The sequence below is a fragment of the Dromaius novaehollandiae genome, chromosome Z (assembly GCF_036370855.1).
Source record: "Dromaius novaehollandiae isolate bDroNov1 chromosome Z, bDroNov1.hap1, whole genome shotgun sequence".
Classification (NCBI taxonomy): domain Eukaryota; kingdom Metazoa; phylum Chordata; class Aves; order Casuariiformes; family Dromaiidae; genus Dromaius; species Dromaius novaehollandiae.
Genome location: NC_088132.1, coordinates 263,346 through 335,434, shown reverse-complemented (window position 1 = coordinate 335,434; position 72,089 = coordinate 263,346). Strand labels below are relative to the sequence as shown.

General features: G+C 40.8%; 1 protein-coding gene and 1 long non-coding RNA gene across 2 annotated transcripts in view; both read left to right on the top strand.

The window, feature by feature from the left end:
* The window catches only part of LOC135324862 (uncharacterized), an 18,849-nt gene extending 4,952 nt beyond the window's left edge, over positions 1-13,897 (top strand). Inside the window, exons 2-3 of the long non-coding RNA XR_010386098.1 lie at positions 9,124-9,271; positions 10,150-13,897. This is a non-coding gene — a long non-coding RNA (uncharacterized LOC135324862). The remainder of the gene's footprint in view (positions 1-9,123; positions 9,272-10,149) is intronic.
* Positions 13,898-33,670: 19,773 nt separating this feature from the next.
* On the top strand, positions 33,671-68,018 carry LOC112982753 (cysteine-rich protein 1-like). The gene is made up of 4 exons (XM_026099374.2): positions 33,671-33,769; positions 52,231-52,325; positions 61,281-61,335; positions 65,579-68,018. Exons 1-4 carry the CDS (start codon positions 33,727-33,729, stop codon positions 65,659-65,661), a joined length of 276 nt encoding a protein of 91 aa, XP_025955159.1. The 5' UTR covers positions 33,671-33,726; the 3' UTR covers positions 65,662-68,018.
* The last annotated feature ends 4,071 nt before the right edge of the window (positions 68,019-72,089 follow it).

Here is a 72,089-nt window from a genome sequence, read left to right as displayed (position 1 = left end):
AGCTGAAAAACTGGTGGCATGCAGGGCACGAGGGTAAAGAAATGGAGAGAAAACAGAAGGGATCTTTTTGCTTCTTAGTTCAAAACTCTGGCTGGAGACCTGATCTCTTCCCAGATCTGACTTTCCCACCTTGCAGGGTTTATATTTTAGTGGAGGGAAAGCTTAGGGGCCAAGGGCCTTGTCATAAGGTGTTCTGTTGTCTGACATGAAAAAAGATTAACCTGAGACAGGTCATAATGGCAGTTTTCTATGAACAAAACCTGCATTACAAATGCCCTCACTGAGCCTTGCAATATGCTCTGTGAAAATCCAGCTGAGGTATAGCACACAGGGTTCCCCATACAGATCAAACAGCACACCACTTTCTCAGGTTATACTGAAACTTATGTGTTAGAATGAGTTATAATGATTTATGTGTTACAATGACCGGGGAATTCATTATGGAGCTAAGTGCCAGAACTCAGGATTAGTCTTCAAATGAAGATTGTGCCAAAGTGAGAACACAGTACAGAATAAGCTGGATGTGTTAGTGCCTTTGGCTACTTTTCATTATTATTCATTTACTGTAATCCTTAAAATGCAATTTTCCCTGCATTGTTTGTATATGTGATGCCCAATAATATGGTCAAAAGATCAACAGACATTTACAACACAATGTTAATTGACATTCTGTCAGCTTCAGCCATCAAAATAACTCTGTAAAGCTGGGAAGGATTCAACCCTTTCCATGCCATCAGTCACTAGGTTCATCCTATTCTTTTTCCTTCAATATTTGAGAAACATAATGTGCCAGATCCTCAGCTGGATTAAATCCATATAACAGGTCGATCAAAGTCAAATTCCTTGTCTGGTTAGGCAGAAAGGAGGGCTGTACATCATGACACAATAAATAAGAAACAAAGCCCTGGAATACACATGTGGATAACTGCATCCGTACAGTTCCGCTTAGTCCAATACATAACAGCAAAGCTGGGGTGTTCATCTGCACTGCTAACAAATGTTGTTTGAACGCCTGTGCTTCCTGTCTGGGACCCAGGGAAAACAGGACCTGTACATGGAAGAATCACAGAGGAGTTTGGATTTCCCATAAATTCTCCATGGTATCTGGTGAGAAGGGAGTGAAGGTCTTTCACCCATTTAGTTTGCTGCCAGGCTTATTTTCTCGCCTTGCATCATGTGCTCTGCAGAGCTGAGAGGCAGAGTAACCCCTGACACCATCAAGAGATGGCAGGAAACAAGGGAGGAGACCACACTCTGCCTGCACTCAGCATGAGTTCTCCTCTGGAGATTTGCGGGGGAAGGCGTCCTTATCAAATTCCTCCTTAGGCCCACGGCATTACAAATCCCCTCCACACAGGTCTGTAAGGGAGATGTCCAGACAATCTGGAGTGCCATGGAGAAGGTGAATAGAGATCAGATGATGAACTTGCAATACAAATACTAAGAGGTACTCCATGAAACTAGCAGATTGCAAGTTCAAAACACACAAAAGGTAGTTTAACAAGTGGATCCTGTGAGTTCACCTGAATTCAACAAATGACGAGACAAATCCATGGAGCAAAGATTCTTTGAGGACCACTAGATACTTCCACACCACCTCTGGCATACAGGGTCCCTGCAGTGATGCAGGCTGGAAAGGCAGAACAGTAAAAGCACTGCTACAGGATTTCCCTTTTGTAACACTTCCTCTGGCTGTCTGCTTTTGTCTGGAACAGAGATTTCAGCAACTAACTGTTAAAAAAAAAATAAAACACACACAAAGCACTGAAAGTTTCAGGGTTGCAGACAAACATTCCTTGATCAGGAAGGGAGGAGACAGGCACCAAAAATCCTGGATTTTTGCACCAGCTCCCTAATGACCAAACATCATTGCTTTCCAAACATAGTTTGGAAACAACCATGTTCTGGTTATTGCAGAACCTTTACAAGGAGCTACAGGACCGGGGAGGGTGTCTATGACCGCGACGTCACAGTGCTTTCCTCGATGACAACTGTGACTGATTCTGCAGCCCGCATCTCTGAATGCATTTTGAAAATGGCTGCTCAGACTGCAGCGCGGACATATGCCAGACTAAATGCCTCCAAAGGAGATCATTTGAAACTGATCAGAATTTAAAAAAAAAAAAAAAAAAAAAAAAAGAGAGAGAGAGAGAAACAACCTGGAAATATATTCCAGAAAGAATACTTCTTGCATTTGGATCAGAGTGTGAATAGATTTTTATTACATTAAAAAAAAATACTATTACTGACCTAATAAATGATAAGAGGGCAGCTGCATGCCCTCCCTTTTTCATTCATCAGAGAAAGACATTGTTTTAGAATAAAAGCAGTGCCTTTAACTAGACTACAGCACTGTAGTAAACTTGCCATGAGGATGAGTTTCTCTCTCTGCAGAGTGAGGCAGTGTGTCTGGTTTACACCAGTGTTGTACTTGGCTTACTGAAATATGTTCATCACAGACCAGTCCCTTGAATGCAGCAGACAAAGGTCTTGGTCTAACGTTGTTAGTTAATTGGAGCCTGAAGCATATGGTGAATGAGGAACTAGGAGCACAACTCCCTTTAACTGTAACAGGAATACAAGGCAAAATGCTCTAGTAGCAGGCTGAAGGTCAAATCCTATGAATATCATAAGTAAAGCTACATAGATATTTAGAAAACACTATTTTTTGAAAGATCTCTTTGGAATTAATTTTCCATACATAATACAGTCAACAGTCTGACTTTTAGAAGAAAAACAGGAAATAAAAACATTTAAAGAAAACAAATAATCCAGAAATGTAACAACTGCTACTAGAAATCCAAAGATCTACAGATAAAGGCATACACACCGTCATTCTTGGATTAAACATGTCCATTCCTAGCTTAGAAATATGCCATATGACCTAAAATACCCAGTCAAAACTGTCCAGAGGACTTTAATTTCAAATGGATCCCTTTTAGTCAACCTAGAGATGGAGCTCTAATCATTACTCTCCAGGCGACAGTGAGTATCATGAAAGCCGCTGCACACATTTTCTTGACAACAAAGCACAAAATAAGGCAATGAGTCAAATACATTACTCCCTGCAGACCTCACATCCATGGCCCAGTTTTGCAAAGCGCATAGTCATTGTTCAGGTCCAACCCTAGTCAAAGCCCACACACCAGCCCTCAGCTTTAATCTATACAAAAGCTGTGGCAGGACACACAGACCTAAAGCTAACCTGAAGTTGTGCTGAGGTAGAAGTAGCTTCTGAATCTGTGGTGGTGTATCTCTTTCACCCTTTTTCCCAGCTACCTTTGTTTTTGCCCTAACAATATTACACAACCTGTGAAGCTCAGAGGATTCAGCTGATATCATAGCTGATGAAAAAGAAAAACCTCTGTGATGAAGATACTCAGCTGCGATTGCTAGAGGTCCTGAGAAAATGCTATTAACTGAAATACTCAATTCTGTGCTTCTTGAAGCCTTTTTGTCTCTTAGCTGGGCTCCCTGGGAGCAGAGAGGCATGTAAATTAAGATACCTGATGGAAGTATCAAGTCAACTGTAATAAGAGGACTACTTTGACCTGTAGGTTCATTTCTTCCTTAGCTTTCAGATCCAGTGGGCTTGGGAACATTTTATTCTTAATGTCATGATGTTAAAAATCTCACCCAGATGAGCACATATCTTCTATTTCCTTGGTAAACACACAGGTGAAGAAATGTCATTGTGCATTTGTGTCTGCATGTAGTTGTGCCTATACCTGCCTGTTTTATGGCCACTTAAATCTGCTGCATCATATGACACATGAAAAGCAAATGAAAATGAGACCATCTGAAATAGAAATCTTATGCTGAAATCCAGCATGAACAAGACTTGCTTTTCATCACACGGACATAATGGACCAAATTCAGGTATGATCTAAAGATGAAAAGGTGCCTATGTGCCTGTCCTGCTCTGCCTGAGATTGCATTCTTATGTCATTAAATAAAAGCACAGCTGTCAGCCACATTTTAATGCAAATTGCAATGACTGATGACCATTCCCAGTTGAGAAAGGTGCTGGTGACCCACTGAGAAGGGTTTCTAACAACAGAAGAGTGTCTGTGGAGAAAGAAAGTGATGTTACAAGCCTAAGACTACAGATGATGGCTGAACATGATTGCGAACGTAGCAAAGAGCTGGATCATTTCTACATCAAAGTACTGTACTTTCTTAAGATGCTGACTCTGTTTCTGATTGTAGAGATATCTGGATACCATAGAAGGTGAATAAGCTTTATTGTTCCCTGCAAAACTGCTAGAGCAAGGTGCAATTTTGGTATTATTTTTTTAGTAGTCATTTAAAGATTCATTGTTTCTGATGGCAAATCATTCCTACACTCTATGCTATTTGCTCCTGTTAAGTTTTAAAAAAAGCTGTGATGAAATGGATAGCTAGGATGCTTTCTCATTTATATTTATTAAAAGCTCCAAGGTCCTTTTCTGTCCTGTCTTTACAGAGAATGTGATCTCAGTGGAAATGCTGGTGAAACCACAGAGTGATTATTGATGAGCTGGAGCTGATGACTGGGACTCATGGAGCTGAGTCTTAGCTTGCATTTCTATAGCTGACTTAAGGCAATGGGAAGATTTTAATTTTTTCAGAAGTCTTTGGATGAGGTCTCTATTTCATGCTTTTTGCAACAGGATTGCCACTAACATCCAAAACTCATGTTTCAGAAAGACAAGGACAGTGTTCAGACATATTGATGTGGAGAAAATGATTATGCGCAATTGAATGAAAAAGATCTTGAATCACATTGAATTGAATTGAATTGAAGGACAAATATCTTCAAAGTGATATGTGACCTAATTATAGATCCAGTTTTCACTGCTGTGCCAGGTATTTAGCTGGTGTGATCTGAAACACTCCACTGACATCACTGGGTGCAAGAAGATTTATACCAAACTGGGTACAGCTTAATCTGACTGGAAAAAGTTAAAGCTTATGAGAACCATTATAGCGAATCTGGTTCCTATCAGTACTAGTGTAGTGGCTTTGGTGGAACTAGACAGCCCTCTTTTGCACATCAGGTCATTTAGGTAGCTTTCTGCCCCCACAACTGGCACACTAGCACTGCTTAATGTTTGCCCCTGTCACAGCTTTCATCTGCGTGGCCTGGGTCAAGGGCACTGGCAATCACTGGCTTAGTTAGTGAAGGATGTGAGGGTGGGATCACCAGTGGCCCTTGCACAGATGTGCTAAAACTGCCCTGACTCACTTGTTTTGGTTTAAGGGAACACAGGAATGAGGCTGCAGTCAGAGGTTTGCCCAGCAGTGACAGCTGGACTCATCTGTGTCCCCAGTCTGTCTGTCTGTTTCTGTGCCTCTGATGATCATCCCCTTGGTGGGTTGGCTGGAGGAAGGGGATTATGGGGTGATTATTAGGGGACTGGAGTATCTCTCATATGAGGAAGGGCTGAGAGAGCTGGGCATGTTTAGCCTGGAGAAGAGAAGAGTGAGAGGGGATCTTATCAAGGTATACAAATATCTAAAGAAAGGGAGTCAAGAGGATGGGGCCAGACTATTTTCAGTGGTGCCCAGTGATAGGACAAGAGACAACAGGCACAAACTGAAACAGAAGAAGTTCCATCTGAACATGAGGAAAAACTTCTTTACCGTGAGGGTGACAGAGCATTGGAATAGGTTGCCCAGAGAGGTTTTGGAGTCTCCTTCTCTGCAGATATTCAAAAGCCGTCTGGACGTGAACCTGTGCAACATGCTCTAGGTGGCCCTGCTTGAGCAGGGGAGGTTGGACTAGATGATCTCCAGAGGTCCCTTCCAACCTTAACCATTCTGTGATTCTGTGAAGGGGCTGTGGCTGCTGCAGGCTATAAGACACCCCCACCCCCACCCCACCCCCACCCCCCGGAGGGAAAGGTTGTCAACATCACCCAAAGCTGATGAGGGAGCTCTTGTACAATCCCCTCCAACCAGCCAGGCATAGCAACATCTTCAGGTGGTCCAGCTCAGTCCAGAAGAGAGTGTCTGTGCTGAGCAGGCTGGACAAAAACCACAGCTTACCTAACAGGGGTTGTGAATGTGCAACGAGAGCTTTGCTGGCACAAAAACATCCTCCTGAAGTGGACCCAGCACTGTGCTGTGAGGATGGATGCACTTTACAAAGGCTACCCTATTGATGGTGGCATGAATGCACTTTCTTATTGAGGGTGGCTTTCACTACAGAAATAATCAAAAGCAGTGAGCACTGCTCCCTGCCCCAAGACTATGCTTCCCTTTTGAAAGGGACAATTAGAGAAAGGCAGTTGATTTCTGGATAGAACAGCTAGGAGATATTCATGTTAAAAACCCAGATGAAGTGGGGCTCCTCCTGCCAAAGCACACAGAGTAAGTAAGCAGATTCGTGCATCCTTTTTCCTTGGTGAGTTTACGAATGTTTTCCACACATCAGTGACTGCAAGGATGGCTGAACTCAAGAGCTGAGGGGGACATTTGGCTTCCTCAGATGCTCTGTCAATATCTGCCCACCTGTGCAGGTACAGCAGTGCCATGTGTTTTGCTGACATGACACTGAGGTGAATTTGACAAGCTGTGTCCATATGTGTGAGGGAAGGAGCTGATTTTATGAGCTCTCCGGAATTGCATACCCATGAAATTTGGCAGACCCAAGCTCCCAGGAAAAAGGTATTTGGAGCTCTTTGATATGCTGCAATATTGACACTGATTGGATTTATACCACACTCACGCTCCAAGTGATCTACACCATCATCCTATTTTCTTGCTTTACTGTTAACTGTATGACAGGTGACATTGTACAGCACTGCTTTCATTAACAGAGAGGTTGCCTTGTTTTTCCTCTGGCTGGTTATTTTATATCTGTTGGTTCTGATTCAAGGCTCTTTTGTGGTTGAACGTGTGTACTCATAAGCAGGTGATCACCAGAAGTTGCTTGGGAGCACCATTCTCAAGATGGATGTGACTGGATGGACTCCTTCAAACCAAAGTATTGGCCATGCTGCCATAAGGAAAATATCAGTACAGCATGAAAAGATTGCCATTTGACAATGCTGAGTGACTTCCACTTTAATGTCATTTTTACTGTCATTTTCAAACTCTTTTGTGCCTTCTCCTGTAACATCCTACTTTTGACATTTCTCTCCAAGTACCTAATATTGAAAAGCTCCCAGAAAATGCAATGGTTCACAGTCTCTATTGAATCTCTGTCTTATGCCATTACAGTAACTGCTTGAGGCTCCAAAACATTATTAGGCCAAGACCTACTTTTGTGGAGCCATGTGTTTTTTTTCTTAATTAAATGCTTCTTTTTGACATCTTCCTTATTTGCATCTTTAATACTCTTTCTGACCCACTAACTGGATTGTGCTTTTCCAGGTGGGTTCTTGAGGTTAATTTTTAAAACTAATGTTATGTTAGATCCTTCTATGTTTACAGAGATATCTCTCAAACTAAGAGAGCCTGTAACAATGCTTCCTTAAGTGGCTCCTCTTTTTCTTCCCACTTCTTTTAGCACAGCTGGATGTTTATTTTCTATTCATAGCACCTTTGCAATGTTAAAAACTAATGAGCTTATGACTAGGGCTGAGCAAAATGACTTACATCAAATGAGGAACAATCCTAAACTGAACACTTCTCTGTGAACTGCAAAAAATTTGGTTCATTTTTTTGCTGTTCTTTTTTCCATGCTGTCTGCAAGATTTTAAACCTGAATATACATTCTAGCAGAAAATGAACTGTAAGGAACAACTCTTTGGTGGAAAAGCACAGAGTCATTTGCTTAATGGATATTTTCCATTTTTAAGCAACATAATTGAGCTCTTTCTTTCAGAAAACAAGGAAGACAAAAGAAGAACAGATATGCCAAGCTATCTTGTTTGTGGGATTTCAGACATGTTCAGCTCTGCAAGTTCTGGACATGTTCTGGAAACACTTGATCTCATGAGATTTCCAGGCACAGTGTCCAAAAACAACTGGACAAACTTCAGATAAATATTACAACACTAATCCAAAGGTGATATTTTCAGTATTTCCAACCCAAGCTTCTAGGAATCAGTGGGTCATCTACCACCCACAGACTGTGAGACAGACTCACACGAGATGCAGCAATAACAATAACTACGATGAGAGGATATATTTGTAGGCCAGATAGCCAGCTGTTACAGCTGCTGCTCTCATGACATTCTGAAACCTATGTCTTTTAAAAGACAGCTGAATTTTTTCCTCTTTATCTCAAGGCTCCAAAACCAGACACTTTGAGAAAAGTCCTAAGTTCGAGTCAGTAAAATCACAAGATTTGGCAAAACTGCAGATACCTATAACTTTCTGCTTTTCTCGTGTTAAAACATTTTTACACTTTCTATTTCCTGTTTTATAATTGGGCTCCTAACTCTAGAGTTAAGTTCTCACCTTCTAAAGATGCCTGCAGAAGCCTTGTTAGTATTTATTGGCTACAGCTTTCATGTGTCTGAACAACAATTCCCTGTATCATTTGTAATTACAGATGCAAATTCTCACAGTATTTTGACATTAGTCCAAATATCCTAATCTGTGAACAACAGAGCCCTACTCAAAGCCTGCTAGGGTGAACAGAAAGACACATACTGGCTGCAGTAGGTTAGGGTGAGGCTCACAGTCCCATTTTAGTTCTATGGAGGCAAGTGCTCCTCTTTATTTGTGCTTCTAACTTGGCAACATTTTCAGCTTTCTGACTGAAAGAGCTGATGTGATTATTTGACTAGCATGAGCTGAGTGTTGAGGATATATGTAAGTATTTGCTACTTGTGTTGGCATCACAGAGTCTTTACCTTTCACAGAAGAAATGTTTTGAGTGAAAACACGGCCTGTTTCCAAAGATGTGAACCTACATGTGAGTATGAGTTTCCCCAGGTTCATATGAAAAGCAGTCTGCAAGAGAGAGGGGAGGCTAGCTTAAAATCCTTCTCTGTTTTTTGTCTGTTCATTAGTATTTTCGCTTTACTTCTGGGTTGTTCTTTGCTAGTAAAGTTGCAAGCTAATTGTCACATTTCCTCTCTACCAAAGCTTTGATGCTGTAAAGAAATAACCTGTCAATAGACACTATTTGCATTACAAAAGGTGGCATTGCTGAACCTGAGTCTCAACTCTCATGTTTGTTCCCAGGATGATGAAAGTTCAGGACTGAAGTCCTTTTATTCTGTGAGGACAAGGAGGCCTTTTCCAATGCCTGTCTTCCTGCCTTTGACCCATGCTGCCAGGATACATCCTGCCTTTATGACAACTACCCGCACAATGTTGGTGGTTTGACTGGGTATGTGATTTTCACATGATTAGCCTATTCAAAACACTGTTTATGTTCTTAACTGGGATTATTTGTATAGTTAGGCCTTTTCTGCAGGGGAAAACTCTACTTTTGTATGTGAGGAGGTGAATTTATGCTGATACCATAAAGTGGATTGACAGTCTGTGTGTGGCCCTTCCTACATCACTGGAAAGTGGATTATTTTGTTGTGGTTTAAATCAACTGGGAGTACCTATAAACTTAAGTGTGATAAAGGTATTCACCCAATCACACAAAATCAGATTTGTGTATCAGGTGACAGAGGTTAACTAATTAAAGCAAAATAGGCAAGGCCTAAGTGAATGGGTATGGTTTTACACTGGTTTTCATTAATTTCACAGGTGTGCAATGCAAGTTAGTTCACTGCATTGCTGAATGGCTTGATGATGAAAAAGGTCAATGTCTCAAATACTATAAAACAATAAAGGTCTCTGAAAGGTAGTGCACCTCTGACTTTTTACAACAACCTTTATGCTCAGAAGCACATTTTTTGGTAACAAATCTGCACTGCTCTGCACCTCCTCCTCTTAGTCATTTATCTGAGTCCTTACAGTAGGTTATTATGAAGCAGACTTCTAAACATTTAAAGGCCTGTACATTATCTACATAAGCTGTTCCTAATTTGCTTTGGTCACTTTCCCCTGCAGGGCTACAACTGTTTGTCACTATTTTTTGTTTGCTATTATCTCTTTCACCTCAATCTGAACCCTGATAACTGCAGGGAAACAGTTACCTTCCTCTTGGAAAGGAGCCTCTCCCTGTGCCTGTTCCTCTGTATCCCTTTCCTTGTTTTGTCAGAGCTAGAATTTTAGCAAAGCTCTTCATGTTGCTGTCCATCAATTTTGCAGGCCCGTTCACATGTCTGATTCAACAAAAACTTGTGGAGCTCAACAACAGATGAGAGGCAGCATCAGAGAATTTCTTGCGTAAATTAAGAATTGCTGAGGACTGAACTGAGACTGATCATGGTGTTTCTTCAACAGCAGCCAGGAGGACTTCTGATGTTCTGTAATTCAGTTGGCAGTCAGCTTCTGGTCCAGATGAAGGTTATGCCCCAGGAGATGTGTGAAGGCCAAGCAGAATGACTTGTCCATGTTCCTGGTTCTTAAACCTTGTTAAGTGCAACTGTCTGCCCTTGACACTGACATGGCTCTTCCAGGCTCCTTGTGCTCTGTCACTTGTGTTTGTTGTGGTGGATGTCATCCTTGCATCTGTCACCTTCCATATCCTGGACAGTAAGGCCTGATTGGGCTTCAGCAACATGTTTTTCACCCAAGGGCTGTGCAGCCCTCTACACTCTCCCGGCTTAAATCAGTGCATGCTGTGGGTGTCAAAGGTGCCTGTGTTAGCAGCACCTCTGCCCACCCTCCCGCCCCAAGCACACCCCCAGGATGTGCTGTAGATGGGTGCTCTGAGGGCTGACCACAGAAAGGCAACCTGAGGAAAGGACCCCTTCAATGACTTTGGTACTCCTGCCACTTGGTTCACAAGTGGTGCCTGAGGGCTCAGATCTGTTTATAGGTGAGCATGGCTCTGCCACTCTGAGCTCTGAAAGGAAAGCTTGAACCAAGCTCATCCCTAGTCTTTCACCAGTGCTTGCTGTGACAAATCTACTCTTACCTTTCTGTCCCACAGAGCAATTGGCTCTGCCTTTTCAAGAAAATGACAGCTTCAGCACCAGGCATGGTTTGCATGGACATTTGTGGTGTTTAATTTTGCACACAGGCTATTTTATTTCCTTCAGCTTTACTGAAAAAAGAGGAGGAATAAAATAAAATTGTATTGACCTTTCCACAAGACTGAAAAGAGCTTATAAGACCTGACAGTTGCCCTTTTATCACTTGACTTTCATGAGAAAGAACTTCCATTTCTCTCTGGGGCTTGGACCAGTTTATAGAGCATCAATATTAGCAGATACTGGGGACAGTGTACAGCTGCTTGAAAATCAGGACTGCAACAGGCTGTGGGGATTAGAGGTCCAGGAAATGAGAGCTGACTGAGTTTTGTGGTGTGAGCAGTGACCACATCAATCCACTTGATGGATTCCCACTGGCACCTTGGGAACCTTGGCAATTTCTCCAGGTCCTGTAGCCACACTTTTCTCTCGGGCTGAGGATCTTGATAACATGAGAGGACAACTGAAGTCACATTTCCCTCAGTCTCCAGCATGGAGAAAAAGCTAGGGAGGGGTGACAGCAGGCAGATTTAACCATGTCCCTACCCTGCCAAGTCCAGCCATCAGCTGCTCCCCAGAGACTGGCTGGCTATGAGCGTTTGGAAGAGAAAGCTGATCTACAGCAAGAAGAGGAACCACCTTCTCAGAGACCAGTCCAAACGGAACACAAACTCCTTGACTCCTGGTTCTCTCGGCTGATGCTGGGGGAAACACCTTACACATGCTCATTGTCCTGGGCATGCTCTGATGGGTTTGCTGTTCAGACAGGGATGCCAAAAGACATCTGTGACTTTTCAGGGTCCCACTTCATGAGAAGCACATCAAAACGCTGCTGTGACATTCACCATTAGTGCCTTGTCAAAGAGGTCTCAGCAGAATTCTTTCACTAAGCAAAGCTAATTCCTCCCTTAACTTACCATTTAAGCAATGCAAAATCATAATTCATTCGCAGTTCCCAATAAGCCCTTTTTAATATAAACTAAATCCTTGAACAGCTGCCCACTGAAGGTATTCAAAGAGTCTCAGTATCACCTTTTAACTCACCAGTGATTTTCCTCTCAGTAATGATGGCTCCAGCAGGTGAAGGCATTAATTTTGTTATTAGCAGAAAATCCAGTGGTGCATTTTTTTTTCCCCCAGAAAATCTTTTTCAGATTTTTTTCATCATGGCAGATTGCTGATTCATTAAAATTTTCGGTGAGTGATGCTGACTTTTGCTCTCAAACACTCGGATACTGAGAGACTTCCAGTAACTGGATATTGAACATTTGAGGCCATTTGCAGTCAAAACCCTTCTTAATTCAAAATCTTTTGAGTATCTGGAAAATATTTGAAATTTCAAGGAGAAATTGGATTTGAATATGAGCTTGTGCATAACATGAGGGTTTCCTCAACTTGTAGGAATTCTTCATTTCTAGAGGTACTCTTGTAAAACTACTTACTTGTTATTTTTTGGGATCTAAACTTTCATCATCTTCTGTGTTTCACAGTTCAATATAATACTTTTCAGTGTACAAGGAAGAAAAGGAAAGGCTGAAGAATTTCTGACTTTACTAAAACAGCTTCTGGTAAAGTCGCTTTTGCTCAGGGAATGCCTGTTCCCTTGTCACACTGTTTTTACCAGAGTTCTGCAAATTACTAATACAATTCTTGCTGACTGAAAGGAGCTACGTGTGTATTCCTTGCCCTCACTCTTCTTACTACTACAGGGATTTGGCAGTTTACCTGCAGTATTTCAAAGGGTCAGAAGCGAAGTATCAGTACAAATAAATTACTTCAATATGAGTATAACTGCCCTTTAACGTAGACAGATCCTGTGGTGTTTCTCTGTATCCACATAACCTCTGTGCTCCAGTGCACTTTGTAAAGAAAGATTGAGATGTACAAGTGAATATTTTGAAGCAAAAATCTCCTTGACTGAAGAATGAATCGTCTTCAAAAAGTTTCTCTGTTTTTTTTTCAGTCCAAATCCCAACAACCCCAAACTATATCAAAGTAAAGACAGACAGTATTTGTCTCTCAGGGAGATATTTGCATTGGTTGCACATAGGTTATTCCTGAGAAGAGCAGAACAGATATTTTGGAAAATTGCAGCATATGTTGTAGCATGCTAAGAGCAATGCTCATTTTCCTTTTGTCTTCAGTGGAGCAAGAGTGAGCTATATGCATGCAGGTAATCGAAACTCTGAGGTGGCCTTTTGAAGTGAAAGTGTTGAAAAGCATGGGTCCCCAGGGAGCTGTGTGCATTGTGGGGCACTTGCTTTGGAGGGTTAATTTTGAAACCTAAGACTTGTACATACTATGTGCTTCTCGCAATGTTGTCAAAGGGAAAGCAGAAGCCTCAGGCTCTGTAATGCACAGGACTTGCTTAACCACAGTCTTCTAAGAGCTGTGATAGAGATATTTTCTCAGGCTGAAATAGGTAAAAACTCCTTTGGGAGGAGATTCTGTTGTGCACAGACCTGTAGCAGTGTCATTAATGAAATGAAATCTTCCCCAGGAAACCCACTTATTGCGACTTTTGGTGCATTGGGTATGGCCAAGGACACAAAGCCTGGAGCACTACCTTTTGCCCTCCTGGCTTGATCTGATATGTATAACGTCTAGCAAAATCCTTGTGTTGCTGTGGCTCTGATTTCCCTTCTTGCATTTCTTTGGTGAGTGTGATGCTCTAAAGAAGTCAGATGTATGTTCATGGTCAACGTGGAACATTGAAAAGCAAGAGCTTTATCTTCACATGTGTTACCATGAAAACCAACAGGAACTTGGAAATGTTTCTGTAATGGGTCACTGGCTATGGATTTACTTTGTGAGGTGAATTTTGTTGATTATCTTAAATGATTTTAGTCTCATTTTTGCTCCCCGAATATAGAGAAGATGTTTCAGCTGTATAATAAATAAGCACACGTTACAAACATCAACACTAAATTTATCAGTAGAATGAAAGCCTTTCTTGTCATGACCTGGTATTAAAATGGGCTTTGGACCCAGGAGCGTGCCTCCTGGCTACGAAAAGGTTTCGATTAGTCAGAAATCTGGACAGAAAAAATAGCTTATCAGCCCACAGTCTGGTTTACACTGTAGGAGCATAAACTGCTGTGGACGGGGCTCCTCAGCACAGCTAAACACTGACACTGATGCCCAGCACCGATGTGTCTGGCTACCTTGCTCAGGATGAATAGTGTAATAGCTGTGAGAACCACTGTGATCCTGGGAATTAGAGCTAAAGGGCCCAGTTACAGCAGATTCCTCTCCCTCCTCCTCTCTCAAGAGAGAGTCCTGAGTCAACCAGTCCTCTGAACTGGACTTGCCTGCATTTCTCCCTGAAAGCAAGACCCTAATATAATCTCACAGGTGGGATTTTATCTACACAAAAATGTATACTGTGAACTTTCTGAAAGAGAGACAACTCAGAGCTGGTGGTTAAGACAAAACAAAAGTAAAGGGTGCTCTAACAAACCTTCTCTAGCCCCTTGTGCAACTTGTAAAAAAGCCCTTGCTTTTACGCTGTTCTCAGCCCAGCACTACTTCAGTGGCTTCTGCAGTTGCTCCTCCCAGGCTCAGGGCCCTCCTTCTCTTATCAGTTATCATGGGTTGAGCTCTGCCTCTCTTTGATCTCCTTCCCATGCTCCAGAAAAGTCTCTTCTGGAGTGGCACCACCTCCTCTTCCACTGTAGATGACCTGGCCCACAGAATGGCAGCAAGACAAGGTGGTGCATTCTTACTGCTTCCCTGCTGCCCATCCACAAAAGCAGCCCATACACCCCTATGCTGCGAGTGTGGAGGACCACTTACATGACTGCTAACAGGAACATGAGGGTATCCTCAGGCAGCAGGGAGGAAGCACTGATGGGTTTTCATCTGGGTGTGTTGACTCTCCTGGCAACAGTGGTGCCAGACCAATATGGTTGGAGAAGCAAGGTAACTTGAGAAATTACTTCAGCCTGTATTTTTTCTGGAGCAGCCCTGCTTCTAGGTTTGGTTACCAAACCTTTATTTGTGACCCAGGACAGACCTGGTGTGGCCAGCAGGTGAAGCGCACCATTAATATGAGGAAGGTCCCCTTATTTGTAAGCGGTGCAGGGCTAAGCCCTGCCCTGCAGCACCAGGTGCAACACGGTAGGGGGGTCTCCTGCACTGTCATATTGCTGTCACCTATGCCTCCCTTTTGACTGAGACCCAATAAGGAGCAGGAGATCCCAGACCTAAATATTACTATTGGTCCAAACTACCGTGTGAAGGGTGCAGAACTTAGATTGGAAAGTATAATTGCCCAGGGATTTCTTTGTTCGGGGTCCCTCCTCGGAGGCACCCAACTCGAGCTGTAGTTACTGCATGCATATCATTCTACAACTGCAACAAAGACAGATTCTTCTAAATCGATAAGTCCCTCTTTGGGAGCACCCAGCTTGAGCTGTAATTACTGCACGTGCATCACTAAAATTTATTTATTTGCTTTGATTTGGCACCGAAAAGACCCCGGCCTCAACAAGGCTTGCGACGACTGGAGATCTCAAACGGAGTCAGCAGAACATCATCAGACTCGGAGTGGTGGTAGCTAGTTTTTTCTCTCCTTTTCCAGCTTTCTCTACCTTTTCCCCTTACCCTTGTTTCCCTCTCCCCTTCGCCTCCCCTTTGCCTTTCCCCAACTTTTCTCCCCAGTTTGTGGAAAATAAAGTTAAAAGGTTGTATGATATTTGACTGGTTTTAGCTTCTTAATCTCATCCTTGGGATCATAACGAAACCCTCCCAATATTGGCTCGGGACAACCTCTTAATTAATATCAGACACACTCCTTCGTTGTGCCTTAGAGTCAACAGAGGTAATCTTATTGAAGACACATGCTCAATAACAGTTTTATTCATTCTCTCAAAACATTCTCTCAGAACATTATAGATAATGCAAAGTAATTTGAAGATCCCTTAGTCACTGAAATCTGTATATTAATGCAGCACACATAACTAATTCAATCCATGTTCTTCCCCTTCATAAAACACACTGAATTTCAACATGGTGGGGTTCCTATAGTTAACATACTGTACTAGTTAACTGCCTCTCAGAATAAACACTTTCCTTGCTTTATGAAGTGCAGCATTCACCTTATTTCTAATATTGCACCATTTTATTCTAATAAGCACCACTTCCTTATAGTATTGGATCACAGGTGCTACATTGATCCTGAGTGATATACATTATTCACTGATCTAGTCATTAAGTGCCATAGATGGTCCTAACACCCACCCCTCCATCTCACAGCCACACCATCTGATAAAGAACAGTATGCTCTTCCTTATCTTCCCTTGGAAGGACTGTTATGAAGAAACATTATCCAAGTACCATTTGTTCAGACAAACTTCAGAGAGTTTCACCACTGGCAAAAAGGATGTAAGGGACATAGCTTTCCTCCCTTGATTTTGAAATCAAGATCATTCTTCCATCCTGAACTGTAAAACCAAAAGCCAGAGGAGAAAAATACAGTATCGTCACACTGAAAAAAATTATTTTGGTCATTTTGAAACATGCTGTTTCTGTTTAGACATCTTTTATTATTATTACTGTAAATTTGAACCGCACAACACAGAATTTTTTGAAGAGAAAACTTGTTCAGTTTCTAGTTTGCATAGCCCTGGTGCTTAGTCAAAAATGTGGCTTATGACTAGTGCAAGCTGATCTCAAAAAAAAATACTATCTGAAGCTTCATGTGTTTTAGTTGCTTATGTCCCCACTAAGCTGAAATTCAGACAAATAGGATCCCACTTTGAGCGTTGTGATTTCTATCAGAAAACTCTTCACATGGGAAATATTTTTTGAACTGTTCATTTCCTACACAGAAATATTATTTTCAACAGATCTGCAATTTCTGATTAAAAAAAAAACACTGAACAATTAATGATAATTAAAATTTATCTTCTGGCATGCAATGAACTGGGACATGGTTGTATCTATTTGCATTTTCCCCAACTTTTATCTCTCCCATGCCTCCACAGCCATTTCACAGCTCATTGTAATAGTTTCAAGCATTTGAATACTACCTTATGGTAGAAACAAAATTTGACTTATAAATTCCAAAGTCTGAAGAAAGTATTTTGGTCACCTACTCTTACTCGCTTAACTCAAGTCAAGGACTCTTACCTTTTTATTCCTGCATGCTTTCTGTAACTTCTTGTGATCTAGAAGTTATACAGTTTAGGATGTCACACTGTTTTGTGTATTGAATAGGAGTCTTGTGTGCCAACAACTGCAATTCCTTGCCTTTTGCCCCATAACAAAAAATCAGAATGTGAACTAATCCTGGTTCTTTCCTTAATATTCTCTTATGCCTTTTCTCTTGAATGTATTGCGCAGAAATGCAAAAACATGTAGTACTGGCAGCAAAGCCCAGCAGAATGCCAGCCAGTGCTAAATGAATGGATGTTTTTTACTTTGACTGGTGGGCATGCAAATGTTATCACTGCATAGAACAAGGCAGAGGGATTTTGTTACACAACTCATGTTCTTAAAGCTAGTGAAAGATTTACAGAAGTAAATACCTGGACAAATGAACATGCTGTATTAACTTCTGAGCTGGATATATCAACTTCTAAAACAGCAATATTAACAGACATGTGATATATCAACCAATGTCTTGTAAACTGGGGGAGCTTGCAGTCAGTAAGTGGTCGAGGGCAAAGCAGGTCGCATGTGCAATAGCTGTTTGTTAGGTCTTCCAACAAGTTGTTGCAGACAAGGACAGGCAATGAACTTAGGCACAATCCAATTAGAATAAAGAAGGCTCTTCCGGTCGTAAATTACATCCCCGTTCTGTCCACTAGGGCACTCTTTCTGAACACCACTACACTGCATAGCACAATGCAACTGACCTGACCAAGGAAACTTAAGCTTGAGTGGGAACAATGCACTATGCAGCAGCACTGCTCCCTTCTCTGCTGTTCTCCCTGTGATCACCTCATCCCAGCTGGAAAATATGCAGAACTTGTGTTCACTAATGTTTTAGGAATTGTCATTTCAGTGCATGATGCAGAACCACACGAGAGGTCCCTGGAGGCTGCTCAGGCCCCTGCTTTGACTTTTCACTCTATTAATTATTACACCCCAGTAATAACATAGCCTTCTGTTTTCTCCCTGCAAAGCCCCCTTTGCAACCACTGTCTATATCTGTTATTACAGCAGTGAGGATTTGTTTAAGCTTTATGTTCCCTGTGTTGAGATACTTAACAAGGACTTATCACAGGTCAGAAAGGTTTTCTCCATAGGAAATACATATTTCCAAAACATCTCTATATAAAAAAGATTATAATATACTATATACAGAAGTACAGATGCAGGCACAGATATGTATTTTTGCATGAAGAACTTACCTTTCAAAATATTGAAATGTAAACCCAGATACGTTCTATTGAATAGCCAGGATTATTTTTATGACATGTTAGAATGAGAAGTGTGTGTGTGTGTGTGTGTGTGTGTGTGTGTGTGTGTTTGTGCTGTGGCAATTCAGGAAATAAAGCAATTAGACACATTAAGAAGTCTAGATAATAAATATTTCAGTAAATAGTTGTTTAAAAATTATTGGATTTGAGTCAGACACAAAATGCTATTGGTTTCATTTATGAGAAGTCTGAGAATCATTGGCTTCAATGAGGTTTGGAGCAGGCTCCTTAAATTTTTATTATGGTAATATTTACTTGGGCTAAGAGCTTGCTTTCCACAGCACTGATAGATATATCTCTTTGGAACTGTGTTATTTGCTAGTAAGCATGTAAGCACACGGTAATTACTGTGTATTCAAAGGGTAATTCATTATATGGTTATTGCTTTCTTCTAAAGTAGAGCTTTATGAAATCTGAGAAATGCAAGATTCATGCTAAATAATCTTTGATTTCCATGGCAATGTAAATTATAATTGTAAAGTAAATTTGCAGGGACAAGCAATTACTGTGTATGATATTTGCAAATTAATTAAGTAATAGTAGTATGGTTGCATGTGCACTTTTAAATCAAGACACACTGTGGTTCATTCAACTCCCAGAAAATACCCCAAAACATTTTTGGCACCATGCAAAACTCAGGATCGTCATGAATGAGTTAAGCAACTCCTCCCCGCCACACACCATTCTCTACATTCTTTGTAGTTTTAACAGAAATAAACGCTATCAGTTGGCAGTTATTCAGAGCTTGATCCGAAGTGTCCTGCAGTCACTGTCGCAGCCTGAACGGAGTAATTTAGGACGACTTCCCTCACCAAGTTCGTGATGCTCTTGGACTGAATTAAGGTGAAATGACACCAGTCAACCAGTTTTATGATTTATTAACACAACAGACAAGGCATGTGGTTACATACGATAATCCAATGGTGGTTATTTCAACTAGATAAACAAGTCCTGTGCCGCACGTTTTGAACAGATCTTATCAACATTCATCAAAAGAGAGGAGAGAGAGAGAAAGAGAGAGAGAGAGAGAGAGAGAGAGAGAGAGAGAGAGAGATCACCACCCGTGGATCCAGTGGCGTCCCGTTAGTCCTCTTCACGCTGGGTGTCTTGGTGGTGGTGGTGGGGTACCGTTTGGTGGTAGGTGGGCCCCGCTTGGTGGTAGCTGGGTCCCCTTTTTATACAGTCCAAGCCACAAAGTCTCCTCCTGATTTCAAGAAACTTCATGAATATGCATGGTGAGCGGGATGAGGTGTGGTCTGGTTCAGCGCAGGCTCGGTGTATCCCAGATGGTCACAGGCAGACCATTTTGGGGGTCGCAGGAGACGAGACCTTCCCCTTGGTAGCACCCAAGAACCATTTAAGGCAAAAGTTTACTCATCTGTTCACTGAAATTCATGCTCAGTGTTGTGGAATATCCTCAGTGAGCAGCTGTCCAGCTGAGAGTGTCCAGGACCAGGGTGCACACAACTGCTCTGGGTCACACGGAAGGAACTGAGTGTGAATTGTGAAGTTGTGTGGGTCCTTACCCATATCCACCCGAGAGACTTCTTTCCCCGCAGGCTCTCAGTAGACGGGGAGCAGGGGGAGAAAGCCTGGCCGAGGAAAAGCTGCTTCCTGGCAGTCAGTGAGTCCTGTTGGCATCTTGTCTGGAAACATGGCCAGGCTAACTGTGCTGCAAAGGTCTTCTCTGAGCAGGGAGAGGGCAGATGAATGTTGTAAAAGGAAGGGAAATGATCCATAGGGTCTGATATTGTGGAAGAAATCTGAGTGCCAAAGCATAGAGCCATTGCAGATACAAAAAGATTTGGCAGGCAAGACCAAGACCTATGCAAGTCCTGCATGCTTCTGAGGCAGTTACAAAAATACCCAAAGGCAAAAAGAAAGTCCTTAGGCACTCACATTCATGCATCTGAACTTCTTGCAGAAGGAGACAGAAGAAACAGAAAAAACTTCCCTAATGTAAGTGCTATAGAAGTGGAAGAAAAGCATGTGAAACCAAGGGAGAAAAAAAAGCAGGCTGTGACAATCAGAGAAGACATGAGATCTGAGAGACAGTTAGGAGATATGGAAAATTAGGCCCCCTACAGATGTAGCACTGCTGTACATGAAGGGGTGACAATACAGTACCAGATCAGCCCCATCTCTGGTTCATGGTTAATCCCTCTTCTCCTGGCAACAATAATATGCATGCCCCATGGCAAAGGGGCTGCAGGACATGCTGAGGACTTCTGGTGTCCTCACACCACACAACAGATGTATTAGTGCTATCAATATAATAGTCAAACTTACTGGTAATACTTGTTGTATGTGGTAAAGACAGCAAGGGTAATCAGTGTGGTATCCAAGAATGGGATGACACAAGAAAATCCCTTTAAAATTTCATCCTGCTCCAACCTGACACATGAGAACATACTACTCTGACTGAAAAAAAAAAAAAGTGCATCTGAAAGGAGCTAACGCACGACAAACAATAAAACAACTCCTTGAAGGCATGTTTTCTCTCACCCTTTTTTCTTTTTTAGCCTCCCCTGAATATTAAGCATTTTGCTTAATGAGAGCAGGCTGGCCAGGAGACAGTGACCCTGAGAGAGAGGACTGGCAGAGACAGCCCTGCGGAAGATACAGTAATATATTGCTGGGGGCTGAAGCCCACGGTGGAGCAGAAGCAAAGAGCAAATGAGAGAAACATGCTGTTCGCCAGGAAGCAATGACTTGAAGGCTTCCATGACATGTCCTTCAGGAGACCACAAGGGCCCAGAAGTGCAGCAACCCGGGGAAGTGTGACAAGTCACTCTGACTGGAGTTCCATTACCACAGGATACAGGGGTGAACACAAAGGTAAATGAGGTGGTTATCTTAATATCACAGAAATAACCCAGCATTGTCTCTTTCCAGCTCTACCAAAAATGGTGCCTCAGACTTCAGGACAGCTCTCTCCCCCCACCCTCAGGAATGGAAAGAACACTTGAAAATTCTTCCTGTAGAGCTTGGGTTCATCAGGATTTATGTTCCACCCAAAATGACCTGATTTTTATTTTCTCTAAATGATAGCAAGATATTTATTTCAATGGATGCTTCAGCTGACCTTAAATAATTGCACTGTTTGAGGTTAAGAAGTTTGTAAAGTAGGTAAGACAGATTATTGCTCTATCATACACCCCAATTATTCTAAAAGAAGAAAAGGGTTGTTATTGTTTGCAGTCACTTTGGATGCATTAACAAAACAGGCACAGTTTTTGCAGTTGGCTCAGAGCTCCAAGACAGTGATTCAGGACAGTTGAAGAATTGATCACTTTTCTTCCCTAGAACTGATCAACCAAATTCATGAGCTTGCAGATGCGTTTTTCTCATCAAGAGGAACACAACACATGCTTATTTTTTGGAAAGTCTATTATTAAAACAGCTAGGAGAACAGCAAATTTCTATTACTATGAGTAAAGTGTATTGGTTAATGTAGGTCACAAAAGCCTTTAATTCTTTTCTTAATTACTTTGCTATTCCCAGTCCTAGTGACACCAGGCTTCAGTCCTGGGAACCTTGAAGAACAGCAAAATAGACTCCCCTGCCCCTTGTCTGCTGGGCTGAGCCACAGGATGCATGTTGATGAAGGGAAGCCTTTTCCAGAGGCTCTCTGCTCCCTTTCCAGTGGTGGTGCAGTGCTCCTCAGAGGTGAGAAAGCTAAGACTTCTAAGAAGCTTTCACGGCCAAAGAGCAATTTCTGCCTCCCCTCATCTCAAAGGATCAAAGACCACTCATTTTAGGAAACCTGAGGACTATAATACTACATACCTCTGCACAAATTGTAGTTGGATTCCACCTAGAATTGTTCCTTACCAAGCACAGTTCATACCCAGATCCAGAGCACCATGACTTGCCATCCACCTACACCAGGTTAGGTACCACAATACAATACCTCTGGTCCATAACCATTTTGACTACAGTGATTTTGCCCTTGTAAGGTTGGAAAACTTTGTCAGAGAAGAGTTTGCAGAACTGGGTTGAAGCAAACGAAGCTCGAGGTAGTAGGAGAGCCAGGATGCATTTGAATTATGACTGTGACATGCTGCCTGCACAAGCTGGATGCACCAGCAGAACTGTCTGTCCTGTTAAAGGGGAGCACAGGTGATTTCTATCTTATCATTTCATGTTGGTTCATTGGCCTCGCAGAATAGTGACAAAGTGTTTTGTGCAATGTAGAATTTAGTGCACAGTGTAAACTCTGTGGAAAAGTGCTCCCTCAAAGAAAGCAAACAATGATGGAGGTTAGGTAGACCTCTCCTCAAAGATAAAGCTTGCTGACATCGGGACCCTAGCAGAGGACTTTCTATAATCAAACATCTAGCAGATAACAGAAAATCTGACTTCCTTGGCCAAGGGTGTTCTGATGAAATAGAGAAAGTCAGTTGTTTAATCAACTTGATGGAAAGGTTTGTGATCACTAGCCCACAGGTCATGAGATTCATATCATGAATTGCTTCTGGTAAATGTACATGTCTTCATGAAAGTCAATCCGATGCGGGCATGGGCCACGAGTAACTCCCATTCCTGATCATGAAACTGGTTGGGACATCATGAGATTTACACAGGACACACACTGACCGCACAGAGAGGGGGAGAAAGAGAGGAAGAGAAACTGATGTGATGGGATGTGCTCAAACCTGTCACATTGATCAAATCCAAATTTTATTTTGCTTGTGAATTTCCTTTAAACTCATGAAAGTCACCTCCTGTCTTTCCAGTGGGCATAGACATGAGGTCCCCATGCACAGATAGTACTTTCGATTTTTCCCTACTTTCTACTTAAACAGGATAATATTCTTCTAGGATCTTCTTAAACTCCCTTTGTGCAGTACTTTTGGATCTTCTGACCATGTCTAAAACAAATGTAAACTGAAGTGACTCTGCCTACCAGAAGCTCAACATCATATGAAAGGGTAAAATTGGCAATTTCTTTCTAGCAGTACTGAATTGTATCTGCTGAGAGCTTGGCCCTTGTTTTGAAGAAATTCTTGATAAAGCATGATGGTTAATAAAGCCTCTTCAGAGTGCTCTTGATATTTTTTCACTTTCTTGCTTCTGAAACAGAAATTCCTTTCTTTAAATTACCCCGCTTGTTAGACTGAGTGCTAGTGCTGCTAATCCTATGGTACAGAAAATGGTAGAAGACTTAGGTAAGCAGGACAGATGTATTTAATCTTCTGCCACCACGAACACTCACTGGTATCATACTATGTAAAAAACTTTTCTTACCACTCAAAAAAATTACCTACTGAAAATTACTGTTATTTATAGCTGTGTTAGAAGAAAAGAACTTCATTAAACAGCAATAAATATTATTTTTTTAATTACAAACATTCTATATTTTAAAAGTCTTCTTATTTTACAAACCATCATTTCATCAGCTGAGTGCAATTAGTACTTTCATCATTTAATGATATATGTGTGTTGCAGTTGTGAAGTGATGGAGAATACTCACAGTGTCAGAATGAGGTGATTCTACTGAACTTATTTTACAGTGTTAAACACTTTACGGTTTCTGTTTCTGATGAAAAATCATGGATTCATGGATTCAGCTCAGAAGGAGCAGTAATTTCCTCTATCATGACTGTTAAAGAATACAGCCGTGAGCCTATTTTTCATAACAATGACCTTCTTTGTAGCAGGTCACAGAATTTCATCTAGTTATACCCACACTGAGTCCAAAAAATGGTGTTTGACTTAAACATATGTTGGACTGGGAAGGAATCTTGTCTTTGGGACCCTGCTTATATCTTCCTACTCAAGAATAGGGAATATGATAGAGCCCAGAGCAAATGAAAATGTTGACAAGGAGGGTTTACACTGTTGATAGAATGCTATATTAAACAGTAAAGAGGCAAAAGCTGAATGAAAAATATTTAAACAGGGCCTGGTTTCAGCATGGCCTTGTCAGGGCACACATGTGGGTGTGTTTGTGTGTGTGTGTATGTGCATTAGCACCCCTTTATAAAACTCTTCCTGTTGTTATTTGAGTATGTGACTGCAAACAAAGAAATCCATGGAAGTTTACTCCACTTGGAAAGAAAGACTGTCAAAGAGCAACATCTGGGATGGGGTTGTAGCAAGGCTAAGAGGAGGGGGCACATGGCAGCAAACGTGCCAATGGTCTGTCAGCTCCTTTTGCTGCCATCATGCAAGACAAAGGGCTGCAAGTATTAAAGTGGCAGTGGTGGCTGGAAGAAGCCTGTGCAGGCAGGCTATGATGGAGTTTCTGCTAGGAAAAAAAGGCATTAAAAATGGGCAGAGAAGGCTTGCCACAGCTCCTGCCAATAGCGTGGGAGAAAGAAGACTGATGCCAGCAGTTAGCTGCTGGTAATAGAGTGAGTCCCTGATTGCATACAGTCTGCTGATACCTTCTCAGAGTGCAGCTGCTTGACAAAGGTCCATGGGCATCAGGTGGAGGTAGGAATGGCGGTCAAGGACATCACTTTGGAGGGCCAAACAGTGCAGACAGAGGGGCATTTGGTGAGATGTTGCTCAACATTGTGTAGCAGAACAAAGTGAGGGAGAAGCAGGAGTTTGTTCCCAAAAGCAAAGCAGGAAAATTAGAAAAAATATGGATTTTCTGAACGATACAGTGCCAGAAGCAGTACAATGTGCCAGAAATAAAGTGGATCACAGCTGCAAGAAAAAATGCCAATTTTAGTCAGTGGGGTGTAGTTGTCACCTGTTAGTTCCCACAGCTGGAAATGCCTGTTTTACAGAAGACTGACAAGATAGAGAGGGAAAAACAGCGAAGGGGGTCTTAAAATGAATGTGGAGAAAGGAAGATTTTGTCCTCCTGTGGATGTGCAGTCTGGCTAACAAATAACAAATAATACTGGAAGATTCTGCACCAGAACTACTCCGAATCATTTGAGAAGGAACACAACCCCCTCGTCTGGGCTTAGGCATTAAAATATCTTTATACTCATGCACAGGATGACAAATAGCCCAACCTCACTAGTTCAGCTGGGATAAGGTTATGCACACATACCTGCAACATATCCCGCACAGGGATCTCCCCAGTCATGACCCATCACTGAGCCACAGATGACTGCCTCTTATGCAGCTAGCTAACCTGAAGTTCATCACAGAAATCTTGTGCTCAAAGGGAGGGTGTCTGCTCAGGACTATGATTCTGAATTTCAGGAATTTGTACTCTGGCACAGCTGTGTTGCTTCAGCCGGGCATACAGGAGATTGCTTTGCAGAGTCTAAAGTAATCCTGACACTTGAAACTGTTGTGCAAAGCTCAGGATGTTAAACACAGGTCCAGCAAAGCACCTGCTCCTGCCACCTCAAGCTCCATGAGCTGTTTGCAGTGCCATGTATACAGAATTTGCTGCTCTATTCTACCAGCACAAGCACAGGGTCAGAGAACATAACTCAAACCCAGAAGGTGCTGCTCTCTGTATTTCTTACTGCAGCATGCAAAGCAATGGAAAAGATAAAATAATATCACGCTTTATGGTCAATACAGTCCATGTTAGGGAAACTACTGTATTTTCTGTGTATTCTTTTGCATAAAGACAGAACATGTGTAGTGAAGCTCTGTATCTCATTTTCTTTCTTCTGCTTCTCTTGGCACTACATACAGTCCAAGATAGCTAATAGCATGGTGATAGCTAATAGCATGGTGAGGGAGGAATTCATTCATCAGAATAATTTTATGTAATGCATTACTGCAAACATGATTCCAAGGTCAAAATTCCTGCAACTGTAGTTATTTCTTTCCAAAGTACAGTGTTGGTGAGTGTGTTGCATAATATCTTGCTGTTTGATCAGCCCTCTTCAGTACACAGTTTGACTATGGAAACAGTTTTCTTGGTCCATTAATGACAAAGCTCTCTAATACAATTAACAAGTACCAGTTTTTGTTGTGTAGGACTGGTTAGATGGAAAGATTGAAGAGCAGAGATTCCTCACAAAGTTATGGTCCTGGTCCTACCTGCCAGACTCATGTGCATGTCTCAGATACAGCAGCGCAGTTATGATGCTAGATGGTTATGCTTAGGAGTATGAATTACTTCCACAGTGTTGGTGAGACACTGAAGTTCCCTCCCTATGAGGTTTTATGTGGAGTGACACCCCCACACACAGTCTTTTAATTATCAAGAGATGTGATATTGCAGGATCCAGTTCTCTCATTCTTTCGTGTGATGTTTGTGGTATGGCAGTAATGAATGGGGGGAATGACAGTTCATCTCTTTCAGTCATATTCTGCATTGATCATCATTTAAACCCGATTTTCTTTTCTCCATTCAGGAAAGCAATGACTGTAAATTCTTTATACAGCAGGCGTTCTAGACAGCCAGTCAAATTCCAGGTACCACAAACTTTGCAGGGCCTCCTCTGAAATTTCCCAGACCTCTCAACAAGGGCATGTTCTGATGCTATGAATCTAAAAACGTCGCTGTCATTTATTAACAGGACCTTATTGCCAGCGTAAGGCACTGCTGTTCTTTTCATGTCTGGAACTTGTGCTTGAAGGCCCACTAAAATTTCATTCCTTACACCCGCTCTATGAGACACTATTAAAGAAAATGTGAAAGGGCCATATATATGTACTGAGCTTAACCAGAGAATTCTGTGTAGCTGCTCAGATCTGGAAAACTGAGGTATACAAGGATAGCAGAAGTTAACTTAAAGTTATATGGGGATGTTTTTTCTTTTCTTCCCACAATGGACAATGTTAATGTTTTCTGCTTTACTGACTCTGTCGGAGGGCAGAATGAACAAAACCACTGGCTATAAGAGAAACATGGAAAATTGTACAATATGTCTAAGACTGCAAAAGAGGAAGCAAAGAAAATAAGGAAATCCCAGAGACCTTGGGATACATATCAGGGAAAGGGCCCTAAGCAGGAGAAAAATTAGTGGGAGTAGTATCATATAATTCATGAAAAGTATTTTCACTATGGTTCTGAGCAAGTCACTGGAGATATCAACACCCAGATCCATTTTCCTAGCGTCTCCAGGACATGCTCCAACCTGCCAGTGTGTGCACAAGAAGACTCTGAGGCTCACTGCCAGGGATGCAGCTTGTAAGTCTGACTAGTTTGCATCTGTGTTGCACGTTTGTTCAATAAATCGTGATGAACTTTGCCCTTGGCTACACTTTACTGTAGTGAATCAGAAAATATTGACAGATGATGTTCTGCCTTTATTTGAATTATTTTTGATGAATTTGTTTGCTTAGTATACTTTTATTTTACTGTAGAACACTGGTTTTCAACAACATATTTCCAAAGAATGAAATATCAGCTTCTATGCAAAAAATAATAGGGAATATCTGAACACAAAACTCACAGGTAATTAAAAATGCTTAAAAATTGATAAAATCAGGCAAAACAGGAGAGATACGTTATTCAAGATGAAAGGCTTTTGCTAATGCAAACCAAAACTCCATTAAATACAACTTGCTCCCTAAAAATTACATTAGCCTCCTCTTTTCAAATGGTCAACTATATTTGAGAAATAAATAATATAGGTGATTACATAAAGAAGATAGACGTTGCTGATGTCCGAGTCCTGTGTAATCAGGAGTGGTGCAATTTCAGTTATTCACAAACATCATCCTGCACAGCCAGGATATGGGCAAAAATGATGTCATCCTATCTACCTCGGCCTACCTTTGAGAAGCATCTATTTTATGAGGAAAAGTTCTGTGGGGTATGAATCAGTTCAGAAAATTGTCTGTGCCTTAGGTCCACTCCCTGCAAATTCCCACCTTCAGCCTTTAGACACTATGGTGTTTGTTGGTGGGAAGAAATGGCATGTGTGACCGCATGGATGATGTTTCTTACCACTGGTAAACACACTCCTTTCAGTTTTCCAAATGAAACCTTGTCTGTTATCAGCAGCTGCCCTGGACAACATGACAACTTTTCTTTTCTCCCTCCCCTTCTGCCCCTCACCACTGCAAAAGCAGATAAGAAATGTCTCCCTAAGCAGAATGGGGCCATTGATGCCTCAGTGATACACAGACATGAGAAAGGAGAAGATCCCAGCTTGTCCAAGCATATCACTGCCAAATATAAGAGACCAGAACCCATCTCTCTTTCTGGTCCATATTTTTTAGTTCTTCAAGATGGGAGATTGGTAAGCCCTAGTCCATGAAAGTCAGCACTGTTTCCGTTTGCAGTCCTTCGAACTGCATTTGCATGCTGCACCAGCAGCTGCCGACAGTCAATATCAGAGTTGCAGCATGATGAGGAGGCAGCTCCAAGATAGTGACACACCTAATGGATGCACTTAATGCTCTCAACCTCATTCCTACTGACTTATTGCCTTCTAGACTGCTGGGAACTGGGACTGGGAGGGCCTTCTGGATAGGAAAACACTCATTTTCCCCAAATCTCCCAGCTGGCTGTTGTCATTCACAACTGCCTTGTTTCCTCTTTGCACTTGAGAAAAAGTGGCAGATAGAAGAGGAGAAGGTGTGGAAGAGGAACCATAGGGTTTTTTTTGTTGGCAGAGTAAAAAAAGTGATTCTCACACCTGCAACCTGTACAAAGCTCACTGAAAGCGTAGATGTTTAACAGTCATTTCAAGAGACAACAGTCATGTCCAGTTCTGAAGAAAATCTTGGCTAATGGCTGGTTCATGGCCAAACATTTTACTAAACGATGGATTAAAACGATTTAAGTGGCTGGTGTTCTCCAGAGATTTGTAAAATGTCAGATGATATTATTTTTTTCTGTGAACAACAAAGAATATGTCACAATTCATATATCATCTGGCCATGACTGCACACTCTAGGGAAGGAAACACGTGGCAACATATTGTTTACATTAAACTCAACATCAAAATCAGATAAATATTTATTTCATGGAAACATCAAAGCTTACTCTTGAATAAAACCACTGCAGATTCTCCAGGTGCCTGCAGTTTCTTCAGTGGCCTGTTCCTGATGTAAATTTCTGCCAGTATTTGATGTATATGAGGTGAAAGTATGAGATTCACTTACTAGTATTAAGAGCACATATAGCACCAAGCTGTGGGTGCACGTATCAGTTGTACAGACAGTGAAAAAAAAGATGCCCTATGTTTCCCAAGTAGTGTAAGATAATATGGTCTTCTAAAGTGGGAGGTAATGTCTTCCAGTGGGTGGTGCTGTATAGACATGAAAGAAGACCTATTTTCCACACCAGAACAAACATGTAGAATCTATTCCTGACTTTGATGCTATGCTGCATCATTCTGAAGTTCTGCTGTTTGTGTTTCTGCTGGTTTAAGCAGGAAATCAGTGATACAGGTATAAGCCTTAAAAAATCAATAGTTTCTGGGACTTTTTTTAGAAATGGGCCCCAAAATCCTGTTTTTAAAACACTACTTATAACTCCTTCACAAAGGTAATGACTATATTTAGATATATTTAGATCTATTCATTCATGAAAAGCTTTACTCTCATCTGAACTGATTAAAAAAACAAACAAAAACACCCCCCAGAAACAACTGAACAAAATTATTTGATAGCATTTGAAATGGGCTCATTAAATTAACTCTACTTTTTCTTTCTCTGTTGCAGAGTTCTCCAGTTTAATATATTTCATTCCATCTTTTTTTCAATTAGCAAACAATAGTTTTCACCAAGGAAAAAGAAAAGAAAAAAAATGCTAAAATAAATGTTGTTTTATATTATATAAAAAAATCTTTTTTTCCCCCACACAGCTCAAAGCATTTCAGCTGGTTCTAACCTGATATCCTAAAAGCAAGACTGACAAAAATTGCCACTGACTTATCTGAGCACACAGCTTACCGCTATTTTAGGCTTATATGCCTAACAACAGGTGAGAAAATTGCAAATTCTAATCTGAATTTTGGAATCCTAAACCCAATGTACTCTTCTGCCCTTTTGACCACCATCCTGCAGTCCATAAGGACAAGCCAAGGAAAGCTGCTACTCTCACCCTGTTCACGAACACCAAGGGCTGAACCCTGTGCTGCCATCAGGGACAACACCAGCAGCACCAAGGTGTGAAGGAATTACATCATGTTGCTGAAGGAGGAGAGCCCCATGCCCTCCCAGGCCCACAGTCAGTACTCTGTTGAGAAAAATCTCGTAACAGAAGAAGCCGGTGCAACCTGGCCACCAGGGGAGGAGAGCTCGAGCCCATAATCAGTGTCTCTCACAGACAGCAAAATGTAATAATGCGCATGTTTACCAAGTGAGTGCCAGGAAGGAAGGAGCGCTACATGTGTACTCAGTTGTTCTGCCTTGTCTCAGGCTGCTTCTAAAATGAAGAACATATTGCTAGTGCCCCCAGAGACTCACAAAGTTATTTAAAGCAGCACCAGCTATACTTGTTGCTGCAACCCTGTAGTTCTGCCTGGTTCCCCCTGTGAGAGCAAAGCTGTGACTGCAATGGAAGACTAGGTGGTGGGGAAGGTGCTCAGAGCAAGGAGATGATCTCAGGGATGTTTATACACTTTACAGCAGTGCTGCAAGACATAACAGGCCGTACCTCAGCTGCTGAGAGCCAAAGCAACTCAACTGAAACAGATTTATGCAGATTTTAATGCTCATCAGTGCTTGAATCCTTAGCACCAGAAAGCCCAGGGGACCTTGGATAGAGAGAGACTTGACAGTATTCCACCATTTAGCATTACTGCTTTCACACCTTTGAATGAGAAGGGGAAGAGTGAAGAGAGGCAGGAGAGTGCTGCAGACCTCCCTACAGCTGTGCTGGTGAACTGCTTTCTCGCTCCTCAGGTTGCCTGAATTCAGTCTCTGTGTCCTCTTTCATTCTTGGGAGCCCATTAAGTCAATAAATAATATTAGGGCAGTTAATATTTGAGTCATTAGGAAGAGGAGACTGCTTTGCAGGCCATTAGTATCTCTAGTCAGCCTGAGAAAAGGTTTGCAAAGGTAATTCTGCTGGCGAAGTCTTCACTGACAGCCAAAATGCATGCTAGAAGATGTGCATGTGTGTGGTTTCCCTGACCAGTAATCTTTACCAGCAATTAACTCTAGAAAATATAAGCACCAAAGTTCTTGCTCATATGAAAGAGTGACAAAAAATACTTATACCTGTGACCAATGCTACTGGCAACAATTTTTTTATAAAATTAGACATCAGAGATAGCTTAAAAAGACATAGGCAAACTGAAATCTAGTCACTTCAAAAAAAAAGTCATAGTTATTGCAGACATTGTACCTGTCACAAGGCCCTGTACCGACATTTGTAGGTTTATCATTATATTTTGTGTTTGAAATGATGTCTTTTCATTTTCTTCTTCTCCTTCCAACCCTCACTGCTTCAGGAGGGAGACTTTCAATCAAAGGAGGGGAATGAATTGGCTAGAAAGGATAAGACATGAAACTCCCTGTACACGGAGTACTGTCAAATGTACAAAGCAATGCAGAAATGAGGAAGTTTTGGTGGGGTTTCTGTTCAGAAAATCTCAGGCAGCACTTGTGTGTTGTAGAAATATGACTTCATTTAACATTTGGAAACATCACCAAAGGTCTTGTTGACGTTTCATTAAAAGGTGTAATGCAGTTTATGGAGAGATTTAGAAAAAGGTGTTTCAGTCAATTCTCTCTGAAGCTTTAACTACCATTCACATCTTTTCTCTAACAAACAGACTCATTGGACTGCCTCTCTGGTTCATTTGCTCTGTGCAAAGTGGCATAAAACTGTACCCCAGCAATTGCTCCTTGTATTCATGACTTGATGCTCACATTTCACTGGCACAGGCAGGGAAGCAAAGGGCAGGACACTGAAAATGAAGGCTCCCGGTTTTAGTTCCACTACAAAAACTTGGATAAAGCCATACTCAGCACTGTTACCTTCATCTGCAACAAATGTTCAAAAAGGGGTTAGCTTGGAACACTCAGAATTAAGCAACAGAGTGATGACTCACTTCCTGCCACAGGCTTTCCTGTCTTGCATGCACTGTGGTGGCAGGTAGGCAAGCTGTACTGGTACATTGCAGAAAGTGTGGCTGTGATGTCGACACACTCCTGTTTTGCTGGTAAGTGAGAGACAAGCATAACTGGGAACAGCCACTTTGCTCGAAATGCCAGTTCAGGTCATATCCAGTGTATACTTCCTTCCACTGTATTCTCTTCCTGTGACTGCCATATGTGAGCACTTCACAATCAGGAGCATGTTCACATCCTCCCCTGGTTACTATAAAGTACACTGTTACATATGTCCAAAGCTACAGAAGTGACACTGTGCTTATGTGAGCAGGAAAAAGCCCTCCATAAAGTCTGTGGCAGAGCAGAGCCTAGAACCTGAGCCCTACTAATTCTGTCAGTTATTCTTCCCTACTGCATCAAACAAAAAGAGGAAATATGTGTCTAATTCTTGCAATATTTTGGAAATCTGAAAGTTATTCTCATCTGTGTATCAAAAACTCCCAGAGAGAAGAATTTGGTAAACAGGGCGTTCTCTGGACTGGTGGGCCCAGCATGGTCCAGTTTAGCACAGACCTACTGCCCATCAGCACATATCATGAGAAACATGATTTTGGAGTGTTTCTGAAGAAGTACAGGTTATGGAGGGTGATGTTCAGGGCTACCAGGGAATTCAGTTCACTATATGCACACTGTGTGTATTGTCGAGGTACTCATCATCATTGGATGCAGCTGAGCTGCTGTTTCTTCTTTGACTGTATGTGTCCAAAGTGCCTAAGAAGTTCAGACAGGTGCCAAACTGAACCTGCTCTCTTCTTACGCATGCCTTTCACAGCAGGGCTGCCAAGTCTGCCCTTCCAGCAGACTTTTAAACATCCTCAAAGACTGACCTCTGCAGTCACATACACATAGGTCACCCTCCCCCACACTCACATGTCTTTATAACACTATGAACCTTTCTGCTAAAATAGCTGTGGTACTTTTAGATTTGTCTTCCAATACATGGGAAACTCTTCAAACATAAGGAAAAATAAAATTTAGGGATCACCTTGTTACTAATAGTGTTCCTGTCTCTTTGAAGATGAAAAAAAATGTCACCAGACAATTTTTGATTTTTGGCATTCTTACAAAAAATATTTATATCAACAACATCTCAGCCAGATGTGGAGGACAGGCATAGAGATGCAACCCAGAAATTCTCAGGTACTGGCAGAGGAGAAGTGTTTCTAGTCTCCAGTTTTGGTTTAGCCATTTCTCTTTGAATTCCGTTTTTCATACTGCAGTGCCTTCATTTACCTATGGCCACAACATCCTGCTTCAAAAGCAAAACACGTCATCTTCTTGCTGTTGGCCATGGTCTTCCTGTTGCTTAGCTGAAGACTGCTATTTTCATAAGCTGTGTTGAATGCTGCGTGTCGTACAGAGCAGTCCTGAAAATGATTTCTTATTGTCCCATATGTGGGAAGCCGGTTTACTTTGGTAAGTTTCTACCATTGGAAATAATCTCTGTTTTATTATGTGTTTTTATAATGGAATATGAATTCAGGCACTTTTTGACTTGCTTCTTTTGCACTTGCATTTGTAATTAGTAAACCTCCATTCATGATGGCACTTAATGAGACATTATCAACTTAAAATGTAATCAAACAGCCAGTTCAGAGTAGCTGTGGTAGTTGCATGTGCTTCTGACTTGCTGCATTAGGGGATTTACAGATATACTTTCCCATTTTCAGTCGATCTTTTCCCTGTGACGGGTGTGCAAAAGATACACAGCAGCCAGAAAGGGAACAGGCAAGTATTTTGAAGAGAGGGTGAAATCAGTGAAACTAATTGTGTTAAGGGATGCCAAAAGTACTTAGCAAAGAAAACAAACTAAAACAGATTGACATTGTCAATTCCGCTGCTGTGAACTTACATGTTACTTTAAACCTCCAAGCAGCTTCACAGACAGAGTGATTTTAAGTTGATACTGTTTCTTTAAACACATTTCAATATCATCTTTTCAGAATTAAGTGAATGTCTGGATAAAATGTCTGGAGATCACCTTCTTAGAATTAAAAAAGTGTTCATATATATCCTTCTTGCTTCTGCACTTTTGTGTTCTGGCCTCAGGCTTGTTACTCCTTCTACTTTCAGCTCCTGCTGAGCTGCTCCCCAAAGATTTGTGCAACAGTACAGGTTCTCTATTCCTCTGTTGCTGTAGTGCTTACCCAGGCTTGTAGCCAATAGTTTGCACATGACACTGAAAGGTCCTGCTGCGCTAAGAAATGGGTTACCTTGCTCTCCCATGTGGGCAGAGACAGAGGACACTGGAGGGGCATTCAGAGAGGCCAAGAGCAAAGGAGACTACAAAACTGCCCATCTCCCATTGCCCTCCGGAGTCCCCAGGGAATATCCTGGATGTCCTGTCTTCAGGGTAGATCTGAGGGGAGAGGTGGACCTGCAGAAAAACTTACTCTCAGTTTGCTATGTGGGACCAGCCTGACTGCAAGCATTACAGCATTCACTTGCTTATGGCCCAGCTGGAGCTCTGAAATGACCTCGGGGAAGGCACAGCTTGTGCAGGTGATTCTCTGAGCATGTTCAACCAGCCACTGTATGTTCATGACTGCAAAGTGAGGAGGCCAGGGCACCTGGGTTGCAAGGGGCAGTCCTAACCCTTACAGGCTCCATGAAGCTCAAATGACCTTCGAACTCTAGGTCAAACATCTCTGTCTGCTCTCTAGTTGCTGTTTGGGAAGAAAAATGCCCACCACACCCCACAGCACAGGCTTGAACCTGGAACTCAGGAGTGTAATTCTTATTGCCTTGGTTCTTTGTAGTGACACAGAGTAAGTGTTTTTTAGAAAAAGCATTCTCTGCAATTTCTATTAGCTTGAGTAAGCATACATATGTGAAAGGAGGAGAGGGTTGCTGTGCCTATCTGTCCCTGTCCCCTGTGACCCACAGACAAAATATCTTCAGGTAATAAAGACTGGTAATGTATGGGTTAAAAAAGAAAAGGAAGGAAGAAAGAAAAAAGCTTTGCAGAGGAGTTACAATCATTTTTAACATTGGTTTCAAAAGCCCAGGGAATCGAATGCAAAGATGATGTTCAAAAAGGGTCTGACCTCTGAAAGCAGAGCAATGCACAGGGAAGGCCCTAAGCAATCAGCACAGAGGACAGGCTGAGCATGTAAGCGGTCCAGGGGAAGTAGGTGGGTGCAGCCAGGGGTGGCTGCAGGCTGGCAGCAGAACTGCAGAAGTAAAGTGCAGTGTAATGTCACTAAGAGCTGAATATTATCTCAGTTGGTGGTTTCTGTGTTTGGTAGAATCCAACTCCACGTGAAACCGTCTTTAGTTAATTGATTCCAATTTAAGAGAGTTTACTGTGTGGGAATTATATCTTCTAAATATTATACCAAATTGACAGAAATCCCTCTGGTCAATGGAACTTTCTCATTTCAGTAGAGTAAATCCTCTCCTACTTGCTCAAGAATATGTCACAGTATTACTAGAGATGTTGTGGTTTGCTTTTCTAGGCAGGTCTTATTTCACCAGCTTCATTATTTTCCAATTTTAAGAATGTTTTTGATGGATTACTTAAAATGTCATGGTTCAGTGTACAATAACTGCACTATTTCATAGAAGATCTTCTCTGCTGGCAGCTAATGCAACTGCTTAAGTGCCTACAATAGTCTATGCTTTATCACAGCTTTTCTAGCTGGGATAGTTCAGTTTCTTCTTCTGATCTCACTCCTTGATTTTCATGGGTTTATAACTCAATCATGTAAAGAAATTTATACAAAGATTGCTAGCCTTGATTTTCTGTTATTGATAGGATGCAAAAGGGAAAGATTACAGCACTTTAGAGAAACAGTTTGCAATCTTTTTTAATACTCTCAGCTTTACAACTTTTTAGTCTCAAAATAGTTTAGTTCAAGGATAATTGCTTTACAAAATCCTATTTGTGAAGCAGCAGCATTTGAAATGGCTTTTTGCAATGTTAATCACTGATGATGGGCAGCACTGTTTTTTTTTTCTGTCAATCATCACAGTTTTCTCTGTAAAACAAGGCTCTGTCTCTATAGTAAATGAATCAGTTTAACTTAAAGCAGTTTTTTGGCTTTAACATCTTAACTCAAAAAGTTAAAAATGATTTGATTAAATGGCTAAATCTTTGTATGAACACACTCAGGTTGATTTAAACCTGGTTATACTGGTCTGAATTCCATATGCGTGTTTAGCAAAGAAAACATGATGAAAATAAAGCAGGCTTAAACAGAATTTTTTTCCACATCCTTTTCCATCTATTCAATTAAATTCATTCAGGTATCACTGAGGAAAGTCCTGTTCCCATTGGGTTCAAATTCCTGTTTGCTACAATGGACCAATATTTCACCCTTGTCTTTATTTAAACAAGTGTGTCTTGGATATATATGCTCTTACAGCGGTAATGTCACACTTCCCCAGATGCTGCTTATGAAACAGGTTGTACTGGACAAGTTCATGGGAGTGGGCATCTTCACTGCCCAACTTCCAAATGATTCCGGTTTCCACTATCTATTCCTTGAGTCAGAAAACCACTGACACCAGCAGCAGCTGTGGGAGGAGTGTCTCACCAAGTCACCAAGCCTGTTTTCCTGTTATGTCTTGCCAGATCTCCATCCTGCTATACTGAAATCAATGCTACTTTTGCCATTGTTTTCAGTATCAGAGGAGGGACTAATTTTTTTTTTTTAAATAATACCTCTTTACAATTGCACTAGAGTTCAATTTCCCTGTAAATGTTGTGGTCCTTTCGAAACTGAGAAAACATATTTACAGAAATGTGAAATTTAAGAAAGAACACATATTTTGGAGGAAAAGTTTTAGTTTTTAAATAAAAATTCTAAATGTATGTATTTTGTCTGCTGGGACTCCAAATTTATTTTTACTGTTAGGCTTCCTGATGCAAAAGTAAAAGGAATTTCCATGACAGAAACAATATTTTTCCTCTCAAAATCAGCCTTTTCTGCTATAAGAAAATTATTCCTGGGCGAGCCCTAAATCTCCTCCCCTCTGCTGATGCAATGAATGGGAACTCATTGCTGTAAAGCCTGTTCTGCTTTCTCCTGCTGTAATTAATGTAATCATGTCATCAAAAGTTAACTTAGGTGCCTGGTAGTCAAGTATGCAGATTAGCCTAAAATGCCATGCTGTGAAGCTATTTCACCAAGCTGCTGAATGTCCCTGAGTTTACCTTGACTCAGAGAGGCATATGTGTGTTTCTTGGTGCTGTGGTAAGAGGAGGTATTCAATAACTCTGCCAGTGAATTACAGAAAGATTTCTCTGTTCTCCTGGGCACTGATGAGGAAAGGTGGGAAGGCACTGGAGACTCATCAGCACCGGGCTGTTAATGTGTGCCCTCTGTGCCTCAGGTAAAGTATCACTTAGGAATTAGGCTATAAGGACACCCTCCTGAGTGAGACAATCTTCAGGGAAAAATTAAAGGCACCACTGACGCTGGAGTCCAGGCTGTCTCTGTGGTGAAGACAATGTATGGACAGAAGTGGAAACCAAAGCAATGTCCTGATCCAGCAAAATCAATGGTTGCTTCACTCTGAGCTTTAAAAGAACCAGGATTTAACCCTTAATTTGCCTGACTTGGAGTAAAATCAGATTCCACCACCTTGACGTTTCACTCAAAGAGAGAAGTGCTTTAGCAGCTCTGAAGTTTCAAAGACCTCTTACAACACATTGAACAGGGCTGGGCTGCCACTGCCTCTCATGTCAGGATCCCACTGAAGTGAGATGTGTCACAGTACTCATCAGTGCTAACTTCGCTTCTGTCTGTGGCACACTTGCAGTTTCAAAGTTTTTATGAATATCAGGTTAATTCATCTCTCCTTCCTGTCCTGTGGTTCTGGCAGGTGTCATGGCCTTTCACCTGTGTCATGTTCCTCTCGGTAAAAAGGAAATCAGGCTTGACTGAAAGGAGTCAGACTGTTAACTGTAGAATGACCCTATATATCTCCTAGGCCTAAAGCTGAATATCTTCACCAACATGCTTTAGCACGTCATTAATAAATGCATGAGTAGTCCAACAGACAGTCAATACAGCTACTTGCATGACTGAAACTTGGAGGAGTTTGACAGATCTTGCCCAATATGTGACATGTACTTAGATCACACAGCAATAGCAGGTTGGCCACTGAGCTATAACGTGGTGTCCTCTTCATTAATTAAGGGGATCTCCTTAATGCAGCATTTTTATAGTGGGAGTCCACAAAATTACAGGACAGGGATGTAATTTCCTTCATCTAATCAGGTCAATGGCTGTAGGATGCAACTAGTGTTAGGGAGAGTAGGATAGGCTGAGCATTAACCAGGTTACGGGCATGTCTGCATCGCTAAATGCTATCTGGGTCACCTTACTCCAATGAGGGAGAAAACTGGTGAGAATCATAGGATTTTTCACTAATATAAGATTCTAACTCTAGGCTTTTCTATTTCAGCACCACCTACTCAGATTATCCTTTAGTTCCCTAATTTTCCAGCATTTTTTTTCCAATTGCCTTCACAGAGGATTTTTCTTCTTTTGGGTCTATGGGTCCTGAAATGGAAGGCTGGGGTTGTAACAGCATGTATGTGACCACGGTGACACATATATGTTCTGAATTAAGCCTGCCCATTAGTGAGCTTTAGTACACTCTAGAAAGCCACAAGTCACATGGGCAGAGGAAATGTAAGATGTTGACAGGAAAACAAGTGAAGCACTTCTGAAGAAGAGACTTCAAACCACAGACAGCAAATACCAGTCCTAGCATAATTACATGGCATTACACTGTGTGCTAGCTTCAAGATACCATGCAGAAGACCCACAGACCAGAACCACATCTGCAGGTGCAAAACACAACTAGGAAACAGAGAACTTGGCTGTCCTTGCCTTCTTGTCAGCTGCTTTGCTTCTTCATGGTTGATATATTGACATGTTGATGTTGATTCATGGGTAATGTTGAGCACATTCTCACATCGCATTGCGACCCGCTTGTTTCTGCTGGGAAGTGTTCATAACTAGCATTAGTGAAGGGCTCTCCAATCTGAGATGGCAATTCCTGCCAACCCCTTGTGAGCAATCTTTCATGGGGCTCCTTTTCCATTTTCTGTATCAGCTTTAGATTTCTAGTCACCCAGTCAGTGCAGAAGTATGATTCAAGCCACCCATTCAGTCTGATGCAGACAATCTGATCGAATTCTAATCTGCAGAGCACATGTCAGCTCTTGAAATAGTTCATTTAAATGCTGGTTATGCCCCTGGGAAGTAATAGTCACCACTACCATGCAGTCCAATTGACTGACTTTCACATCTATCTCAGGATAAGTTGCTTTGCCTCCAAGAAATGGCTTTATCCTCGTAGACAGCTTGCTTGGTGTGGGTGACTAATTCTGGATAACTTAATTTTGGCAGTGAGCTCTACGGGATGACTTGTTTGCTATCCAAGCAGTGACATGATCCTGCTGAGAACCACATTGGGGGACCACACATAAAGACACAACTGATCCTTTGAACTAAGTAATACACTAAGTTGATGAGCTTGGCCTCATGCCTGTTACTCAGTTCACTAAAGCGGATAGGAGTAGTAAGTGAATGTGTGTCACTGTAACCTCTCTGCTTTGGTCGAATAGCTTGGTGTCATCAGAAGAAGAAAAGGATAAGACCTCACTTAATACAGTGAAGCCTGCAGAAGTTCAGAACCTTGCTTTTACTACACAGATGAGCCAAGAAAGGTAAATTAATATACCTGGAGGTCTAAGAAACTATAGTTTTGGGGAATATCACCTATTCTGTGCCTGAGAATGGGAGTAACAAGAGGGCAAAGTGACACACAGAACCCTTACACACCTCTCATAAGATAGTGCTGGGAAAGAGTGCTCTGAGCACACCAAACTAGGTAAAAATGTCACAGAGAGGTTGCTGCCAACCCTGCCATAAACTCAGACTCACACATGGGGTTTTAGAACACTCTCATCTACTAATACTGTTTAAATTGCAACGATGTTCAGCTGGCTAGAGACAGAAGTCATCCACTCTCTCCTCCTCTATAAAAGATCTCTGCCTCTAATTCAAGAAAGTGTGTAAGTTCATGCTTTTATGTCACTTCCAATTATTAAGATTATTTATACGAAGTCTGGGTGCCACATTGAGTTCTGATATAATTAGATGGAAAGCTAGTTTGATATATCCGAACTGAAGTTTGTTTTGGTCCACATCTTGAAATTTCATCTACAGTTTTCACTAAGAGTCATCATAATCAAAGTTCCTTCTACAACAACTGGTTGCAATGCCTTAGTGTGTTGTTATTTATGTCTTTTGATAGTGAATAAGAAACAGGACCAATGAGCACTAAAAGGTCAAACAGCATAATTTCCAAATTAGCTGTTTACCAAAATTCTTGAGGTGGCATCAGCAAATCTTTGAGAAACATTTGCTTAGAATTTCAGCAGTGTTGACCAAGACGCCATCAGCTTTTCCTAGGAAAAGTTCCTTCTTTAAGTGCAGGCAAAGAAATGTAACAGCAGAGCTAAAGACTTCGTGAAAAGCCAAATAGAAGCTGTGGACCATACTTCCAGGTGGTGTAAATCAGCACAGTGCCAGTGACTTCAAGATTTATGCTAACTAGGGATCTGGCCAATACATTTTATCTACAAATGAGAAAGCTAATAGCATGAAAAGCATAATGACTAACTCAGGCAGAGAAATGCAAGGTAATTGAACAGATAGGAAGAAAACAACAGTTCTGTGTTTCTGGTCCTATCCAGAAGACATGGTTCAGTTCATTGATCTACAACAGAAGCTCTTCTGAGCAAGTCACTTAGCTTTCCTGGACGTGTTACCAGCATGCAACACATCTAGTGGACTTCTCTCAGCGAGCCACTGTGTTTACTGAGCATATATAGCCACGTTAACATCATGTTGTGCCTGAGCCAAAAGCTCTGCCTATCAGCAAGGCCCAGTGCACTGTGCTGAGATGGTTACATGGATAACTTGTGGATGGCTGGATAGAGCTGCTGCTCCACTTTGTTGTATGTATATATTCCTAATTCCTCACTCTTTCACCTACCCAGTGGGTATAATAGTGTCTCACTGTCTGAGTCTAGTATGCTGAGAATAAATATAATAAAACCTGTAATAGCACCTTACGACAGCAGAGGTAAAAATGACAAAGTAATGCTAAGCAGAAATCTCAGCACATCCTTCATGAGCACCTTCTGAACAGCTGGGGGGTATGATTGTCTCTAGACCAGAGGAAGCTCTGGTATCAGATGAACACAGGTAGTTTCCAGATGTACTAATATTTCTGGCAACATGGCCTGCCACCAGCTCTCCTGTTTCTAAAGATTAACCACCTCTAAGTCAGCCTTTATTCCTTCTTTCTAAGTGATTCTTCCTGCAGCAATTCTCTCCCCCTTTCTCTTCCACTGCTGCTGCAGTTTTCCCCAGCAGCTTGTTGCTGGCAGTAAAGTAGGCAGAATATTCCAACAAATACTATGTGGTATAAAGAATTGCCTCAGCTGCTTGACAAACCTCTGTCCCTGACAGAGAAGTAGCACTGAATGCCCAGCTAACTTATTTCCCAGTAAGTCTGGGAATCATGGTTTGTTTTGTTCATAGAGAGTGAAAGCTACTTTGTGATATAAAGTGGAAGTTATTCTCAAACATACACACACGAAAAATCTGCTTGAGATTCTTATGCCATCCTTTCATGACAGTTTGCATCCTGGAGACTCTGTGCACCAAATATTTCTCAGATCCTTTGTTAGGTCCCTTGCCTTGTGCAGTCACTGGCACCTTTGCAGAGTGGGTGTGAAAACACAGCCATTTAGAGGTGGTGATGTTTGACCCCTGAGACATAAATAGCTCCTAGAGGTGATGAGAAATCAGGCTATCCAGTAGGTTAATAAGTGGGCATAGCTCTGTTGTGGATAAACCGTTTAAAAGAATCAGCAGTGACTGACACCACAGATAATAAAAGAGCAGCATGTTACCATGGTATAGCAATTTAATGGGAGGATTGCTTTTTTTTTCCTTAGGAGATGATCACTTTATGCTCTGGTGCATATATATATATGTATATAAAGGATATAAAAAAGAAATGCATATGTATAAATAAGGAATAAAGTATATCTTGGCCTAAGAACAATGGCTACCTTTTATTAACAAAAGACAAGTTGCAACCACTAGCCCAGAAAACGTGTTTATTAAGTTGAAGTCTGATCACTTTGACTTCACTTGAAAAATATCTCATTATTCTATTGCAAGAAAGGGAGCAAGTACAGAATTCAAGTATTGAATTAAAGGAAAAGGAACCAGTGCAGACTTTTCCATGGACCGTGTGGTGGTTAGGGGACAAGGAGTGGACGGTAAAGCCCAAGTGGGCAAAAATGAAGAGTTCCCTGTGGGAGCAGTTTGAATAGGGCAGAAGGAGAGAGCAGGCACCTATGCCTCTCTGGTGAGAGACACTTATCAGGAAGTGTTTATCTCAGCGTCTCTATTAATTTTGAACGTATGATAGTCACAGCTAGAGTTTATTTGATAGGAAGTGGAGCCCTCTACAGACTCCTCATGCCAATGAGTGCCTACTGAGAGATATGCTGACATACTAATGCTTCACCCAGATACTCATTTTGTTCTGAGCAGTCTCCACGCTGAGCTTAGGAGAATGTTCTGTGCTGAACAGGGCTGCACCATTCCTTGCAATTTAGCAAACAAAAGGAAGAACTTTTCTTTTCTTTTTTTTTAAGCATGTGATGTATCAAGCATTTATAAGTTCTATTGCCTCATGCTGGAAGGGGATAGGAGAAAACTTCCAATGGATTTTTGACACCAATATTATATAGAGCTTGTTTTAGGCTGCAGGTACCCCCAAGTAGAAGTGGGAGGCATGTGTAGGTGCTTGGGTACTGTCCTCAATATTTTTATTGCACCCACCTCTCCTACATCCCTCTGACATGGGTTTGCGTTGTGACAATAAATGTACAATTGAAGATCAGAGACACAGAGCTGAAGCGATTTGCTCAAGGTCACAGAGGGAGTCTGCTGCAGACAGACTGAAATCCAAAGAAGGCCATATGGCAAAGATAAAACATCACAGAATGGGCACCTTTGTCTACTATTTAACAAGGAACTCAATTAGAAGAATCATTACCAAGAAGGCCACTTTGAATCAGTTTGTGTCATCACAGTTTTTATCTTCTGCTTTCCTGCTGTCCACATGTAGATGTAAACCACAGTTCACCTCCTCACTGTCCTGACTGTCACAGGGTTGAGATGTTCACTCCAGCCAGCTAACTGTAGGCTGACATATGACTTCCAGGTTTAGTTGCACAAGTTAGTCCGTATTTATGACATTGCAGTCCTTAATTTATTAATGAGGAATCTGTTTCACTAGTAGCCACAAATAATTCACACAGGTGTGCTTCCGACTGGCCACCTCATTACTCTCAGTGCTTACCCAGGGATGCATTCTGGCAGCTGAACTGTACCTTCTCCTCATGCTCTTTGGGTCTTCTACCATAGATGGAGGATTCCTTGCATATAGGTTTCCTACGGAGGGTAGAGGACACCTCAGAAGGGCCAGCAGGAAAATGATGTAAACGTTTACCTAATAACTTTGTCATTCCTCATGACAGAGCTTTCAATATCCAAAGGGCTCACAGTAAGCACGGTAAGAGTAAAAACCTGCCCTAAAGTACTTGCAGTGCATATGGAGGAGACTGAAAAACTGAAACAGAAATAGACAGAGATTAATGTACTTCCCATGAACACCAAGTGGGTTAGCTGATAATAACGTGTTAGTCCCAGACATTCTTATCACAGTTCTCCTCTGTGGTTCTTACAACACTTCACATAGCAGAACAGTGTAATTCTCTCTGTTTTACAGATGTAAAAGCGAGGACAGAGGAGAACTGAGGCCATGTTGCAAGCCAGCTGCAGAACTCGTACTAAAACAACATCTTTTGTGCTCCAGTCCAGTGCACTGTCCATCTAGCTATACATCAGACCACAGTGATGTCTGCCACCATCCTGGGTTTACCTTAGGGAAGCATGTTTATCCAAGAGGACAAAAAAGTTGTTAGGAAGAGACTTGGAGAGTAAGGAGGTTCCTACTGTAAGAGGATCACTGTAATACTTACCAACCTAACATTGCACAAGTCTGACACAGATGCATATGCCAGAGTGAGTGCAGAATGGATATAGTCCTAACCTGTATGCTGTTCTTATGGGTCACTATTACATCAGGGCTTTGTGCATAGCCAAGCCAATATCACAGGACTCCAGATAAGCCACATACTTCAACAGAGCATCAGGTTTTGGCACAGGCAATGTTTGCATACTAGACTGATTCTTTCCTGTGCCAGTGCCATTCTTTTGGCCTGAGTGGAGTCATTGTTACTGACTCCAATATAGATGAAATCAGGAACATGCTCCCTAAATCCAGATGTCTAGTAGTGGAATGAAATAAACAAAAAGCTCTGGAAAACACTACTTTCCGGCACATTATAAAAACAAATAATTTAAACCTTAGTCATGAAGACTGAGAAATAAACTTTCGATGGATAGTGTGGAATTTCAATCTTATGACCTGACCACTCCTATGACTAGAACAAAAGCTATTATGTCATATACTACTACAATGTGCTTTATCTTCCACTTCATGGACAAATCACAATTTTTGTATTTACGCCATGGTGCAGGTGCACTTGTGCAACAGACATATAGTATTTTGTCTAACGCAGATAGAGTGCTACAGATTTACCATGTGAGGTATATACTACACCCTGGTAGTGCTCTATTATAGCATATGCATTTATGCAGTTCAGATTCAGCACAGTGAGCTGCCCTACTGCACAAATTAACAAAATGATGTCAGTTTAGTGTATGGTTTTTATATTCCATAGCAAAAAAAAAACCAAAAAAACCACACATCTTAACTGCTGAGTACAAGAAACGCATTCCTTAAGCTGTACAATATATTTATGGTACACCGAATAGGTGTACCAAAACAATGCAGACAGAATGTCATACTTTTATTCTTCAATGCACATACTGTTTCAAAGCATTGTCAGTAGTTCATTCCCGAAAACTATAAATAATTTCGGAACACAAGGAACTTAAGGAAAAACAGGACTGAGACTTTCTGAGCAATCTTGAATTCCACACGCAGCCTTAAGTCTGCAGGATGTTTGCTTTATGTATGGATGGGGTTCTTTTCACTATTTGTAAAGAAAAAAATGAAAGAAAAATTTCCTTAGATGCTGTCTGTGCTACTTACTGTCATCATGAACAGGTGTTTGGAAAAACCTCTTGATATTTTGAACTTCCTGAGAATATCATCTCTTTCATGTTGGATAGTTTGAGGACTTCCTTGGGAAGCACTTGAAAACCAGCAGCTATGATTTGCTTTTGCTTTGAACCAATAGTTGTGCTTTCATTTGTTTGCTGTTGATACAAAATGAACCAGATTATTTTGGCTGGTGTGTACCAGTTTAGCTTCATCAAAGCTAGTGGAATGTTCCTGACTTGCCCCAGCAGAACAATTGGTTGCTGCTTATTTTATGATAAATATGGTTTTGGCTACTTCCAGAATAAAAATACCAACGTCAGCAGTTTCAGGAGAATGATTTTTTTGAGAGAAAAAAGATTATAATAAATGTTTTATATAGCAGTCCTCCCTTATGTTGGAAATGATAGGTTGTTTTTGCTAGGAAGACCTGTTTGTTGGTACTTCTTTATAAGCCACAATCCTATTTTGCAAACCACCAGCATAGCCACAATTAGGGCTGTGATTCATGACAATGTCCTGAGCAAAACTGCAGTAAAGTTGAATCTTGAATTCTAAGATCTGACAGAACTGGACCATGAGAGGAACACTGTTTTGGGAAGGATCCATGAAAGTCCAGTGGAGGATAGTCACCCTGAATGATCTTCTAGGCTACAGCCTTTCCATACTCAAAAGACCCAAGGGTCAGTTTCCTACAACTTAGGAGTCAGGATATACTCACAGTATAGTTTTTGTTCTCTTCAAATGATTAACTCCTTATCCCACAAAAATCACGTGCAATGACACTATTGCTCATGAAACGTAGCATGCTCCATCATGCGTGGCTTCCTGTAGAGCACAGAAAGTACAGTCCAAACCAGGAGACAAATGTGTAAGGCTTGATCTGAAACCCTGTGTGGGAAACGAATTCTGATAAGGCCAGTCTGTGGAGTTCATGCAGGCCCAGTCCTCCAGGCCTTCTCTAGGCAAATATTACCCAGCCATTTTTTTTTGATCATCTATTCTGCTGTATTTAGTCCAGACAGCTCCCTCTTGTGGACACTGTATTCTGGAATAACAGTGACTTTACTGAAGACTGATTACCTTCCAAAGTCACTCTCCTCCACTCCCCCCAAAATAGTACTCAGACAAGAAAATATTCAAGAATAGCTGAAGTGGAATAGTTTTCCTTGAATAGCTGTGCCTGCAGCTCTTTCTTTGCATCCTTTTGGCCAGTTCTTTAATTTAATGGCAACAGATTCCACCATATCATGAAGATACTGTTTCTAAAGAAATGTTGCTGTGGCTCAATCTTGAACACAAATTGCATACATGTTGTGGGACACTTGGAGAGACAAAGTTAAAGAATGATTTTGCCCATCAAGCAATTATGTCCTTAGAAATAAAGAGGGAAGATAAGTTTTCTTTATAACCAATTAAAGCTGCTTTCTCTGAGAACATGAAGCTAACTTCACTGAAGTCTCACCAAGAAAACTGCAGCTAAAGCTGATAAAAAATAGTAACTAGTTTTTGCAAACTTAAGACATTTTTGAGACATGCTTATGACCATGTTTCACAGTTTTTGACAAAAAAAACAGGAAAAATAAAAAAGAAGCTTAAAAAGTGGCACAAAACTTTTTACAAACTCCAGAACACATGTGCATTTGAACAAAAGCTGTTTTTTTTAATAGACCTTACATATTTTAATTCAACTCTAAGTAAAATATGGGAGCAAAAATAGTACATCAGAAATTTTACTTTACTCAATTGATCTGCAAAGGTTGAAAAATATACTAATTTGCATAGTCCTGATAGGCTGAAAGAGAAATACAGAAGGTACAGTTATAAAACACTGCTGTTTTCTGGAGACAGTAGTTATTCTGAATGCATTCTATCTTCCCAAATAAGCTTCTAATTTCTGTTAGGCTACATGTATTGCTGATTTACATTTGTAGCAAGAAGCCAGGCAGAAGTATGGTGGAAAAAAGGGCTAGAGAGAAACTGTGTAGTGAGACAGATCAAGGCAGAGACTCCTTAATTCTTTTTAAGGACTTAAATTAAAATGCTTGATTGATTCAGATAACATCCTTGTAGAGTGCTAGAAGACATGATATACTGCAATTCTTTTCCACTGTCATAGGACAGTTTCATTTCTTGATATGAAAATTGTCCTCTCCTTTTAATGAGTTTTGGAAGAACATCAAGGGCTGCTAGAAGCAGGTGACAGGTGACAGGCTCATACAGGTTTCTCCCTCCTGTTCCATTTATTTTTGTATCAAGTGGATTTATGTTGAGCAACTTTTAAACTACAGAACAAGATGCCAAGGGTGTGGGTGCCTTAGGAGTTTAACCGTTCCAAGTCTCTGTGCCTTGACTGGCTTTCCTACACTTCGACTCTTGCAAGAGTTAATTTAACCAGAAGGATTTGGGAAAGGCAAGTGGATCAAACAGAAGCTGAACAAAGAGCTCAGAACAGAACTGAAGTCTGATGCTGTTCTCCTCCGTTACTATACAGTATCATGAATAACGATTGAAATCATAGCATTAAGCAAATATCAGGGAAAGGAAAGGTGCCGTGCATATTCCATTTGATTTCCAAATCCAGTGTGCATTTGCTATATTCATGACCTTTTTATGTTCAGTTTCTTTGAATATGTGTGTATTTGAGCTCAGTCTTTGATAATGCTGGGGGAAACTGAACAAAAGCTTAACTTTCAAATACTGAGTGCAATATAAGGGCATATCATATTTTTTGTTGTGTTTTATAGCTAAATGTATTAGTGTAACAGGAGTCCCAAACAATGCCATATGACACTTACCAGACCTAAGTGCCATTCTAAATCTTTGTAATAAATGATTCATCAACAACTACAAACCAAGAATTATTTACAGAAGAAATCTATGAGACTGCCATAATCACAGCCCAGAAAAGGAGTCAAAATAAACACTGGCACTATTTGACAACAGCATCATTTACGGTTGCTTTACCTAATAAAGATGTGAGTTTTAGTAAAATGGAGAATTTTATTACTAATGAAGTCTAAATTACCAGAGAGGGTTGAAAAATTCCATGAAAGTTATAAATAAAAATTTCTTTATTAAATAATTTGTCCTTTAAATATTTTTCAGCCTGTTATAATGTTATATTTGGCTATGATGGTTAATGAAATTGGAAGTTTGAGGTATATAAGTGTGTGTCTTATTTGAAGCATGTAACTGCCCCTCTATAAATCACATGATTAAAGCTGGGAAGATATGTAAATATTTTGCTTGTCTGTATTTCCTGGAGGCAGTGCACCTGTAATGTATAAATCCTATGGAAAAGAATAACAGTGACAATGTGAAATAAAAAACTTCCAGTCTCTTTGAAATTTCCAGCTCTTGGCTATTTATGATACTAAACTCTGTGCACAATCTGGAGAGATCTGATCCAGAGTACCAAGGGCTGCATGTTCCAACAAATGCTTCCAATTTCAGGGAAAGCTGTCACTAGTGAATCATTACTAGTGTGAACAAAGGAACCTAAAAAATGAAATATTCTTGAGAAGATACAAAAATACACATTACGCTAGGTTTTAGGAGTCTATAGTGCCCATTCCAGCAGAGTAGCCCTCATATAGTTAACTGCATTATTTTGCTCTGGGGCAAAAAATATAACCCTTATAGATTCCAGGGAGCTTGGAACGAAATAACCATCTAAAACTACACTGGATTTGGCAAGGAAAAACTGAGGAAGCTTTTTCTTGAAGTTTTGCAGGCCTAGACCTATATTTCACCTTGACTTTAATGACCATCTTCCTGAAATACCGATTTTTAACAATTTTGTCAAGAAACATCTCTTTATTTTATATTCTTACAAATATACTTCCACTTTCTCACACAGCAGTAGTAACAGAGATAACGAGCTGGGACATTTGACTAGGTGAAGTTTTGTAAAGCACATTATTATGGACTAATGCAAGCAGTTCTTCTCTGCTGAAGATTTCTGCATTGTGAGGATTAGTTTTCTGGGTAGCGCATTCTTATGCAGTAAAGCGGTAAGATGTGGTTCCACTGGTCTGAAGGAGGGTGATGTGACAGCTCAACCAGGAAAGAGAGGATTCATGCCAGTAAGTGGGAGCAGCTGACTCCAGGGACAACATGCATTAACCACAACATAAAAGTTGGGAGTCTGAATGGTCATGTCCTCCATCTGCATCCTTGTCTGGCAGACTGAAAAATCCTTTCACAGGATCCCTTAGACCAACCTGTCCAAGACATATGACCTTATTTATAAAAGATGCTTTCACTAGAGCAAAGGGAAAGAGGGAAAGTGCTGTATACATTTGTACTGGCTAGACAACTGCCTTTTTTGAAGAAGCTCACATTGTGACGTAATTGTGACAATACCTTATTGCTGTTTTATCAATGAGGAATATGCAGCATGCTTGCCCAGTATTTACCCAGCAGGCCAGACATGCAAATAACAGTACATCAGTCTTGCTGATATCCTTCCTATGCGGCCACACTTACCCTTTCCTGGGGCACATCCTTCCCTTCCCTCCAATGCAAAACATTTTTCTTTAAGTACCAAACTGTGAGATTTAAAAAAATAAAATCACAGTCTTTCAGAACAATCTCAACTCAGACAGCAAAACCATTATAAGGTTCTCAATACTGTAGCATCTGTAATCGCTTTTACAGTGAACTTTGGGAAGAAGGCTCAGGGACTGAGACCTTTTTATTGTTGACTACTACACAGAGGGGAACCTTTGAGTGACAGCCAGATACCCCAAGAAGAGGAAATAGCACTGGCATGGAGAGATCTGCAGCTTACCTTGTGTTTGTCCATGGCTGGGAATGCTTTCCTGCCTACTGGAAAGGGGGAGCTCTTCACCTGCCCCAGACGTCTCCAGCATTTGTGCCTGGGGGACACAGAAACAACAGTTACAGCCACAGTGCTTGAAATAAGCTGAAGGCTCCATTGCTCAGATCCTGTCGGTGGGGATACCACCAGGTCCGTACATCCCCTTAACTCATTTATGTACAGAATAGGGCACAGTGTGTGAAGACGTTCATTTTCTCCCGCCAGTAAGCCTGTATTAGGGGCTCCGGACTCACCATTAGAGGCAACCATACAGAAGAAAGCAGGACTGAAAGGTGCCTCTTCCTGGGATTAATTCAGGATCAGTTTAGAAAAAGCCATGAGGAATGATGAGGGGGATCACTTCATGGAGCAGGGCAGAAAGCGTTTGAAGTTGTGGTGGAAGCACAGAAGGGAATGTTTATATCAGAGGACTGGTGAATTTTTGCTCCTGAGTGGTGGTGAACTTTTTCTTCCCTGTGACTCTGCCATTGTCTACATGGGCCCTTAAACCAAACCCTTCAAGGAATCACCTTTAACCCATTCAGCATCTGACTAGAATGGATGTGTATGGATCTGAGTACCAACTTCCCCAAAGTTTAAATGTGGATCTAGATTCACTGAAAGCTGTAAGTTTAGTCTTGGACCTCATTAGCTCCACCACCGACTGCCTACTTCCATTCACAAAGGCAGAATCCTGGAGGTAACAACTAGGGGATACCACAGTTCAAAATCTAGTCAGTTTTACAAGCAAGAGCACAGAACTTGTTTCAGATCCCATCATTGTGTCTGGGCAACCTGGTAATATTTGTGGAATAGGTCAGTATGCTTCTGCTTAAACTAGCAATCCTCACCAAAAGGGCTTCTGGCTGCTGCCACTGCTCTGTCTCTGGAGCTTCTACAAGTCTAGGGGAGCTGGCGGGGAGGGGGGGGGTGTTGCCTGTGCCATGGGTATTGTGTGAGCAGGACTGTCATGTGAACATTGTGAGAGCTGAGGGCTCCCAGCTGCTGAGTTCATGGTTGTCCATCTGTTCTGGTCATCTGTGGAAGCACTTTGTGACAAATGACTGGGCCTTCCTGGTTTACATCGGATGGCTATGAGGGCACTTGCAAACTTGTGGCAACACAAGGCATCTTGCACAGTGCTTTCCTTCCCTGCTTTGTGCAGTGTGTAGCTGATTTACTTGATTTACTGGTTTAGGGTAACAAGAGTTTTATTCGAGGGAGAAAAAAAGAAGTAGACACAGAAAGATGTCTCTGCATCAATTAAAATTCCTTGTGTTAGTATGGATCCTGTTCTATGTAGCAAGCTAATAAACACTGCCTTCCTCTTCAGCAGAGAAATACACTAAGTAGTCATAACAAGACATTCAAGTAGCCACTGTATCTTCCTGGGTGTCTTTTTATTCCTATTAAAAAACACACCAAGAAATCATCACTGCTAAATAGTGTGAGAACTGGGAAAGGAATCCTACAATATATGACCAAAATATTTCCCCAGCTGTTTGAAGTAAAGAAGAAAGAAGATTTTTATCCTGGCTAGGATGTGAATTTTTCAAAGTTTAGTGCTTAGAAAGAGTAAACTTCAAACAGACAGAGACACAGCAGTGCTGGTAAAAGTGACTCATAGAAAAAAACCTGAATTGTGCCTGTGTTAAAGATTCTACCCTTCCTTTGATATGAGGGAAAAATTTCACCTTCCTCCCTTTCTTTGGCAAGTAATACAATGGATCAAAGACCCATTTCACATGCATTTTGCTATTAACGAGTTGCGTGGAGTATAATTACTCATTTCCTTTTCTTTTGTTAACAGCTGAGAGGAAGCGTTCCCTAGGCAAAGACTACCACCCCCTTTGCCTGAAGTGCTGCGTGTGCAAACGGCAGCTCAGCCCAGGCCAGCACGCAGAGGTAGGAAATAAAGTCTCCATCTGTCAAGCTCGACGAATTATTGCAATCCTTAATGATGGGTCTCCCAATCCCTGTTTCAAAGGGCTGGCTTGTCCTAGGTTGTACGGAGGGCTGCATGCAACATGTTTAGGTTTTTGGGGCATGATAGATAAAAAGAGAAAGGCTGACAGAAGGTGGGCGTACACTACAAGTCGCAGACAGATTAGAACTGGGGCAATGTGGAGGTCCAACAACCACTTGCTAACATACCCTGCTTGCCATAGCAGCAAAGATGAAGCGTTGAGTGTTTGTTACGCTGAACAGGCATGCAGCCACCCCAGCAACATGGTGGCCAGGATGTGTGCATCACAGGCAGCGTTGCAGTGAACTGAACACAGTATGGCATGCTTTCCCAGATCTGGACAAACACCTTTCTGTAGTGGTACATATTCACAGAAGAAGGCTGATCTGTCAAAACTGAGGGGAAAGGGAAGTATTTCAGTGTTTTGTTTTGTTTTGTTTTTTGCATAAAACAGCTCTTTACAGCTGTTGAAAGACACATTCTATATTTTTGGAAAAGTAGTCCATGTTTTTCAGTTGGAAGTGACTATTCTGAAAGCAAAACTAGCTACAAGGAAAAAAAAAGAATTTAGAAGCAAATGGAATAAATGCGACACTTAAAAATTACTCAGACACAAAGTTTCAAGTGACTAAGAAACTTTTTGAAATGTAGCTTATCAGCAAGCAAAAACTATCCAGGTTGCTTTTTTGTTAAGCCACAGGCAGAAAGGTTTTGAAATCCTGGCAGTTTTCCTGGAAAAGAAAACTCTTCTCTGCCCAGTGTTGTGCACTGAGAGAATCAGAGAACTATCCCAAGAAAGAAGGGGCAGCTCCCAAAGAATGGTGTGAGAATACTTGGTGGGGCTTGAAATAATTTCAGGAAGTGTAGTTCCTTTCCTGCCCACAAACGCAATGTACTGAACTCTCAGGAGTATTTTCTTGGTTGATGACACACCTGATGGTCCTTCATGCGCCCTGCGGGAGCCATCAAATTGATCAGTTTTTTGGAGAAGCTTGAAACACTGACAAAAGAAGGAAATAGTGGAAATGAGTTATGTGCAGCTGTCTGTTGCCAGTGCAAGCTACTGTCCTAAGGCAAAACATTTTCTAGAAATTTAAGAGACTTTAGGAGCCAGGTATTCAGCTACCTGCTGATGTAGAGAAGGCCACCCATTCTCAAGACTGAAAGGACACCAAAGTCCCTTAATTTCAGAAGAGCCAGGTGCCACATCTCACTAAGGTTTTTAATCCCGGTATTGTGGTCTCTCCTCTTATCTCCATTTTCCTTTTCCATTTCTTTGGTTAAAGAATGTCTTCCCATTTGTTGTAATATATTTTGTAAGGTCTAACTCAACACATCATTGATAATTCCTCCTTTACCTCTGTTCTTGGCTTCTAACGTGTAGAAATCTTCTCGCTAAGTCCTAGTTCCATTTTAAGTAAGATTGCCTGTGTTTTCCTAGTATTTTGGTGAACAAAGTAACTCACTTAGTTAACTATGAAGTTCTTTCTGACAGTTCCCACCACCACCACACACCTAACCTTCCTTCCTTAGCATAAGGTTTCATCTCTGAGTAAAGCAATTCTAGGATTTGTTTTGTTTTGTTTTCAGGTCCCTGACACCCCTGTAGTCTACATTACCTGTTGAAATGCTAACTGCACAAAGTCTCTGCCATTTAGGAAGTAAAAGCTTCATCTTTCCATTGTAAACAAGCCATCTCACAAACAGTTCCTTTATAGCTTATTTACTATGCCTTGCTTCTCTGTAAGAGCCTCTTGGTTTATCAAATTCTCTCAGACAACTGTTTTTGTCCTCCACTGTGCTCTCTGCTTTGTCATACTAGTGACAGTGCACCAGCCTGGCTCTTCCAGTGCAGGCTTTAAACCTCCCTGGGCCCTGGTTATCTAATCAGGTAGCTGAAGTCTGTTCTGCCATTTTTACTGATACTGTAACCAAAACAAGCAAAATTGCAGGGCAGTTGTAGATCAGATGCTGAGAGATGAGGCTTCCTCCCACTTACTGGAGCTCCCTCTTGTACAGTGTTTTCATATCAGTTGCCCAAAGTTACATGAGAGCCTCAGAGAGGATTCACAAATGTTCCCTTCTCTGCTCTTTGCTGCAACTGGCCAAGCCCAGCCTTGAGTCTCCTGGTAACCAATATTTTCCTTTCTGTATTTAATGCACCTGCAAAATGGAGACAAAGAAAAATTGTGAAAGATATTGGTGGAAAATGCAAAATATTTTTATTATGAGCTGCTGAACAGTTTGGTTGTTCTGTTTACAACTGAAACTGAAAGTTCTATGAAATGAGTTGATGAAATTGAAGTAAAACGCATATCCCAGCTGGATCAGTGGAGAAGGCTGATTCCCAGCTTCTCTGCTGTTTCACTGTGGGCTGCTGCTGCACAATGTCCCTGGGAGTGAGTGGGTACAGTCAGCCCCCTCAACAGAGCTCTGTGCTTCTGCCTGCTAAATCCCACTCCCCCCTTGCACCCACACCAAATCAAGGAGCTAAAAACCTGGCTTTTGGCCTGTAGACACGTTTCACAGGAAACCATCACTAATCTCACCCACTTCTAACTAAAGCAGAATTACCATATTTCTGGGTTTGCAGCTGTTGCGGTGGAAGCATGGAGAGCTCCCTTAAATTGTTCCCTCCCCCATACTCTTACTTGATAACCACCTGCCCACCCCCAGCATCTATTACCTCCAGTCTTCCAAAATCTAGTGAACTGGATTTTGCGAATCACGCTTTTCAAATAAATGTTCATGACTCTCTAATAAACACCTATAATACTGGTGACCTGTCATGAATAGCAGTAGCTGTAGGTTTAACCAAGCCAAACAACAGAAAATAAGCAAGAAAAACATGAACTAACGTGGCATTCAGGGGTGGTCCAGGTTTTAAAAGCAAACTGGACAATTTGTGAACCAGTTCTGTAAAATATCTAGGCTATGCCTGTTTGGATCAAGACCCTACACTATTTTGGGGTCCATTTAAGATTGGACTTTTTCTCTTGACTTTGGGTTCTATCTACAGTGGTTGCAAAACATGTGCCAATGGTTGCTGGAATGTGAAAACAAACTAATTCCCTTTGCTTTTCCTCAGACCACATATCTGTAAATTGTTTGGACTTTTTTGTTGAAGCTTATTATTAGCTATAATTTACTTATGAGACTATATGGACAATTAGCGGCCCAAAGCCCTGTAGTCTTGTCTCAGTACTAATAAGTACCTCAGTCAAAAGAAGCCCACATTTTCATCCTAGAAGTTAGCTACTGGATAGAACTATAGGTCAGAGCTTTTGAATCCAGTTGCACACCACCTAACTTGACATAGCTAATTCAAGTACCTAAATTAAGACCTTATTCTAAAGTTAAAATCTAGTTTCTCTGTCTGCTTAGTAGAAACAGGCATGTGCAGTAGGTATTCAGCTATATGCAGGATAAGTCACTCTCCAGATGGTGTTTTCTCCATTGAACTGCTCATGTGTACCAAATTTAGATTAGGCTCCTTAGGTCCTTTTGCTGAGGTTGGTTGAAAGCTCCCCACACCTTGAACTTTATATGCTATATCTAGAAAACAGAAGTGTCAATACTTCGTATGTCTATTTGAAAGTTACTGTTCTCTAGGGTAAGGAGTATGTCCTACTGGACACACATACAGTGCTCGATACAAGAAGATACCGCATTCTCCAGTTGTTACTGCAACGTAATACCAAGTTAGGAAAATATACACAACCTTTGACAGAAGGGAGTCTCTAATGTGAGGATGTGATTATGTTAGTGAGCATTTTGTATAATCTACATGTAAATTACCAAAACTGGGAAATTAAATGTGGAATAAAATGGTTGACCAGGAGCAGGATCTCAGGAAGACCTTGGGGAAAGTACAGAAGCCTAACTTGTAATGTTCCTCTTCTTGATCTTATAATCACCTCCTGAAACACATGGAGCTACATGAATGATGAGCAAGGTCAAGGAGACTTTGCCTTGAGGAACAGTCTGACTCAAAATGCCCGGCGTGTATGGGAATCTTTTGGTCAAGTTTAATCCCGTCTGATCTGCACAAATAGCTTGAATTCTCCTTCCCCGGAGGAAGTTTGCCCTCTTCTAAGATGAGTATACACTTAAAAGGGCAAGACAGGAGAATTCAATGGATTCCGAGGAGGCAATTGTCTGCACCATTTCTCTGCTTTTATCAGGGAAGAGACAAAATACAAAGCAATATTGTACTGTCCCTATGCTTTTTAAAAGGAGGGTGATAAGTAAACTCTCTCTCACTGAGATATTTCTCTCTGTCCTTCTTCCCTTTGGTATAGTCAGCCTTTTTGCTTCCTCCAAAGTTTTCATATATCAATAATGAGTACAGTCACAGTGATTTAAGTACCATTAACAGGAACATTTTGGGGGAGGAATAATGACATGCCTGTAGCCACTACTGAAATGTTCTGGACTCAAGTGAATTTTTTGGGAGCCAGAGAAACTGAACAATTTTTAAAGAAAAAAATTAGATCTGTGTCTCCTCTGGAGTACTATCATGCATACGTTAGTAACATGTGCTGACCTCAAGTCCTGACAGCAGTTTGTTAGCAATAGGTTCTGGCCCTGCACTTAATTATTCATAAAAAAGAATCTCTGTAAAAATCTTAATCCAAACATTCTCCCCAAACTTAAAACTAAATAAAGAAACTCGCCTGTACCATCTCAGTGGTCCTCATAAATTTGCACTAATGTAATTACAAACTGGCTAAAAGCTATAAAATAAAAATGCTTATAATATGTACCTCGAGTTTTGTAACTCTGTAAAGCAGGTTGTAACATAGCAAATAAAAAGAGTTGTAGAAAATACCAACCTTAATACTAACAATAATGCAAAGCCCAGATGGGGGTACAAAAGGTAGTGCAAAATCCTGCACCTGGGAAAGAATAACTTCATCCACCAGTACGTATTGAGGACTGACCAGCTGGAGAACAGTTTTGCAGAGAAGACCTGGGGGTTCTGGTGGACCATCTGAACATGAGTCAACAATACACCTTGCAGCAAGGAAGGCCAATAGCACCCTGGGCTTCATGCGGAAGAACGTTGCCAGCAGGTCAATTGATGTGGTTCTTCCCCTCTGCTCAGCCCTGACAAGGCCACACCTGGAGTGCTGTGCCTAGTTCTTAGCTCTGCAGTACAAGAGAGACATGGAGGTACTGGAGCGAGCGCAGCAAAGGGCCACAAAGATAGTGAAGGGACTGGAGGACCTCTTCTGTGAGGAAAGGCTGAGGGGGGGGGGGTTCTTCTCAGTGTGTATGAATACCTGATGGGAGGGTCTAAAAAGGATGGGGCCAGACTCTTTCCAGTGGTGCTCAGAGACAGGATGAGAGGCAACTGGCACAAACTGAAGCAACTGAAACACAGGAAGTCCTGTCTGAAAATAAGAAAACACTTCCTCAGTGTGAGTATGGCTGAACACTGGAACAGGTTACCCAGAGAGGTTGTAGAGTCTCCATCCTTGGAGATCTTGAAAAGCGGTCTGGACATGGCCATGTGCAAACTGCTCTAGGTGACCCTGTTCGAGCAGAACAGTTGGACCAGCTGATCTCTACAGGTCCCTCCCAATCTCAACTGTTCTGCCATTCTGTGATCCATGATACCTTGTCAGGCCTGAATTGTATAGTCTCAATATTCTTGTGTCAAGCACCAAACTGACTATGCAAGAGCAGCTCTTTTTAAACTAGACATCCAATTTTGTTTTGAAAACTTAAATGACAGAGAATCCCATATACACCAGAATGAGATATTCAGTGTAAGCTGCTATAAATGTGCATTTTGGCTCCAGCCTGGTCTTGTCTGCAATTTTTGCAGAAATCCTGTTCCAGATTAATGAGCAGTCCCCTTCCTATGGTGGTAATAGTAAACCAAAACCATGCTGTCCTCTCTTAACACCTCTTCAATAAAAGATCCTGAATCTGATCTTTGGTCTTTCTCTGACAGGGAAGTTTTCCACACCAAGAATCATTCCTCTAATTATCTGAATCTTTTCCAACTTTCATCATGTGTTGAAAGCACATATACTAGAACCAAACACAATATTAAAAAATAGACCTCATAGTGTGACACACAATATTGCTAGAAGACCTTAATTGGTAGCCCCATGTATGTACATTATGAACTCTCTCAGGCACTGCAAACCCAGATTCTGCTATGTTTTATCCTAAGTCCTGCATCTCTTTTTCAGTTATCGCTTTCCAAAATACAGTTGCACACCTTGTAAATGGAACAGATTCTGAGCTGTGGGACTTTATATTCACCTGCATTATTTTTTATGTTATTCAGATGAATAGAATCTACTACTGGGGGCAGGTCTGACATCTATCAGTTTTTATAATGGCTGCAAACCTTGCCCCAATTTCGGATTTTCTTCCAGATTATGGTGAAGGAAAGTGAAAGGCCCAGAAGTGATTCTTGCTTTCATGCTTACGATGTTTCCAAGACCAGAAGTCTGGTTCTAACCCAGAATTTATGTGCCACTTTAACGTTTGTATAGGACTAATCCTCTAGCAACATGCTGTAAGGAACTAAGGTACATGTCCTAGAAAAATCTTTCACATTAAATTATTAAAATAAGTGCTTTTGGCAATTTAACTGCTAGTCTTATAAAAATGCTGCCAGGTTTGTTTGAGAAGGATTCTGTTCCATGCTGACTAGCATTAATTGTGCTGCCATCTTTTAATTCCGTTCACTAACAATCTTTTACTCAGACTTTCTGAGATTTCTTCCTGGGACTGTGTGATGCTAACTGGCAGATATTTAGCTGGGTTATCCCGTATACCCTTTTGGAAATTAGTTAATTTCTTTTCCCCCAGTGCTCTGATATCTCCTCATCATTTAAGGACTCATTATAAATAAATTCAACTAATATCTTCAATTCAGCAAGATGGCCAGCCAGCTCTCCAACTCTTTTCAAACTCCTGGATGCAAGTTATTCAGTCTCATATGTTTACAAATGCATAGCTTCAGGAGTCACACTCCAACAGCTTATTTACTGCTGGCATAGAAAGTACTTTACTATTCTTGTAGAATATGACGTATCATTTAGCTTTTTTCTGTATATGGAAAATAAATTTTTATGAGATATTTCTGCTATTTCATGCTTAATGTATGGACAACAGCTTTACTATGTCAACTTAGGAAAAGGTCTGTACTATTTAGAATTTCTGTATTTTTTCATTTCTGACATACCTACATTTATCGGTATGTTTTCTTCTGTCTTATAGTAACATTTTCTCATAGTCCTTTATCAGTTTTCCGAACACAGAACCTGCTACTTTATATGCATTACTATCAATTTCTCCCCTTTGCCATTTGTTAGATTCTGTATTTTTAACTTCCTTCTTTCACTGAAGCTACCTTTTTTGACTACAAAATCGCATATTTCAGGATAGTTTTCTTGTTATCACATATATTGATTTTTTTTAAAAAATCTCATTTAAAGTAATTTTTTCATGATTTTACTTAGTGTGAGAGTATTAGTCTGTCTGAAGGGCAAAGTATGTTTTTTATTGATCAGAACTATAGCTTGTTTTTGCTTAATAAATGTAGTATGCTGGAATCACTTGCACAGCTATTAATTAATACTTCAGGGATCAGTTCATCAGTAGTTATCAGAATAATCTGTAATATAAAAATACTCCACACGGAGTATGGAGCACTGGAAGTTATCATCCGATTTCTAAAATCACTGACGTTGCACTATGGTAGCATAGGACTTCCAGCATATGCCCGCTCTGCCTGAAATTCCCCATGACTACATTGCTTTTGTCACCCTATGCATATCTAATCCAAGTTTAAAAAGCAGTCTATCACTGCTTGACTCAGTATCTGTATCAGATCACCACTGGTACCCCAGTGATGGATGAGCCAGAATAGCAATACACCTGCACCACTGGGCTGGCGCCCTGGACTATCAGGAGCTCTGACACATGTTGTGATATTTATGATATAGGCTGCCACATACTTCCATACTCTCCTTCTCACTCCATCCTTCCTAAAGTGGGTGTATCCAGAAATGCCAAGATGCTAAGCATTTGAAACCTTCTGCCTCGCTGATAGAATAACTGGAAACACTGCAGAGAATCTATCTAACTGGAGCTAACCTTTTGCTTGCTAGTTATTCAGTAGCATCTGTCCAGGTCTGAAACACATACCAAAAGTGCCTAAGTGTTCTTCAGTCATTTATTATAAAAGCAATCCTCAGCATAATAAACAGTCCCAATTGCACAGAATCACAGAATGGTTGAGGTTAGAAAGGACCTCTGGAGATCAACTAGTCCAAACCACCTCCTTAAGCCAGGGTCACCTACAATACTTTGCTCAGGACTGTGTCCAGATGGCTTTTGAATATCTGCAAGTATTGAGACTCCACAACCTCTCTGGGTAGCTGTTCCAGTAAAGCACTGGAACAGTAAAGAAGCTTTACTTTATGTTTGGACATTTCAGCAGTTATACCACAGATAGACATAACCAGCTGTTCCTTCCTGGCTTGATCTGGTACCTTTAACAAGACCAAGATACGTAGCAGATTCTAGTAATGTGACACATACATTATCAGCAGAGTTGGGTTCTGGGCCAAGGTGTGAAACCAATTTCTGATGCTTCTCGAGGCAAGTGGCCTGGCACACCTCACATATAAACAAAGCATTTCTGCAATAAACCACAGCTGGAATAAGGAAGATGGAAGTTGTTCTCTTGGACAGGCAAAATGAAATAACATGAGGTTTTGATGTATTTATAACATGCTAGGTACTGTAAATAAAAAAGTCCCTGACCTTGTAGGAAGTGGTTACTTTGCTCTGTGGTAGAAAAAAGGGAGTCCCAGGAGTAATCCTTCATAGTCACTGAAGTCTTCTTTGCTTTTCTTTCACAGTATGATGACAAACCCTACTGCAACCACTGCTACCTGCAGCACTTTGGACCAAGAGGTAACGTCTTGTCTACTCACTAATGTTTTACTGCTATAATCATTCAGTTTAAGAGATTTATTTTCAGAAGTACCTGCTATGTGTCCTCAGTTTTCCAAATATGATCATATCTGTACAGAAAAAGAAGTAATTTGTTCAAGTAAACTGCATTCAAAAACATATAAATAATGAAGATAGTTAACAATCTGATCTATGGATAGACACCTTATCCAGGAGGGCAGATATTTTACAGATGCAAATACTTTGTGGGTGCAAATTTTTCATTTTAAAAGTAGATGCTGACTTGAAAGATTTTGAAAAATATTTTGAGTTAAAGTCTTTCAGTTTCACACTGCAAATGCTTAGCCGGTATTTTCCTGGATCCTAGAATGAATACAAGAACAAGTATTGTTAGATATTTCACAGCCCACAGCTGGGATTGGGCAGCTTTTTCTCTGCTAAAGGAGAAAAAGGCCTTTCACACACCCCTGGTAGGTCACGTATTAACACATACATTGGTGTTATACAATAAGAACGAGAAGGATGAGTGGACACAACCATGGACTACATGAAATGAGATTGCAACACACATCTGAGTTCCATTCTCCCTCATCTCTTGTTCTAAGAGCACCTGCTGGTGCACCTAGCGTGATGAGTCCCTCTGCCTGCAGTAAGAGCTGGGTGCACACTACTTGTAAAATTCAGAGTGTTTACAGAGCTTCCGCACTGCAGACCAGCCCATACCATCAGCCAGAAAACTCTGTCCAGAGCCTAAAATAAACTTAAAATCTATAGTAAAAGACAAAGTGCCACAACTTTAGTGTGTCATACGAAGAGAGAAGCAAAGAGCCAGGGTATTGCTGAATCCTAAGTCCTTGCAGTAACTAATGATACATAAAATAAAACTCCCACATCCTCCTGGAATACTGGACTGCAGTCTCCAAATTCCAGAGAAACTCCACAGTCTAATGGTTGGGATCACAGAGATTAGACAGAAAAATCTGTTGACAGTCTCTCAATAGCAAATCTAAAGACTGTTTGAGGTGGGAGTGTGAGATGTCCTGTAACTGACCCACCCGAAGCCACCAGGAGTACCAGCAGTTCTACCCCAATTCTGCCAGCACTTTTGGCCTATCTTCGGTACTTTAGGGAGTGAAGAAAGACTAGCAAACCCAGTCAAATTATGAAACTTCAGGTTTAGGGGTGGCAAGAAGGAAAAAGGAAATTCCTTGTTGACCTAAGCAGACAGTGGAAACCTGTAAATGTGGGACACTATATGACAAATATAACAGACAGCTAGACCCCTGCCGCCCCTGTTTGCCTGTAAGACTGGCTGCAGCAAAACACCATCACAAAGCAATAGCTTCAACTCCCTGCTTCATTTTACATTCTGCAGAATGGAGATGCGTCTTTCAATCCAATGCACGTTAGCTTGTGAGATGTAGCCAAACTATCACCTACAAATCCTGATCTTATATTTGCAAAATCAAAGCCATACTTTTAATTCTTTGTTGTCTTCTCACTTAAGGTTGCCTTATAACATTTATGAATCCACTGGTGATGATGCACTCACCTCTGATCCACGCCAGGTGCGGCTGGTGAAGAGTATATCTGTTATAGTATCATATCAAAGAATGTGAAGGAGCCCCTTGTTTTATGTCCTGGATATTCCTACAGTAATATAACATTTTAGCTGAAAGCAAACAACAGACAGACTCATCAGGAAACCTCAGGCTGGCTTTATTTGCATCCATGTAAATATTCCACTTGCCACAGCACCCCTTTTATCTTTACCTTATTGCCAGTGCTGTGAGGTAGGGCTGTGATATATCCTAATTCTGCAAAGAGGAAATGGATACAGCTAAGGAGGTAACCGCTTTACCCAGGATCACACGTGACATCTTTGGCAGACAGGGAACGCAACCTTAGATCACAAGAGTTCCAAGAAGAAGCTTTACTACAAGGCCACCTTTTTCTTGCAAATAAACTGCCTGTTGTATTACTCACACTTCATTTTCATCAGTGTAAAACGGGCAAGTACCCTGAGGTAGGCATTAACTATTATTATTTGCAATAGCTCCAAAGTATCATCAAGATCTCCTTGCACCAGGTGTTGCATATACACATGGAAAATCTTTTATCAGAAATTTACTGTAAAACTAAAAACATGCCAAACATGGGAGAAAAACAGACAATATGGAAGCAGAACAAAAATTCAGAACAATTTAATGGATTTTCCAAAGAATATTGGAGTAAAGAAAGAGACTGAGTCTCTATCTGCTGACTCACAGGACAGTGTCCCCTCTCCAAATCTTTATCTACGGTTGTGAAATCAGCATGAGGTCACCATCTTGTCTAACGAGTGTATTATTTCAATTTTAAATCACACTTAACAGAACAAATGCACAGCTGGCATATGTTAGGATACAGGGCACAGCTGAAGTTTTGCATATCAAGTTAGAGCGATACTGGCTGAGCTGTTTGGGAGAATGCTGTGTCTAGCATTTAGACTTTATTTGACTGGAAATCAAATTGACCCTTAGTTGTATGCATATCTCAACTATGCTTTACGAGTCTGCTTCTAATTCACAGCATAACCCAAATGGATTTTATATCATTTTAACTATGCTGCAGGACTATGTTTTATACCATAACATATGACATCATTGCAGCTACTGTATTTGCAAAGAAACAATTTTTTCAGTTTTTTTGGCCAGTCTCAACATAAACATTAATATCAATGACAACACTATTACAGCTACAGCTAGCAGCTTTTGTTGTTTCTAAATTCAATGTTTTATACATAAGAGAATTACAAAACTGCAAAATATTGTACTCAAACCAGATTAAACACATTTTTTGGCGTGAAACAAATAGTATGTTTAGTTGTGAAGATTTTAAAAACAAGAAATGTCAGAATTAAATTTTTGTTCTGAAAATTCCAAAAAGATTGTTTCAAATCTTTTAAGAGTTTTTTAATTGTCTGAAGCAAATAAAAAAAACTCAGCATGAATTCAGTTGACTCATATATGCACCTTTTCTCAGAGGAATGTTTTGTACATTTTTTAGTTGATCTAGTGTTGAAATATTTGGAATAATGCACCTGGTGGTGTGAGACTTTCATGAAACTCCAGTTTCTCAGTTGGCTTAGGGAGCCAAAAAGGGATATTCTGGTTGATCCAACAGAGGCTTGCAGTAATCATACCTCCACGTACCCAGACGTATGAGGTAACTAACTGGATGAAAACTAACCATTTGGAGGACGGGATGTTCATTTTTAGGGTCACTCACCTGTCTTACAATGCAGTTGCTAGTGCCTTTTCAGGCATGGGGCACAGCTGAGCAGCCAGCTGTGTCAGCCCTTTTTTAGTAAAAGAATGAAGTGGTATTGGCTTCCAGTGAGTGTGAAACTGCACTCCTACTGAATTACTCTCCAAAGGCATCTTCCAACTGTAGGTTGCTGGGAAGTTTGGCAATGTGAAAAGCTGTATCTTTGTGTTGGGTAGCTGCTCACTGAAATGACAGAGTATTATGTTTTCAGTAACCAGTTGGGTGACTGAAACTTCTAAAGAAGGAAAATGATGAATGGCCAAAGAGTGGACCCCTAGTGCAAAGTCAGCAGCAAAGATACCTTCTGCTAAAACCTGAAAATTCCAACTACCTAAACATCTTCAAGAATTTCCACTAGTTATCAAAACAGCAAATAACACAATCCTGGCTGTCTCTGAGAAGTTTCACAGCCAGCAACTCTATGTGGGCAAATATTAGTGAATCATTTTTTTCAAAGTATTCAACATAATCTACATGATTGACACTGCACAAGTTGTTTATGACATTAGACTAAATTCTCTAAATGAGAGCTATTGTGCAGTGGTGTTTTATGCCAAAACAGTCCCAATAATTAAGATATCTAGTTTGCATGTCAAAAAGAATAAATGTTATTGAAGCTTATGTTTAGTTTGGTTTCTCCTGAGACTAAGTTCAGCAGAGTTCAGTTTCTAATTGAACAGCTTGCCAAAGCTTCTACAGCATTTTGAGTAGGCTTAATTTCCTCCTGTTCTCAAAGGTAAGTAGAATCTTTGATGAGGTTTTTTAAGATGACAGCACTACAGATTAGGATTGAATACTGAATTTTACACTGCATTTCTTTTTAATTTTAATTACCCTGGCCTCCTGGAAAGTTACATGAGTTTCCTTTTGTTCCTTTCCTCCATGGTCCTTTTGATTAATTTGCTGTTTTCTTTTCATTTCTTTTTTTTTAAAGGAACAGGACGTCCAACTTCTCGCTTGTTTCTTGGGGCAACTTCTTCTTCCAAGGTTCCAGTAGGAAGCAAGAACAGATCCTAGATGACAATTCTTTAACGTTCAGACTGTGGAGAATCATCACTGGATCATGATGAAATGACAAGATGCCAAAAAAGTGACTTTTTCCCTTAGAGTATGAAAAAGAATTCTAGTTTCAAGAATGACTGATAATCCAGAAAAACTGTAAAAGAAAATACTCTTCTAGACTGAAATAATTTTTATTGTGCTGTGTCAAATGAATTTTAATGAGCAACAATGAATTTTAATGGCATGTAGCCTGGCTTGTTTAAAGAGGACACATTCATAACATATACTTGATTTTTTAATAATTTACAAATTGTTGTTTTACTCATCTGAATTGACAGTCGTCTCCTGAAAACTGCTGCTTTTCCCAGTGTATTGGACTCCGAGGTAGAAAGTCTCTCAGAAGGTCTTCTTCCTATTTCCAGTGCAGAATTGCTCATGGAGGTACAGTGAGTTCAAATACCCCAAACATTTGGTTACTGCAGAGGATGTGAGTGAGATTCTTCAAGTTAAAATGGTTGTTTCTCTCCTGGTCCAGTGGATCTCCACAATTACATGACTCAGAGATGAAGGTGTAGACAGCTGACAAATACAGAAGCATACACATGTGTAAAGACAGATGTCTCTGTATCTGCCAACTCACAGCTAAATTCCACTTCCCCTGATTCTGTACTTGTTTTGATGATCAAGAGTCAGAGTTAATTAGCATGTGAGTAGATCCATTGAAATCGACACATCTGGGCCTACATTTCGTGTTAGGTTCTTCATTTCTTCTGACCATCAAGAACACTTTTGATCTTATATTGTACATTCCTACCCCTGGATTTTTTTGTATCACCTTCTCACTTTGCCACATATCTCCAGTGTAGTCAGTTATAAGTAAGAAGGAACTTTCCATCATGGTACCTAGATATAGAACACTGGAATGCCAATCCATCTGAATTTATATATAAAAACAGACTAACCAAGCTAACTAATTAATGTAGAGAAAATACTTCCATAATAATGTGGTATCATCATTCTGAAATTACTCCTTGTAATACAGATGATGGATTTTAGGATTTCATCATGTACTATAGCTGAACCAAATTATAAAACTCCCAGTTACTATATTTCTGCTATGTCTTTGAATAAGTAGCTATATTATTTCAGTATATGAAGAAGACTTTTCCATTTCTGATTTACCTGTACAGCAAGTTTTCAAAGCATATTTCACTATTACTCTCTAAAGAATCATTCTCATCTTTAATTGAAATGTTTTTTATTATCAGCTCCCAGTACAATTCCATCTGCAAACCTTGGAAAATGTTTTTTCTGTGCCTGATGTTCTTCTCAAAATTTATCTGTCAATACAGCTAAAAGGTAAAACTGAGTTATTGAAAACTCTCATGCAAATGAATGGTGATATAAGAGATCTTTGTTTTCTTTTTTTTTCTTTTGCATGCTTGACTTCATGTGTTACAGCTGAGGGTATTTAATTTATTTTATTAAACCCCAGCTGAATGTGGGAGATAAGAGGTGTCTTTTCCTCCCCAAAAAATGAAGCTGTCCTTAAAACAGGGTTCTGGGATTTAGGAGCTAAGAGTTCCTCGCATGCCTCTCACAGCCTTACTTTGTAATCCCATGACAAGACTATTCCACTTTTGGTGTCTCATTTCCCTATACATAAAATATGGAATATACTTCCTGACCTGACAGGGACACTGGCAAGCTCCAAATCACTGATTGCAAATTATGCAGATACTAGGCTGATGGTAGATATGGAAATACAAAATTGTGTACTCCTTCAGATCACAGCACTGGCTAGTGCTGACTGATTAGAAATGGAATAAATTTTTGGTTTTGGCTTTTTTTTTTGACCAAAACCAACAACAGCAAACAAAAATCTAATATAAACCTTGGTGATATCACAGGTTCTGGATTTCCTCATACCACAGGCTGGACTGTGAAGCCAAGCCATCTCTTGTAATGTATACTTTTTTCCTTTCAGCAGGTAGCTCAATAAAAATTTCAATCTGCTGAAAAATACATTTGTAACTACATAATTTATGAAAAACATACCCTTCAGTTTATCTCAGAAATAGAATGGAATAATGAAGACATTACTTAAAGGTAGCAGCCTTTTCATTAAGAAAGGAAGGTTTCATCATTTAAGCTAAATTACAGTCTTTCAGTCTGGAACATTTTCTTCTTCATTCTCTGTTCTTCAAGGCTGTTCACAACATCATAGAATTTTCTTAACAATGCAACAACATTCTCTCTTTTGTTTTCCTGTATCTGTTGATATTTTTACATGAAAATTTTATGCATATCATGAAAAGTGTATTATAGTGCTAAATAATCCACGTTCTATTTTACTTGCCACAGCTGCCAACAATTAAAATAGCAATATAACTGTTTTAGAGATGAAGTACCTGTCATTATCTTAGGTATATCTATTATCTAGGATTTTGGGGCACCTCCTGTTAGACTTCAGGGGGATTTTCATCCTTTTTTTGAGTGATTTAAATGTGCGATTTTCAAAGAAACCTAAGGAAATTAAATTAATGGGCATTCAAAACCACTCAAAGAAAATATTTTGTTCATAGCACATATGCAGGCCCCATGATGTTAGAGGTGGTGTGGGATTGCTCTAGGCACAGCACATCAGGGCCTGGAGGGCATGGACAGCCCTTGCTGTCCCTGACCAGTCCCTGGGGTACCACACAGGCAACACATGCTGCAGGGCTGTGCATAAGGACTGCCCTGCTCATCATGGAGCATGGGCCAGACCTACCCTTGCTTTCATGCTGAGAGCTAAAGTAGCAGCGGCCACAGGGAGCTCTGTATCAAGGCATCCTTGTGCAGCTGACCAGGAGACTGCTTCACACATGTCAACAGTAATATGCAATACCTCACTCATGCTGTTTTGCCTGTTGAATTTTCATGCCTCATTTGCCTGTGGATGTGTGCTACCTCTTCAAAGTGCAGGGGTGTTGTGCATGTATGTGGTTTCTGCTGGGTGTGCTGTTCTAGCTCTCTAGTCATCATTAGAGCATGGTTATTTCTCAGACACTGTGCAATATGCAAATACACGCACTCTCACTCTTTCGCAGTCCCCCATAGCCAGTGGGCATGCAAGAACCTTTCCTGTATGAATTTATAAATACACAAAATGAACTATTATGGTTGGCTGCTACAATCTATCTGCTTTCCTCAATTCTTGGTCTCAGGATTTTCAAGTTCTTTGCCAATAGTAAAGTTATGGAAGCATTAAAAACTCCAAAAAAATGGGAAAGAAAGGAAGAAAACCCACAAACATACAGGACAGAAACCAGGAAAATACTCTTACTATGTCACTGTGCTATGGTTGTCCTGTGAAAAATCAGGGCTTCATTGTGCTGGACAAAGTTGGTGGGGAAAAAGTCTGTTCACCAAGGGATGGTGGCAGGCACCAAGATGCAGGGAGAGGGGTTGCAACTGGAGCACAGAGAAAGAAAGTGACTTTCTTGGGTGCCCAAGCAGTTATTAACAAAGGAGAAAACCAAGCCAGGTCTCTTGGGCCTTAGCTGCCCTGCTCTGCCCTGGGAAATTTCATTTTTAAAGTGTTTTTTCCTTCTTTTTGTATGTGCTTCTTGTGGGCCCAAAGCTGTCCTGATCTCCTTATTCAAAGGAAGACAATGAAGCCCTCATGTCTGTTTCCATCTGGAGAATGCAGTAAGGGAAGAGATGTAGCACAGATAAAAGGGTTGGGCAGCATTAGACAGGAGAGCCAAAGTAATGACAAAAGGAACTTTCAAGGGCTTTAAGAGAAAGAATGCCCCAAAAGGAATGACATGTGCATACTATCTCTGATTTTAATGCATGAACAGGGCAGTGTGCAGCAGTGCGATAATCTGCTACAGTGGATCACTGAGGTCTTATTGGAGAGGCTCTGGTTTTGAAGCCTTGATAAGCCTGTCCTGAGCTGAGTGAAAACTTCAAATAGAAATACCATGAAAGCAGTCTATATTCCCTAAAAGACAGTTACAAACTGATTCAAAGTTTGTTAACACCAAGAAATTATTTTCATGAGATATACATCATGTCCAAATGACTCTGGCTTTCTGCAGTCCTATTAAAGAATACATTTGCAGAGTAAACCCTTGTTGGTAAGTACCTGAAATAGCATTGGTCAAAATTTCCACAACCCAACAGGGTTTTGGCTGTAATTAACAACTTTTGTCTTATCAATAGTTTAAAATATACATCCTTTTACATGTCTGATAAATAAGTTAACACCTCCATTCCAAAAGCAACTTTCAAATCAACTTTTTATATTTGTATTTGCTGTCATGCCCTCTGTAAAGTGTCTACAATTTTCCTTATTTACCCCTCTTCGTACTCTTTGGAGAACTACATACAATTGGTTGTATCTCCCAAGTACTGAAGACAATTTATTCATAAAGAAATGTTGTCACAAAAATCCTTAAAATGTAACTAGTTTTGCTGTGGCTTTCTCTGCATGCTTTTCATGTCAATATTTACAATTACCTTTAAACATAGATTCATAGAGTTGTCACTGTAGGCTCAGGGAAAGGATTAGTCCTGTTCAGCCATGGCAGATTGAGGGTTATTAGGTCTGTGAATAAACCCAGAGCAAGGTTATCACAAAGTGATGAATAGTGTCATTATTTATATTCCAAAAGCATTTATAGTCTCCAGCTTAGATCAGGATTCCTCTCTATGGACGACCACACATCTACAGCATCAGAGTCAGTTTTTGCCCTGACCTGTTTCCAGTAATCAGTTGGATGCAGGAAAGCACATCTGTACAATAGCATGCATGCTCATACTGTCCTGAAGAAAAGCAGGAAAACCCTGGAGGAAACAGGAACACAAAACTAATTGAAATCCCTTGCCTCTGGCCACAGAGGAGTAATGATAACATGTTTTGAGAAATATGCACACAGCCAGCCATCAAATCCTAAATTCCTATCACTTCCCTTTTCATCTTACCCTTCCCAACAGGTTGGCATCTCACAGTGACCTCTGATTGGGGGCTTCAATGGTGTAAATGTCTTCAACCTAAAATGCTGAGGCTTCACAGGAAACAGGACGTTCTCCAGTTCTGTAACATCTTAGGAAATATTTGAAGGTAAAAAAGCAAGCTGTGGGCTCAAAAAGGTAAATAACAACATCTTACAAAACTTTTGGAACAGTTTTAAAAATAGAACCTTCTTGGAAATAGAAGTGCTATCAGCAAAAAAAACAGGGAAGTGATATAGCTTTATTGCTGTCTCCTCTGTGACCGTAATTGCTGAATCATGACATGACCATAACTTCAGGGGAATTTGGGAGCTCCAAATACTCATCTAATGCATTGTTTATCCAGAAGAGATGCTGTTAAGGTGACATAGTAGTTTTGTGAAGATAAATTAGTAGGGTGTCTAAATGGCTGTAAATTATTTTCCTATAGAACGTATTTTGGAATTAGCCAAGTTGCACATCAGAGAGGGAAAGAGAGTCCTGGAGAGAAGAAAGATAAAATCACAGCAAATAGGGTCATCATCCTAAACTCTACAAACACAGTGTCTTCTTATGTGAGATTTGACTGATTTTTTCCTATTATTCTTGCTGGAGTAGAAGAAGGTGTATGAAATTGCTTAGGTATGGACTTTTCGGTGAGGAAAAGGACTGTACTGACTGACAGGGTATTGACTTTCATACATATGCTTTGGTGAAGAGGCTCAAAGACTTTACCCTGAAAAGAATGGCTTTATTACAGCAAAGGAGGCAGAGTCCAAGGTAAGATGTTCTGGTCACTCATTTCATTCATGTCGAGTAAGTTTCAGTATCAGGACAAAGAAAAGCAGGAGCAGATAGTAGGTTTCAGGGCAAGAACGCCCCCCCCCCCGGTCTTGCTCACTTTTTATATTTAGATTTTTTGAGGTGGGGGGGATCCTTCTTACTTGAGAATTTTAGACAACACCAACTGTGAGCAGTTCAAAGTGGGTGGCACAAAGGACACATCAGCTTGGAGCCTGCACATCAGAAAGGTCACTGAATTTTGCTGTTTTCCTTCTTAACCAAGCCTTCATCTCTTCAGAGGCCACTTGCCTCATAGACTGAATGCAGTGCTTATTTCAACTAGAGCAAGCCTAAAAATGTACCATCTCTGCCAGTTCAGCTCTTTGTTCAGTTCAAGGTGGTCTGCTTGGCTCAGATCCGCTTGTCTCTAACAAGATCTCTCTCTTACTGTCTGGCCGGCGCACCTCTCAGGGTAACTGGCTAACTCAGAATATAAGAGTGCTCAGAAGCAATCTCTTTCCTTCTTTTCAATCTGTCCCTAGTGGGTGATACCACTGCAGAATCTGATAAGGTGTCCTGTGAACTGTGGGACTAGTGAAGCCTCATTTTCATAGGAACTGAATTTTCACAGAATGGTTGAGGCTGAAAGGGACCTTTAGAGATCATCTCGTCCACCC

Bases quoted from the DNA above. Each gene is read 5' to 3' on its own strand.
- LOC112982753 (XM_026099374.2), top strand. From the start codon at position 33,727: ATGATTTCTTATTGTCCCATATGTGGGAAGCCGGTTTACTTTG. The intron at 52,326-61,280 runs GTAGGAAATAAA...TTTCTTTCACAG, and splicing joins GCCCAGGCCAGCACGCAGAG to TATGATGACAAACCCTACTG. The intron at 61,336-65,578 runs GTAACGTCTTGT...TTTTTTTTAAAG, and splicing joins GCAGCACTTTGGACCAAGAG to GAACAGGACGTCCAACTTCT.